The following is a 72,089-nucleotide window of genomic DNA, read 5'->3' as shown; positions in this document are numbered from 1 at the left end:
TTCAGAATTCTTCCAATCTGTGACCTACGTCCTGAATTGCAGTCTAGGTATTTGTCCTCTCTATCACCTTGCCTCTCCAAAGCCAAATCAGACAGGCATGCACTGGAATAAACATGATCTCCTGAGGAAAAGGTCCACAAATCCTTGTTGTTTAATACAGATAACCTTTAAATGAGGTGTCAGGCTGTTTGTCTAGCATTAGTATTCTAATAAGATACCATTCTAATAAAATTATTCTTCCCTGATATAAGATATATAAAGATAAAATAAAATGATTTTGTCCCTGGATTCAACTTTCAGAAAAGCTTGAAAATTGATGTATTCTTTAAAATGGTATTTAGTGACTTAGACTGTAAAATCATTCAGAGAAGTTGGGAATGAAAAGTAGATATAATCTAGCTCATTTGGTCGCTAGATGATAGAGCATATAATAACACCTACACAAAATGCTGATTAGTATCTATTTTTCTATATGTAAATTTTTCTTTTTGGGTTGGCTAGTGGGTAGCATTATCAGAGTTCATAATCTACAAAGCAATCTTATTTTAGATTCATATAATTTTAAAGCTGTTTTCTAAATGCCAAGTTTTTTTTACTTGGTTTGAATAATCCCACAAATCACAGGTGATGAATGAGAGACTGTAGATAGTCAGAATTCAACAAAATTGTTTTCTCATACCACAAATATCACCCAACTACTGTTTTAAACAAGTTATAGAGGAAAACGTGTATTTGGAAAGGAAATTTTATCCTCTTTGAAGGATGAGGAAAAGTAAAATGGTGTAATTGCCTATTAGTTCAAATATGTAATGAATCATATGTGGCATTACGGATTCTGGTCATCTGCGTATAAGTAAAGATTTGGCTCTATACATCTAAATTTCACTACTCAAATTATTTCTGATCTAAAAAGTGATTTTAAGTTGCGATCTTATGAACTTCTATCAGTCATCAGCTATGGTTATTAATGCAAGGGATGTGGCATGTTTGTGTTAAATTGGCACAGCATGAAGCGTGAATTTTATGATATATTTTAAACTCCATGTTCATGAATTGTTTTCTTCTGAGTGGGTGGATCACAGCTATATAAAGACACGTTATGTTTCAAGGTCTGTCTCAATTTGAAATATATATATTTATTTACAGATATAAATAAGAAATGGAATAAAATTGAATTTGAAGAACTCAATATTTCAAAAGCTTTGAGCACTATTTTAAAAAATTGGTTTTGAGGAGAGACTAATCAGTGGAACAAAGATTAAAGAAAGCTATCAGCTTGATTCTAATGACAAATAATAGTGTCAAGGAAAGATGTGGCCGAGCAAGGAGGAAGAAAACAACGCAGCGCTGTCAGGTAGATGGTGTCGAGTGGGCCCTTTGCATTCCTAGGGATGTCAGGGCTTCTTAAATTTTATGCTGCGTGATAAACCTGGCTTTAAAAAGTAGATTAGTTTCTAATCAATTATTAACCAAGTGACTAATTTGCTGTTTGAACAGATTAATCTAATACTTCATCAAATTTAGTCAAAAGAATCCAGATATTTAACATGTTGTATACTAAATTCTTACTTTTGCATGTCTAAAACATCATGCAGCATAAAATTGGGACTTACATATACTGTACAGGTTCAGGAAAATATATTTGATACATATATATGACAAGCTTTCAAAATTTACTATCTCCCTTTGGTTTTAATCTCTTTGTGCTCTGGTCATGTACGAAATACAAAATTAATATGCTATTGAAGGTCTAGCTTAATAATAGCATAATTTATTAAAAATAACAGTTGAGTGCTCTCTAGCTCATTCATTTGTTCACAAATATATTTATCATGTATTACTGTTGCCCTGCATTATGACACGTCAGAGAGAAGAAAAAGTTACGTGGTGCCTGTAGGGAGAGAGCTTATAACTTGGTGCTGGAAATGTAAATTCTAATACTCTCACAAAAAGAGCTTGATATTGTGAATGGGATACATATTATGAAGCAGAGCTTTATGGTGATATGTGAACCTAACAGAGGAGATCATGGAAAACTTGAGTGAAGAAGATCTGAGCGATCATTCATGATCTGAAAGATAAGCCTGCCTTAATTACTTACAGCATTCTTAGAAAAGGAAATGGGGTTTAGAAATAGGTTATCTACACAAAAGGGACACAGATGAGGAGCTGAAATGGCCAGAGACAATGAGAAAAATATGAAGCATCATGCTGGAGAGGTGTGCACTGCTGGACCTTGCAAAGCCTGGCAGCTTCTGAAGCGGTCTTTTCATTTATCTGAAACCAAGGTGTTTTAAATGTGTGTACTTTGAGGGGGGAGGGAAACATTGCAATGAGAAGGTTCGCATTTCAGAAAGATCTTTCTGACTTGTAGTAGGAAGCACTACTCTCTTGTGTCAGAAAGACCAGTAGAAAGCACTAGTAGGAAGCGATTGCAGGCTAGGTAGGAGAGATTCCAGTGCCGTGTCTTCAGGGACTAAACACATTGTTTTCTAAATTTGAGGCTCTATACCACAGAGAAGGAAGATTTCATAGCCTTATTTGTAACCTACTCTTAATTATGTCACGGTGATATTCAAAGTCAACTTCCTATAAGAATTAGGAATCTTCACTAAGCAGTGTTGGCAATTTAGAAAGTCCAAAGTGAAAGGAGATGAAGCTAAAGAGAGTACGTGTTAGCGAGAAGTTAGAAAGATCTCTGGGAAAAACAAGAGCAGAAGATTAGATATTAAGTCCATGAAGTAACATGACAAATCCAGTCTGTCCCAAGCTCTATTAGTTATCTATTGCTGTTTAGCAAATTATCCTAAAATAAAATGGCTCAAAACAGCATTTATTATCTCACAGTTTCTGTGGGTCAAGAATCCGCTTGTTGGCAGGGTTCACTCGCTTTCATGCTGGCAGACACTGCCTCAGTTTCTGGACGACTGTTGACTGAAAGGTACTCTCAGATCCTTGCCACACGGGCAGCTCCAGGGAGCAGCTCTCAACATAGCAGTTTTCTTCACCAGGGCAAACACATGAGACAAGCCATAGAGAGAATGTGTAAGGTGGAAATTACAGTCCTTTGTAACCCAATCTTAGAAATGACATTCCATTACTTTTTCCATATTCTATTTGTTATAAGCAAGCTGCTAGGTCCAGCCCACATATGAGGAGAGAGGACTACACAAGAATGTGAATGCCCAGAGGTGGGGATCATTAGAAGCTATTTTAGAAGCAGTCTTTCACAAAGGGAAAATTTTAAATACACAGCAAACATGAACTGGTGCCTATGAGAAAGCAGCATAAATGAAATGCATTCTGGTACATTCTAGGAAACAAGCCTGAAAAAAAAAGAGTGGGGGTGGGATGGGGAAGGAATAGGTTCAAATTCCTAGGAAATAATGCTGAAACAGAGACAAACAACAGGCTCCAGGCAAACTGAGGATACAGATACCACACTGTGATATAATTGCCTATTTCCTTTTCTACATCTCCCACTAGACTATACGCTCTAACAGGAAAGGATTGTATGATCACTTATCCTTACAACCTCAATATCTAGTGCAGTATGAAAACATTTTAGGTGCTCAATAAATATTACATGAAGGACAAAGAACATTGATCTCTTAACCTTGTTTTAGAAGACTTTGCCTATTTTCTATTGTCTTAGTTTCTTCTGGCCAGGGGAGCCCCTTTTCTGAACCTGAGTTTCAGAAAATCATCTAGGAAGGGCTTCTCTTTTCAAAATTAAAAGACAGACCATTATGAATCTTTTAACATCTCTCCAAAACTTTAGAAAATGCTGCAACACACACAAAGATGCGAGGTGGAGTTTGCAGATATGGAAATAGCATGGATGTCAGCAGTGTAGGATAGTGAAATGGTCCATAAACTGAACTGAGAGAGCAGAATCTTGGAGTCAGATGATGTAAATCCCCTAGGAATTCACAAATTTCTTGGAAACACATTGGATTTTCCATGGCTGTGTGATAGGACAGGCTGATTTTAACTGGAACATGGTGACGTGCACCAACATTGGAATTAAAGACATTTTCATAAAAGGTGATTCTCATGATTAGTACTCATTACAAAGAAATAGCTATTTTATGAAGCTCTTTAATGTGTGTATGACTTATGGGAAGTTTCTCAAATATTTAATATTATTCAGTAATGCAGCATATTTATAAATTCCCTAGTAATGCCTCTCAGTTTCAAAATAAAAAATAAAGGGTTATCTTAATTAGGATCATATAATTTATTAGAAGAACACAGAGTAAATTAGGGGAAGTTTTTGTAGACAACACTCTGAAAGAGATTTTGGAGAAAAACTAAGATCACCAGGTGAATATTTCATAACATTGATCAAGGAATACTTTTTTGCAGCCCATGTTTCTTATTTTTGTTGCAAATATTCTCATTAGATGTACATGCATCAGTAGATTAAATAAATACTTTGCTTAGCCATTTAGCTTTTCACACACACATTAAGGCCATTCCTCTGGTGTCCATGCTACTAGACTTCCTGATCCTCCTTTTCCTTTCCAGTTTTGTATATAAAGACTTCTCTCTCTTCATACTTTTTTTTGGCAATTAATGGTCCTCAGGTCTCTCCTTGGGTTGCTCTTTCCTTTCTACTCACTTTACGTTTCTCTATCCATTAATGACACACACTTCTCTCTCTCTAACCCATAACTCTCTCCTGAGCTTTTCCTGGATCTTCAATTCAACAATTCCAGTGCACATCCTTCACTATCTCAGTCGGATGAATGATAATACTACCAATCTCAGACTTCCAATCAATTACCAAATCCACCTACACAAATTATCTGCTATCTGTATCTCCCTAGCCACACCATTACTTCTCTTCAGGTCCTTAATACAGCTTACTTGAAGTCATGTCCTAACCAGTTGCCTTTCTTCCAGTCTTATGAGATCACACCTACCTTCCATATTATGACAAAAACCATCTTTCTCAAATGCAAAGCTGTTGATCTTGCCTCAGATTAAGAGCTCCTTTAACACATATACAATAAAGCAAACATTACTGTGCATTGAGGGCTTTAAAAGATTGTGTGTTTCTCCACTTGACCAACCTTACTCACACACTGGGCTCCAGTCACACTAAAACACTTGCTCACCCAAAATGCTCAGAGATGTGTTATAGTTCTGCACCCTGTCTCAGGCTGCTAGCCCATGGAAATACTCCTTTCTGTGTGGCAACAATCTCTGTAAAGACTTTTTTGATTCCTCATAGTGAGAAGTTGAACAGATATAAAATCTACATGTAAACCTATATTCCCAGGATTGGTATTTTAAATATTAAATAACTATGTGTTAAATAAATGAATTAATTAATAAATACATAAATGGTGAAGCTAATAAATATTAAAATGAGTGGATATTCTTTTTTCTTGCTGCTTTCCAATTAGACGTGCACTCTACTTTTTTTCAGCTCCCATCTCATCAGTACTTATGGCTGTCTCCTGCACACTAACTGTTACACAAGTGATACAAGCCTTAAAATCCATGAACCAAATCTTATTGGCACTGACATTTGCATCCTTTGATCCTTCACCACTTTGCTAGTTCAGTGTCCAGGAGTTTCAGAGCTTGGGCTAAATGGTTGTAGAACCTTTATACATACAGAGCTTGTCTGTGTCCTAAAAGTCCAGATCTAGTTCCCCATCACAGGGCCGTATTATGACATCCCATAATAATGAGTGCAGTCAGCACCACTTGCTTTTTTTCCCCCTCTTTCTGCTGCTTTTATTAGTTTTTTAAAAAGGTTTTATGGGTCGTTTATGGCATATACCTAAAAATACTGAGATCCATTTTAATAATTTAGTACTTAATATGTATAAACTATTCTGTTTACAAATGCATTCTAATAGCTATGCCAAATTTTAAATGATTACTATGGACCAGTCTATAGTTTAAATCTTTACTTATATCAACTCATTTAGTTCTCATAATAACTCTATTAGGTAGATTCTCTTGATACTGCCTTTTAATAGATAAGAAGTATAAAGGACAGAGAAATTAAGTAACTTGACAAAGGTCACAGGCTAGCACATTTCAGAGCCTCAATTTGAACTCAGAGAACTGGACTCCAAAGCCTATAATCACTTCTCTATTCTAAACAAGTACACTAAAAGTTAGTTTTAGTTTTCAGATGTAACTCTAGAAAGGTAACACTTGTTCAAATGATTCTGTTTTCCCATAACATTAAGTAGATTCTTCTTTAGGGATCATCTGCAGAAGCGGTTTGTTGATCTCGTAAGAATTATTATTATCTGCAAACTCTGCCATACACTCACTCTCCTCCTACTCAGCTTAGTTCTGCCCCTTTCCTTAATTTTGTTTTTCAGCCAAGATGGTCTGAGAGTGTGACTGGGCTGTAACTTGGGACCAGTAATTTCCCTCCATCCTCACCCCGCCACAGGATAAGTTGAAGAGTCAAAGCAAAGCCTGGGATGCTTGAATAGAATCCTTCAGGCAGCAAGCTTAGAAGGCAAGGTTGCATACTGCTCCTTCTCTTTCTGTGTGTGATGAATTGATGACTCAGCCACAGTTGACTGCAAGTCATTTGATCAAGTCACCTCAAATTGAAATCTCTATTCTATAGAGTCTCATTGATAGTTATGGTGGATGAGTATCTGTGTTGTAAGAACAAAGATACTACTCAGTATCTTTATTACAGTAATAATACATTAATTTTCTTTGGGGGAACATACTGCACCCTCATTTTTCAATTCCTATGCTGTGATGGCCTAACCTGTATAGCGGGACTCAGACAAAGCCATGAGACTCAGGCCTGGAACTTTTAGTACAATTATTGAGGAAAGAGCCTGCCAGAGAACAAAGCCAACGTAGTGTCTACAGATGAAAAGAGACAGATTATTTATGTTATCATTGAGGCTCCTAGATCCATATGTGCCTAAAGCCAATTAATTCCCCTGGACTTCTTAGTTAAAATGTACTGATACGTCTGTAAGGAAGAGTGAAATTGTTTTTGCAAGCCAGATTAGTTATGACTATTATTTATGACTAGTAAATAATAGCACACATATACCAATCAAGTAATGTTCACTCAAACTGATTATCAACTTGGCTGGACAAATCTTAATTAGCACACTTTTCCTCAGTATCTGTCAAGCATATACCAAGCCTCATGTACTCATGCATCATAAGGTCACTTGTTCCCCAGTTTTCAGAGGAATGTTATAGTTACAAATTTCTCATTCATTTATTACAAATATTGATTAGACTTCTACTATGAACCTGCCAGTGTGTTTGGTAGGATGATATAATAATGAGCATAATCGAACCCACTTTCTGGCTTACTTGGGACCACAGACTTTTAGCAAGGTGGACATCAAGTAGGCAATCACACAAATACGTGTACAATCGCAATGGTGCAATGTTTGTCACATAATTATCTGAGGGCCTATAAAAATAAGAGAGGCATTTGACCTTATCAGGGAGGTTAGGAAAGACTTTCCTGAACAAATGATATGAGGCCACACCTTTTATGAGCCAGACCTAAGTTCCTTCGAGACCCCTGAGCAGCCACCCACCACTTCTGTTTCCATCCCCAGACCAGGTCTCGGTGTTCAGCTGGTGCAACCTCCACCTCCTTCTCCCTGTCTGGAAAGCACACTTGTACTCTCAGAAGAAACCTGGAGGATCCTCAGTACAGGCCCTCAGAGTCATCTAAGGCATACTTGGGCAGGAAATTCTGGGGTCCCGATCACCTAAGATGTCATCTAATTGGGGGGCTTATAGGCTCCAACTGGGCCTGTCCTGTGAGCCAGCCCAGTGGACTTTGTAGACCTTGGGAAGGGCACAGTGGAGGGAGGGTCTTGGTGGGGGCCTCCAACACAGGGCAGGACTCACATTTGACCCAGTCCAAGGGCAGAACGTAAGAACACTTACGTGAACTCTGAAAGCAAAGTCTGTGAGTGAGACAGCAGTGCAGAGTAGGTAGGTGGGAGCAGATGATGAGGAAATGGCGTGGCCATCATTTCAGTGACAAACATGTTCTTGATCATTAGGAGGCCTATACTTCACATTACTTGTTTATATTTTTAAATGTCTTAGAAATGAATATGAACAATGAAAAATAAAAATAATAATGATAATAGCAAATGCCACGGAATGTAGGTGGGCTAAAATTGCTGCATAGTGCAATTTTCACACCAAGCTATTGTCTCCAAATAACCAAATCACATAATTACACAGTGAGAGAGATGTACAACAAATAAAATACTCTCTCCACCCCCTCCAAAAAAATAGTCTTGCTTTGTTTTTGAAAGAAATGATATACTCTGTATAGCCTGCTGCTACCTAATCACTCTGAGACTAGTTTAGTTGAATGACAGTCACTGAATGTGTCCGCAGCCTTTATAGAGGCAGGAGCAATTTACCTGAACTTTTCTTGTTTAATTAAATAGTAATCAGTGAGTGGTAATTTAGTCCCCCGTACATATAGGTGTATGGGAGAGTATGACAGCATGATTTGCGAAACACTGAGTGTTAATCACATTTAAGGCAATGGTTAAATTTCTAAGTTTCAAGCCAGTTAGTTAGGCCTACTGTTGAACTTGAAAGAATTTATAGCTATAAGGCATGTAGGGATTTATTCAAGGGACACATTAAACCCATAGCCATACAGGTGATAAAGTATGGAAAGAGTACTTTTTCTAAGAAATGGGACATGATATCTCCACAATATTTTCTGTTTGAGCTCTGAATGTTACAAAAGTGGCAAGTAGCTATGAAATGGTTTTCCCTTCTTAACCAATTTTATCAGTTACTGTTATTAAGAATAAACATCTTTCTTTTAAAAAATGGTTGGGAGTTCACAGTCTGCAGAATACTTAAAAAATAATACCTAAAAACCAGACTTTTTTTCAGTATACTTGATAGTTTTAACCAGATGATATTTCTTTAGAAAATGTGTATATTCATCAGACATTATCATAGCTTCAAGTTTAGTGAATTTTGTCATTTAAATAATTTCAGTTATAAATTCCAGTTTCCTCCTCTTATGTAAATAGCCTCAAAATTGCTTTGGAGCAGAAGCTCTCCAAATATGGTCTCAGCCTAGAGGTGATTTTTTTTTTAAGGAAAGATTTTTGTTTTTTTTTTGTAGTTATACTAACTCTCCGATGTAAAAATCCCTGAAACCCAGTGAAGAGAGAATCTGAGTGATTCTTTCACTTTAATAAATCTGAAATGCTGGAACTTTCAAGTTTAAAATTTTCCCTGGGGCACTGCAAGAAAACTGACAGGAGATAAGTTTTAGAAGAATGTTATAACATTTAGAAGTTATAAATAAATTAAACAACATAGGTCATTGCATAAATGAGCATTAACTATTTCTATCAGGCTTGAAATTTTCATGACCTACATTTCTTCATATCATATTACGAGGTCTGTATTCATTCCCAGAGCACTTCTTTTTGAGAGCTGCTAGAGCTGTGTGGGAAGTGGTGAAGCAGGAGAAGGGAAATGAGGGCGTGAGCAAAGGGCCATGCTCCTGCCACCTTTCATTCACAACCCGCTTCAGGAAAGGCCTTCCCCTTCTGGGACTGACAGTCAGCACCTTGCATCACTCAAAAATGAAGCGACATTCAATTACAGCAAGAATGAGACATTTCATATATGGCAAAGGAGACCAACTCTTTGAGGTGTACAATGTATTTCTCCATCCTAGGTAATGGCACCAGGGATGAGGCAGTTTCTAGCTACCAACTCACCAAAAACTGCATTATTTTACATCTCTTTTATACAATCTGTTTGAAGTGTGCTTTGTTCTGCAAAATCATTCCATGGTATTCAGATTAAATTATGAATTGATTTTTGTAAAAATTTCAAATTAAGGGCCAGGCAACATCCAAATAACTCAACCTGCCATGTGTCCTACATTTAACTAAAGCATTCCAGAGCAAGTGTCTCCTTAAGCCAGGAAAGCTATAAAAATAATGGTTATATTTATTTTAATATCTGTGTCCTTCCTTGGGGTGAAAAAGGGCCAGAACATTTTGGGTACATAGTTATTGAATGGACAATGAAATAATTATTGGCCACTTTTAAGGACAGCAACTAATAAATCCTATAGCAAAGAACAAAGCCAAGCCAATGTGTGCAAAGTATAAATGTTCAAAGTTCAGAATATTAACTTTCTCAAACTTAAGTCATCTACTAACACTCACAGAGTCTGTCTTCCCCTCTGTTCCTGACAACTCCCAATTTCATATCATTTGCAAATTCAATTAGCCTGCTCTTTACTCCTGTCACATAACCCATCTGACCTCCTCTGTCTTTCTGCTCCATTTCACCCTTCTATCCCCACAGACTCTGCTAGGAACAGAGGAATACATTTTTAAGTCCTATCCATCTCTGCTTTCTATTTTCTCTGCTATGCTCCAAGGAAGGGAATTATGAGAACAAATAGTTATGTACATTTTGGTAACTGAATAGAAAAATCTTTGGAATGCTTTCATCCTGCTCATTTTTATCCAATCTATGCAACAATTCAATAAATTCATACATGATTAATAAAGTCTACACATTTCTATGTGCATTTATTATGTATTATTATCTACAAATGTCCTACCATTTAGAATTGCCATGTGGGGAATTGATCAAATTCATATTGTATATTGCAGTGTGCACAGCAAAAATAAGTTTGTCTTGGATACAAGACTACCTGTGTGGTTATAGGCACAAATATTATCATTGAATAAAAAGTATTTATGTGTCGGCAATGACCTTTTAATTAAATGAAATGGCTAGAGTCAATCATCCATTGACAGGTATTTACATAGCAAGTAATTATAGGGTGAAAAGATTATTTCAGTTATAAAATCAGAGGGCAAGTCATACAAACTTCAGAAATAGAGTTGCCAAGTAATCTGTAAAAACATGTAATTGCTATGTTTTTAACTCACATCTACCAAGGAAAACTAAATTCTTATGGTAAGTAATATTGTGAAGTGACTTGTAATTGAGGCATTAATATGTTTTTTATTTTCTTAATGATTAGGAGTCTGGAATCCCTAATAATATTTACATCCTTACTAATATGTGAAAAAATTTCAAAGCATCTCACATAGAACTTTTTGCACAACTACTCCACTCTATTGTTAGGAAGCTAGGGCATTTCAAAGCTGCCTGGGGACCATCTCAGCTCACCTTGATTTTTGCCCCAAGGACAGTAGTTCTTTATACTATTAAGTGCCCTAAAATAGTGTTTCTTGAGAATTCTATATCCAGTATTGGCAAAAGACAGTGATAAAACTGTGGGGAATCATTGCACAGAATTTCCAAAACTTTAAAGGTTTGATACATCTGTGTGTGTGTTTTAAATATTGTACATAATATAAAGGTGCTGGATGATTTTGGCTCCAGAGATAGGATCAGACCACAGAAGAGAGACACTATCTTTCTTCCTCCCTTTCCTTCCTGTCTCCAGATTCATCTAAATAGTTACAACTCACTATTCAGTTTTCCTAGTCTCTAAATTCTGAAATTCTTATGCTGAATAAGGTACCCCTTAGAAGCTACTGCTGTGGATATGATGATTAAAAATTTTTATAAATAACACATTTGCTGAAATGATTTACTCAAGTTACTCCTCAGTGATTTATATAATAATGGATGGCTGTTTGCAGTGTCCTATTGTTAACTCAGAGCTTCAGGGCCTGTGAATTCAGGGTACTATAGGTCCACCACACAGATGGTTTATGTATTTTAAATGAAGACCAACATTCCAGATGAAGTCCCTGCTCAGGCATAGTAGGTTTGAATGTCTTTTTGGCTTAGATATGGATGAAACTCAAGGGGGAGTATCAGTGCATTTGGGCATCCAATGGGGACGTCCTATTCAATGAGTAGAATAAACCAGGGGACCGGGAGGGAGAGAACAGCACATAGGAGATGAAAAGGCACCTTCAAACTCAAAATATACCTTTTTAAGCTATTGCTAAATGATTGTTAAATGTCTATATAGTTTCTTAACTAATGCCAACTTTCACCTGTCACTTAGGTAGAAGAGTCTTTAATTAACATAAGCAGAACAAACTCAAATAACTCTAGCTCAAGATGGAAGCATGGACAATGAGAATTCTAAGGAGCAAACCTACTGTGATCCAGTTTCCTAAGTCTATTGGGACTTCACAGACTAAGACCAACCATAAGAGATGAAAGAAACACTTTTCAGAGTTTGCGATGTGCCAGGCTAATTCAGAGTGCTTCGCACTTTTTAACTCATGAACTGCTGTACACAAATGAGGAAAGTAAAGTATCATGGCAGAATTCACAATTCTGGGGATTTTATCCTTACTTAAAACTACAGCCTATTTCAGTTTCTAGCATTACCAGCTTCACCGAGACCAATAGGTTTGGCTCTTGCTGTATCTTTCCTTTTTTCATTATGTTTACTCTATGAAGCCAATTTGCAGAAAATAAAGTTTGGTATTAATCTAGCTTCATATACTGAGGAAAGGCTGAGAGAAAAATAAGCATCTAGCTATAAAAATATACACACACAATACATTGTTAAAAGTAACCATGCCCTCCCTTTTTTTCCATCTTCTTTGCTTAAACACTCCTCATAAAAAACGGTATTTCTTGGCAAGTGAAACCATTTTTCCTTTATGTCAGAGTCACTGTTAAGTTCACATTTGTGTTTGCAAGTTCTGTTTCCAACTTTCCACTCCAGTTCTATCCCCCACAGCAAGAAGAAAACCATGGCATTTGCATATTGTGCCTACAAAGTACAGTAGCTGTCTGCACCCAGGGGTTAGAAATCATGACTACACACACACACACACACACACACACACACACACACACACATTGTTGCAGGATCCTAATCCAACATATCTGTCCTCTACTTTTGTATATTTCTTTGCTTTCAATTAAGACACCTTATTAAGTAGCATTCAAACATGTGAAAGCAAAGACAGAGCCTGACAGAATTTCAACAGGTTCTGTGCATTCATATTGTATGTCACCTCTTAATTAGCAACCAAAATGCAATGAACAGATTGTACAGTTTACCATCCTAGCCCGGCTCCTACACTTGCTATTTGTGTGCATACAGCATCTTTAAAGAGACCCCCATCCAGTGGGATTTTCATACTTATTCCATCCCTGGAACAGAACCACCACCAACTAAATGCCACTTCATGGATGCCTTAGCCGGCAGCAGCAGCTGGCATTACCAAGCAGTTGGAAGGACATTTTAATCTCCTGTTTAATGCACTTTTTCTCCACCTGGGATAAGAAGCCAAAATTGCTGTTAGCAAAAAATGCCTTAGTCATTAACTGAAAGTGCCTTTTTTAAAAGTGTTCCATTACTCCCCTACTGGGAAATTTCAGACTTTATTAGCATTTTTTGAATTTGTATTAGTAGTACCTGAGTGGTAAAATGCTAACGGATGAACTCTTAGCTATTTTCCACAGATTTCGCTTTTGGGCTCTCCTTGTACAGGAGCAAAAAAAAAAGAGAGGGAAAGGGGTCAGTGTATTGCACTCCTCATGTAGCTCTCCAGGATTTAAGTCTACTGTCAGAGGAATCATCTTAATTTTCTATTATTCTTTTCCTGCAGAAGCACAAAAGAGTGGATTTAGGGACTCTCTTTTACCTAAGGGCAACTAAGAGGATATTAAATGTTCTTTAAATGCAAGTCTTGTGTATTTAAATCACATGCGTGCTGGGCTGGTATTACCTTGCTTTGGTGATCAGCCTGCATTGGATTCAGGCTGTAAGAAAGCAGAAATTCTCCTATCGAAACACATGCTGTTAGTGAAAGAGCTGGGCTGCCATTTCAGCACAAGAGACCTAACTTTGAAAAACAAGAACCACCCAAGCAAAGATTTGAATCAAACATAATTTAGATTGGGATTCAGTTTTTGTTTGTTTTATTTTGTTTCTGCTAAACAGCCACCTACTTACAGAAATCCTCTGAAATACCAGGTAAGCCCAATATGGTTGCAGTTTGTTTGGTTTAATTTCTGTAAGGACTGCACTCATTAGTTATGGGCTAAACTAAGTAAATATGTAAGTGTAATGTAGCCACGTGAGTCCCAGACTGAAACTATTGAAATCTTCTGCCCACATACTTGACTGCCCAGTAAATACCGCCAAGGACAGAAGGTCAGAATATGTTTGCGAGTAATGTAGCTAGTATTCATTCCTTGCTTTATTATCATATTCAACCAATTGAGTGATATATTGTCATCTTATATAAATGTTCCAGAGACCCTCCTTCTGCCTGAAATTTTATTCTGCTGTTTCCAGGTTTGGTAAAAGACTAAGCAAACCTTCTTTTATATGCAGAAACTATGGTTTCCTTAAGGAATAAATGAAAATGAAGTCCTTTTCTTAAAAAGTTGGTGACAGCAGGGATAAAGGACTATTAGATTTCATAGAGACTGAGGCTAACAAGGCACAAAGTCCCCAAGGATGTGTTTTCTGGAGAAGTATGAGACAGTAGGGCAGTGGGCCTGAGTTAGAGAATATGTAGGAAATATAATGCAAAGAGAAATGATGAGGCATTTTGTAAAACAGCTCTTTCCAGAAATCGTAGTTAAAATAACACTGAAAGTCACAAAACAGTGACCTTCCAGTGGCTTGGCATAAATATTCTATACCAAAAAGCTGTATCCTCATTACATCCCTGCATCTAAGCCTTACCAAAATTATGAGCAGCTCAGATGTGGTGAGCAACTGTTAATGGCCAGTTTGGCTGGCTTATTAGAACATATAGGTATGTATGTGGATGGATAGATAGATAGATAGATAGATAGATGATAGATAGATAGCTATAGATAGATATTCAGATTTCATTGAGGTCTCCTGAGTGAACCATTAGCAAATTTGACTGCATCTGCTCTGCAATATAGCTTCATTGTGTACTATTCAGAATTTTAATAGAAATTTTTACAATATCATATCATGACTTCTCTTTTATAATCTAATTGAAAAGCCTCTATAATTAGAAGACCACAAATACATTGTGACCTTTGGTCCGGAAGTCAATGGAATACTTTTGTGTGGAATTCAGATACATTCTCAAATTCTATACTTGACTACATGAGAGTTTTCTAGGTTTTTAACTCATGAATTCTTTTCACAGAAGCACGTAAGTTTGAGGAGCCCTCTTATACTTTAAAAAATCCCTCTATAATTTTATGTGTATGGAGATGTGGCAAAATGTTAAAGATTTAAAAAAAAAATTTTGTATTAGCATTTAGAAAGAATTGTATTATGAAATTGTTTTTCATATTCTGATAAATTTTATAGCATGTAATCTTTCCTGCTGAAGAATCATTCATAGTATTTATTTTAAATTAATTGTCATGAATAAAATTTTGATTTTGAACAAATTTATAAAATGACATATCACATTTGAATTGGGAGGTTAACATCTATTTAGCAAGTAATTGAAATATAACATTTTAAAGTCAAAATAGACAAAAATTTTTAGCCAAAATAGTATTTTGAATTTTCATATTTTTCACTAGAACCTTTTTAAAAATATAATTTTTGTGTTCTTTTCCCTCTAATGGGTGATTTAAAAAGAGCTTCAGCTGTTTGCAAGCACATGCCCACAAATGACACATAATGGATATAGAGAGTCTTCATCTCAGTAGATAGAAATACAAATCAGACATAGTCCTCTTTTCTTTTAACATTGGCTCTTGCAGTACCAGAGATGTCTTGATTCTGACAAAGATTAAAGCAATTTAGGATTCTGATCATATGAAAATGACTGAAGACCATTTTTAGACAATCTTTTAGGCTTATATTCTCCTTACTCATCTTTTTTTGATCATGTTTGTTGTGTTTTTTAAATCAACATTACATTATAGGTTTAAAAAGAAGAAATAGTATATGACTAAAAATAAAAATTTGGACTTGTATGCTGATCACCTATCGTAGGCCCTAGAGGTTTTTGGTTGATTAACAAGCTGAATGACTGTGTCATGATACCACTCTCCACTCTAATACACTCTAGTGTCTGCTCAAACTACTTCATTTCAAAGAGAGAGTTATTTAAACAATAATTTTATCAAGTTAAAACTTTATATAAAAACAGATATCATTATTATATTAAAAGTGTGACTCATATTTATATTTCTCTGACATTCCTGAGAATCCCTGAGATTTCTAAATTCATAAGAGATGATAGAGACTACCATGTTTATCATACACAGGGTCACATTTCAGACAGAATATAAGACTAGGTGAACCATGGAATTGTCACACAGAAGCACTCTCTAATCCATCTATTCAACATATACCTCTTGAGTTCCACTATGTATTTAGCCAGGTAATGCGCTAGGATTTGAAGATAAGGAGATGAAAAAGACAGACTTCTAGTTTTCAAGCAACTTGGTTGTTATGTAGGGCATCAAAACAAACAAATGAGAGTAATGCAGTTCTGCGAAGTGCTCTAACAAAAGTCTAAACTATTGGATAAAGGAAATGGAAGCAAAAGGTACAAAGAAATGGTAAATTGTGTGGGGCAAAAATAAGAAAATTCCCACAAAAGAAATTACTCTTGAATTTTATCTTAAAGTAGGAGCAGAAGTTCACTGGGCAGGATTAGATGGGAAAAGACATTGCAGAGCAGAGAATAGCACGTGAAAAGCAGAGCAGGACCGTTTCAGAGTAAGCTTGCAATTCAAGTTCATGTGTCAGAATAAAAGTAAAAGTTTGAAAGTGTCATGAAAGACATGGTTTAGCAGGCAAAGAATTTGGATTTTATATCTAGATAATGGGGAGATATTGAAGGAATTTCAGAACTGCAATAAAAAGACCAGATGTGTTTAGAAAATGGTATCTGACAGCCAGGACTCTTCCTATGCCCTCCTTGCCTCCGATCCTCCCATCACCAACACTGATGAGAGATGAGTGAAACTGTAGGACTGTGACAGCATTCAATCTAGGTGTGTGGTTGTTAAGAAAAAAAAAGAGGTTTGAATGAATTTGAGAACAATGGAAATTTAAACTTATATGGGTGTTCAATGGCCAGTAGGAATATTATTGCTGATATTTTCTGAGATGTCCAGGCAATACTCTTCTCTATAATTTTATTTGTTTTCAAACTTATCACAGCTCATCCCTTCCCCCATCTGAAAGAGTAGTTATGTTCAACATATATAATATTAAGGAATATACACAATTCCAGAGTTTCCTAAAAACTTACTTCCTGGAAGTTACAGCCTAAGAAACTAATTTCTTAGAAATCCACCATTCATAGATCTAACTTTACAAATAAAAAAAATACAGTGCATATGTTCATTATATGTATGTATTATGTATGTGTGTATGAATGTCCCATTTTTAAACTTTCAATTCATTCATGTAAGCAAACATTGATATTTGGTGTCTGGACACCTATGGGGACATGGCAGGCAATGATACATGAATGTTAACCTGTTAACGTATGTTGAACAGAACACATTGGTGTTTGAGGAACACTATTTTATAGAAAATTTTAAACTATGAGTCAAGGTCATAACTAGATATTCAAAACTCTAGGGTGTTCTGTCTGTGTAGTAGCCATTTATTTATAGTCATATGTCAGGAACTGTTGGGTTCTTTCCATGTAGTACGTTTAATCCTCACAACTCAAGGAGTTATATCCATACTTGAAGATGAGAAAGTTAAGGGTCAGGGGAGTTCTACAACTTTTCCAAGGGAACTCTATCCCCTGCTACCTTCGGGTGAGACCTTGATCCATAATATTTTCCCTTGTCTTCTTGATTCTAACTCCTAATTTTCCTGGTTGAGGTACCAGCCTAATTCTGTCCTCTCAGGTCTCTGATTTTGACATGACAACTTGATTGATAGTTTGTCTCTCAGTTTGGCCCACACAACCTGATTCTGATCTTCTGGATCCTGAGATCAGTGTTGTCTTTGCTATTTACGAAAAGACTAAATCTATCTGTTCACCATAATGTAATAATTTGACCCCAGACTGAATCTACTTAGTCAAAGAAATTGATTTCTCCTGAAGGTCACTAATATAGAGAAAAGACATGAATGTAATATTCAACCTCCAGTAGTGATGATTTTTTTAGAAAGCCTGAAACAGAGATTATTCAACATTGTTTTCAGTTAAAACACAATTAGAAAATAAATATAAACAAGAAAGGAAGTATTTTTCAATCCATATCAAGATTATCTAAAGGAGAAAATGGAACAGCAAAATAGAGGGAAAGGGGAGGAGAAGGGAGAAAAGAAGAGGAAGATGAGGAAGAGGAAGAGGAGAAGGGAGGGGGCAGAGAAAAAGGGGGTGGGGGAGGGGAGGAGAAGAAGGAAGAGGAAGAGGAGGAGGGGGAGGATGGGGGAAGAGGAAGGAGAAGTGGGAGGAGTCTCCACAGCATGGTAAAGAGCGTGGGCGGGACTGAGGCAAGACTGGGTTTGAGTCCTGGTTCTTCCCGAATTGTGGTGTGACCTTGTGAAATTTACCTCACCTGTCAAACACTCAGTTTCCCTTTAAACAGGATAAGTGACATATATTCACATGGTTGTTGAGGATTAAATGATCTTATGTGTGAAGAGCTATTGGCCAAAGTAAGAGTCCAATAAAGGTAAGGGTATAGAGGAGGAAAAGCAGTTTCTAAAGTAAACTACTCTTGATTTTATGCTTTAGGTTTTTCATTTTATATATTTTTATAGCAACACTTGTTCTCATCACTGGAAATTCCAGCGAGTCTGTCTGGTTTACTGTTCTTCCCAGCTATTCATCCTCCCTTTAGATTTAAGTTTAAAAACTTTTAACAAGTATAGATACAGGAGACCACTGAGAAACAAAAAAAGTTCTCTCTAATTCAAAGACAATGGCTAGAGCTGTCCAAATGGAAGGAGCTGAATTAACCCTGGAAACTGTTTCCTACCAAGCCCTGCATGGTAAGTAATAAGTCGTTGTTGAAAACAAAATAAGATACTTCTAGTTTGAAATATTTGAAAGAACATTAAGAGAAACATCAGAGTGATCCCCATAGTAGTTCTGTAGAATTTAGGGCCTAAAATATGAGCTCACAGAAAGCAGAACATTCTAGTGGTCAAGGTTGAAAAGTATAGAATTGTTGTATAAATTACACAGAATTAAAAGTGGCATAGATGTGCTTATTGAATGTAGCATGAATATCATAATATTCACAAGGTGCTAGTTGCTGTGCCAAAAACTCTACAAAATTAATTCATTTAACCTTGTAAGACCTTATGGATTAGAATAAACAAGAAATTGTTATTCCTGTGTTAAAGATTAGGAATCAGACACTTATATAAGCAACTTGTCTATGGGCACACAGCTAGTAAGTGGTGGAGCTCTTGATCCCACTGAGTCTGAACCCAAACGCATGCCGTTTAAGATCTTACCTGTGTTATTATGCTTCTTCGGTGGAGTTGCCCAACTAACTGCCCTACTTCTCTAAGATCAACTTATTAGAAGTCTCAGATAAAATTTTCATCAGAAATATTTGATTTGAACATAAAGACAATTTCTGTAGTCCCCTCTTCTTTGGAAAAATAATTGTTTTCCATCATATAAATGTTTCACCAGTGATAAATGTTTCATCTATAGATAAATCAGAAATTATTTCTACTTTTAAGGTCCTTAAATGAGAATCATACTAACATGTTAAAATGCAGCTTTTTGAAATGCTCCAGATACAGAATGTAAGATGTATTTTCAAAAAATAAATAATGATGGCTTTCTAAAAGTAAATTCTGTGAGGAAACAACTAATGTAAAGATTCATAAGCAGAGTTGATATCAAAAATCTTGGTAACAGAAAGAATGTACCAAATATTGGTAGATTTCTTGGTCAATTTAATTTTCTTGAATTTCTAATTGTTTGAAAAATTTTATCATTTAATGATTACAACAATTAGAGATGAAAATTTAAAAATGAAGAATTATTTGGTTTAAAGTTAATTTCAGTTTAGTTATTTAGTTTTATTTACTTAATAAATAGAAAACAAAATTCTGGTTTGGGAGAAAATAGCTATTGCTGGAAAAAATTCTATATATTTAAAAAGATTAAAGGGAAATTAAATTCAAGAACAAGTCTAGGTGGCTAAGTAAAACTGTGTAGGTAATAGCTATATTTTAGCACTTGAAATCATAGCTGCTGTAAATGTACAGACCAGTAATTTTAAGGAGCAAAGAAAATCTCGTTTTCCTTTCATCTTTACTACAGAGAAAGTTGTTCAATTATATACAGAGCTGTTCCTTCTCATTTTCTGTACACTTTTGCCATAGCAAAAGTGTTTTTATGCATCATTCTAAATACTGCTTTGAGGCAGTGGTAGGATTTGGTAGTCCTTCTCACTAGCGATTGCTTTGTTTTTAAAGAAATCCTCTTTAATGTTCCAGTCACAGAATTAAAATGAATGGGAAATAGCCCCGCTACATGAAAGATTGAAAACAAAGCCCCTGTACAGCACTAGCAGCACCCATTACCACTTCCCGAGAAGACAGAGTATTCTTGCAGGTAGAGTAGGGAAGGACAAGTCCTGGCTGTCCTGCCTCTTGACAGAGGAAATAAATCACCCTACACACTGGAGGATACCTTTCCAGACTGCATGCTGGGAACTTCATTACACAAGCTGTGCCACATATTACTATGCATATTGCCACTGATTGGATGTAGACCCATATCCACAGCCTATTTCTGTCATTGTGTTATGGGGAAGATATCCAGTTTTACTTCACAGACAGATCTAGGCTTGAAAAGGACAAGAAGAAAATTATATTGTGTGCCTAGAAGATCTCAATCTTTAGCAAAATATGCTCTTAACTAATGATATGTCTAACTTGCCCTAATCCTATCTCTTGGTCTATAAAATATGATATTATTATGTTTTCATATTCCCACAATCTCATTTGATGTGAATGAGATTGTTATCAAACGTAGTTTTTTGCCCCTGGTCTCAGCCTCATTAAGAAGAGGGCCAAGTATTTCCCCACAGAAGAATTTTCAGTGCCTTGCTCTTTTTAATCGGTAATCTTTTTGGTTCATTCATAAAAGACAAACTTCATTTACTCAGTTTTGTTCATATGCCATGAATGTAGTTTAATGTGATTTGGACTAGTTGTGATAATGAAAAACTTGCAAAGGAAGTCTTATAATCTTCAGGCTGGAAGCACAGTGTCATTTTTGCAGTCAACAACGTAAAATTAATGAACCAAGGGAGATAGGATTAATGAACATAACTATTAGCAAGTTTCCTGTAGTTTGAGAACACTAATTGTAATTGTAGTGGCAGATTCCTCATAATTTAGCCTCTTCTTGGGGAATTTTCTCTTGTGAAATGCTTCTGCCACATCTCTGGTTGAATAGTACTGTCAGCTGAAAAATACATGCAACATTCTTGTTGGTATATGTGACACCTTAGGCATTGCAAAAATAGAAGAAAACAGGTATTTCCTCCAATCTTAAGCCAAACCAATTTTCTGGGTAAAATAAAAATATAATCTCAATGCTCATAATCCACCAATACAAAAAAGAAAAAAAAAACTAATAAGGTTTCAATATACTAATCATCAGTTCTTAAATATTGCTTGCAGACCAAACATATAAATAATTTAGATTCTGCATTCTTTTGCTACTGGACTGGTCTAATGTTCCATTTTAGGCTGTGTTTATGGTCTTAGGAGAGATGCTTCCCTTTAAACAGTGTTTGCATTTAGATTGACTTCACTACATCACACTTATCAAAGAAATGCTTCCAAAACTGTGAGACTCCAAAGATTAGGTTCAGAATGGCAGATTCCACATGATGCATTCATACAACCAAATTATTCTGCTATCAGATGATTTTTTGAGTTATAAATATATTTGTAATTTCTTTGAACATCAATATTATTTTCTGCTCATATTTGGAGTCTGAGTTTATTAGTTTTGGTCTGCTTTTTTGTATGTATTCATTCTCCTTAATCTCCATAAATAAGGAAAAAAATAAACACAATTCAATTAGGTTTTCTTATTTTAGTTCTTTGTGTCACATTATATGATCTCAAAACGTTGGTAGAAAAGATTCCAACAAATTTCTTAGTGGGGAGAAAAAGCAAAACAGAATGGGACTTCAATGTGTTCCAAACATGAATAAATTCACAGATCTTGCATCTGATCTATACCTTGAAAAATTATTCCCATTATTTTTTGCAGCTTTATTGATATATTATTGGCATATAACGCTGCAAATTTAAGGTATACAACATGATAATCTGATACACATATATATTGTTAAACAATCACCACAATAAGTTAACACACCCATCATCTCACACAGTTACAATTTATTTTGGTGGTGTGAACATTTAAGATGTACTCTCTTAACAATTGTCAAGTATATAATACAGTATTGTTAACTATATTCACCATGCTGAATATCAGATTCCCAGAATTTATTCATCTTATAACTGAAGTTTGTATTCTTTGACCATTGGATCTACAGATGGCTTTGCGTGGCATAAACATTTCGACAGTATTAATTCTTCCAATCCATGAATATGGGATATCTTTCCATTTACTTGTGTCTTCCTCAGTTTATTTCATCAGTGTTCATAGTTTTCAGGGTACAGATCTTTCATCATCTTGGTTAAATTTATTCCTGACTATGTTATTGTTTTTATGCTGTTGGAAATGGGAAGTTTATTTCTCTTTCAGATATATTGTTGTTAGTGTATAATGCAATGGATTTTTGTAAGTTGTTTTTTTTATCTTGCAAGTGTATTGAATTCATTTATTAGGTCTAACAGTTTTTTTGGTGAAATTTTTTAGGGTTTTCCATATACAGTGTCATGTCACAATCTCTTACCTGGATCCCAAACCTCCCACGAAGGCACTTTTGTCCACAGATGGATGACAAATTATTGTTCTTGCAGAGGGTTACATGCAAAAGATGTCTTATTCAGCCTTTTCATTGATGTCATTCTTCTCCTCATTATCTTTCTAATTTTTTTCTTGGGATGTAAATGAGTATTCTTAATCACATTATCATCAAGTTCAATACTTATCACACATACATGCAGACATGTTATAATGTCTAGAACTAATACATGAATTTGGACTAACTTTGTGTTTCCCAAATGTATTATCAAAACCTTATTTTAACTGAAGAAGTAGTAATATGATAGCCAAAACTTTTTTTAAAGGTTGTTTCTTTCAATGCTAATACCAATGTGGAAAAAATGTGATTTTTATTAGTACACATAAAGTAACTTGTGTTACTTATGTTCTCTCCATTTACTCAAATACTTTATTAAAAGTAGGATTTTTGAGTATTTGACATTAATGAAGAAATAGAATCATTTGGCTAAATATTTTAAATTTCTAGACCGACAATAACATTAAAATATTTTTTGTTGTTCTTGTTGATTTCTATATGTTTTTTAAATGAAACATAATGGTAGAATAAAATTAACAGAGAATCAAGGTGATGGGTGGTAGGTGGCTCAAGGACACTACAGAAGATGCAGGAAAAAAACATGTCAGCAAAGAACCCAGACTTCCTTTAACATCATTGGTCATCAGGTTCATGATCTACTGTGATGCAATATGGCTCATGGTATTTTCATGATGAAAAATGTCTGACTCATTCAGGAGACAGCACAAATGAAGACAGACAATTTCTCATCTTATGTAAGAAGATTTTTAATATTTAGGAAAACACCAAAAATCAAGTTCAAATGACCCATGCTAAGCTGTATTACACACTTAGATTTATCAGTTTATGTCCTGAAATAGAAGATGGATTTGCATTGGTCCCTTTGTACTCAGGTCTTTGATAGTATTGTCAGTATTTAAGTGTAGAAATGTTTTCCCAATTTAAGTACTATATATACTTGTAGATGCTAGCATAGATTTTTTTTCAGAGGTTACAAACTTTTCATTTGGGAAGAGAAAAATATTCTTTGTAGCTTCCTGTCCCCAGGTCGTTGATTAATGAAGGCTTTTAGACGTACTCAGCACCATTCTGGCTGGGTACACTACTGCCAGAAGTGGTGGTAGAGTAGGCATAATAGCAGTATGTGCTACAAAGGCTTTGGACTGTCACCTGATCCTAGATACTTCTATGAATGTCCCCTGGTTCTCTTTTGATAAGTTGTGCCAAGTTATAAAACTGTATTAGCCTGTCAGGCTGTCATAACAAAATGCCATAGACTGGGTGGCTTAAACACAGAAATTTAATTATTTTATCAAAGTTCTGGAGTCTGGAAGTCAAAGATCAAATTGTGAGTATGGCTGGGTTCTGGTGAGGATGCTGTTCCTGGCTTGCTGGTGGCTGTCTTCTCTCTGGTCCTCACATGGCAGAGGGAGAGAAAACTTTCTGGTGTCTCTTATAAAGTCACTAATCCCATAATGAGGGCCCCACCCTCATGACCTCATCTGAAACTAATTACCTTCCAAAGGCCCCATCTCCAAACACCAACACATTGAGAGTTAGGGCTTCAATGTCTGAATTGGAGGCAAGGCACAAGCAGTCTATAGCCATAACAATCTTCTTTTAGGTGTCAAGTGACCTCATTACCGTTAACTGCTTGCAAAGGAGAATAAGATTCATTTGGTCTTTCTCAGGGCTTGTGCAAGTAGCATGAAGAAGAGTTTGAGCATTTCAACATGAATTGCTGCTGCTCTCCTAGCATGCACACACTGCTATAATAGCATTTTTTATGTAGAAGAGGCTAAAGGGAAGTGTTCTGGTTATAAATGATGGCTTGGAGACCAGTCTGGAAACTTCAAATGAAAAAGGTAATGGCCGAACTATTGGATTATTTCTGCCAGTACTGAAAGATAAGAATAGTAGCCCCAGTAGCCATAACTCTCTGAAGCATATGGAATGGGAGAACCACCCTCCTGCTCAGTATCTACCATGAGCAAGGCACGCTGATAGTGCTACAGCAACCTTTTGTCATTGCTAGACTGTCTTCAGTGACTTCAGCCAAATCACCATGTCAGTTGTACTGTTTTTTAAATCAGTATGGTTTCCTAATTAGAAAAATTTACAATGAACAGTAAACAAAAGCATTAAAGTGTTGATTAGAGATGGCTGATTTCAGAAGGTTCTGAGTCTGAATACTATATAATTTCGTTTAAAAAATATTTAATAATTATTAGGGAGGTTTTAGAGGCAACACCAAGTGTGGGGGGGGTCTTTCTTGAAGTAAGCATAAGGACTTTTTTTAAGTAATATATTTCTTGTTATGTGATTCAATATTATTTAAAGGCCTAACTGTGCATCACCTAAAACCACCACCATCTTTCCTGTGACCATGGCACCCTGTCTACATTCTAGGAATCACTGATCCAGGTGATCAAGAAATGTTTAGGATGTAGATCCATCCATTTGAAGTTTAACAGGGGAATCCTAGAGGGATGACCAGCACAGCCACAGCTACAGCATATGATACATCATGAAAAAGATAAGCAATCTGAGGGAAGTATAGAATGCTGTGGAAAATCAAGTGAAGGCAAGCAATAAAGGATCATTTCTGACTTGGATTTAATGGAAGATGTACTGTTTGATGTAGCATTTAAAGAATTAATAAATATTATCAATTGCCAATGGTTCAAAGGCATCTGAGCCGAAAGCATGGTATGAGCAAAGTTCAAAAGCAGCAAGGCATCCGGCATATTCAGGAAATTGTGTGCAGTCCAGTTAGGGTATCAGGTAAGTGTAGAGGAGCAGAGTAAGAACAGGCTCAAGAGGGTGAGGCAGAATGGAGAGTGTTCTGTACCAAGAAAAAATACTGTGCAGGATAGCCAATGACCAGAGCAACTAAAGGTGGGAAGACCATGGCTGTGATCCAGGAAACGAGCAGTAGGACCTGACCAGAGTGGTGACAATGGACATAACAATAGTAAAACAAAAGTAGAACTAGCTCCCATGTCCTGAGGCCTTGCAGAGTGGGGAACCATGTGAAGATCCTTATGCGTGCTATAGCATGTTTATAGCAGCTTATTGAGATATCTGGTATTTTCATCCTCATTTTAAAAATGAGGAGCTGAACTCACATCATATAACAGAATTGGGGTTTATACAAATATCAGTTAATTCTAGAGGCTAAGCTTTTAACTATAATACCATAAGAGATAGGAATATACAGCTCATTTAGAGATATTTTGGAGTCAAAGAAAGATGACTAGTGACTCACTGAGTATAAGAGTAAAGGAAGAAATCAAGAATAACACTCAAAATTTGAGCACATGCAAATAAAATGTTGAAAAAACAGGAAAATTAAGAAGAGGGCAGTATTAATGGAACACTCAGGAAATGACATAAAAAATACGGTGGGAATGCTATACAATATGGAGAGAAATCAAGGTATTGGCTTCAACAGATCTGACTGGTACCCTGACTAACTTCTAAGAATATATTCAAGAGTTGCCTGAAAGTGTTCTCTATTCTATGTGCCAAATATGTGGAAAGAGAGAATAGGGTTTCAATTTTTTCTACTACAACTTTAAGTACATTTCTTCAAAAAGAGATATTCTTCTATTTTATCTTTTAGGAAGAACTGTATTTTTTCTTTATTAGTAAACTCACTTCTTTTTGTAACATTCTTTGTACTTTACAATAGCAATTATACACTCTAGTCCCCTGCTTACCGTAATTAATGTCGAGTTTGTTAAAGAAGTGCCTTCAGCTTTACTCTAGGGTAAGGAACAAACTAGCTACCAACTACTGATGATGGATCAGCCTGGGGACTAATCATTAGGTGTATCTCAGCAGTGTGTAAGATTAATTTGCCCTTAGATTATTTAAATTAAAATCATGTTTGTTCCTTTCTCTCTCAGTTCCATCTCTAAATTTCTCTCATCTGCAATAAAAAAATCATCTATTCAAGAGTAAGGATGGCAGTTACAGATACAAGGGGAGGGTTCAGCTTTAGGGTATGGGGGTTTAATAAGAGCTAACATCCTCAGTGTGCTCAGGCAATGTTCTAAGGGCTTTGTACACATTTATGCCTTTAATCCTTCTATATTTTTTAAGCAAATATTGTTATTGTTTATGTCATACACCTGTGGAAAAGCTGAAGCACCAAAGTATTGGTGAACTCGTAAGTTGTAGAATTAAATATCAAATCAGACACTATGATCACAAAACCCATACTTTTCTACTCTCTCATTTAAAGAGCAGCTCCTCACCTTATGGCTTATTTACCTAGGGGGCTTATTTACACAAAACAAATGAGAAAACAGATTTAGTTAAGCACCTATAAAATTCAGGTTTAAGGAGTAGGAAACTGCTGCAGAAGAAAAAGTAATATTTTGTTGTAAATTGTTCATTTATTCAATACAACACAATTTATCAAACACCTACTGTATTTAATCATCCAAATAAATTATCAACATTGACAGACTTTATAATTGGTCAAAACTACCACATTTTGCCATTTTGCACACTGAATTTAGCAATTTTAATTACCATGAAATATTTGTCTTAAATATAATTTTAAATAAATGTATTTGTCCTCATTCTTGTGATGTGGAAAATTTGGGTGGCAATGAATAGAAATCACTAAATAACTAATTTTCATGGCATTACTAACATACATTCTTCTTCTACAGCTTTGAGAAATGAGTTTTGATAATCCAGTTGCTTTCCTTCTACGCATTTATGCTCTGTGTTGAGCTTGGTCAAAAGGGAGAGGCGGGAGGGATCACACATCAGGAGTCATTTGACATCTTCTGAAAGCCATTATGTATTCAAGTGTGTTTGTCTCCTGAGAGGTAAGTTTCTGCCTGTTGAAACCCCAAGATGGCCCTGTGCCACCAATGGAATTGTGTAAAAGAGCAGCTGGGAGAGAGAAAGAGATGGGCTCTTTTCCTCTGTCTTCCTGCAGGAAGTGTTGTGTGTATATATTTTTGGTTCTAGGAAACTATATTTCTTCTTTCACCTATAATCTTTCCTGACTTTTATCTGTCTCATATCTTCTTAACTTTGAATACCTAAACATCAAAGAATTTCTCCTGAGATAAAAAGCAAGCAAGCAAATGCACATTTTTGATGACTCTCAAAGACTCCTATCCTGATTAAAGTTAGACTCTTATCCCAAAGCCATGAGTTCTTACCCTTAACACCCACCCCAATGTAATAACCACATCAAAAATGTGTTTTGGTGAATTGAAAAGGGGAGCACTCCAAAAAAAGGCTGTAATAGACTATTTAAATTATGAGTGGCATTTTGGTCTCTTAACGAGGAGGACAAAGTGTGCAGCTGTTAAAGTAAATTTCTGTTATTTCTAGGATATAAGGAAATATAGGAAGTCTTCTTCAAAAGTCATAAAATAATTCTTTCAGTATTCAATTTCTAAACTTTTATTTAGCTCAATGTTTTGCCTGAATGGATAGTTTGTCTTCAGTTTTTAAATAGCATTCAGTTTGGATTGAACACTATGTCAACTTCAGCTATAAGCTACTCTTAGGACTAGATGAAATTTCACATGACATAATGTATATGTTTGTATTTTATCACTTTCTAACTGGGATAGGCATGCTAACTTACTGTGTGTTTTACTTATTAAGTAGATACCAAATCTTTCCCTTGACTTGATGTGCTTCAGTAGGGGATGAAAGCTTAGGAAGCTAGAGAAGGCCTTGGCAATTGTTAATAATAGTAGATTTGTATTAATAAACATATTACAATTTCACAAAGATTGCTACTGGTTATTTTTTAGAAGCTTCATAAATAGTATGGATTGATATATGTATGTTCAAGAATTTTCCAGATATATCATTCTACTGATGATACTTAAAATATACATTTTTGTTTTAAAGAAAGAAGAAAAAGTTTGATCTCAAACTATAATTAATGTATCAAATTGTCATTTCCAATTTTTTTATTTTTTTAGATCTTACAGAGGTCCTTAACTGCTCAGGTACTATTATGAAATGTAGAATAGAATCTCAAAAGAAAATAAAATCAATTAAAAATGACTTAATGTTACAATAAATATTTGTACAAGGAATTAAGCAATAAAACAGTTGGTGATGGCAATTTCATGATATTGGGTAAACATTTCAAAGTCTAATTTACTGGATGTTAAGTAAATGTTCTCTTATATCTTCCTACTGTTTGTTCTGCATTCTTTATTAAAATGTTGATATTAATGAATACATATGGAAATGAAGTCCATATTATCAACAATTGAAATAAAACCTGAAGTTATGCTAACAAGAAGAATTAATCACAAACAACTATTATGGGCTGAACTGTTATCCCCCAAAATTCATCCTCAAAGCCTTAACTCCAGTACCTCAGAATGTGACTGTGTTTAGAGATAGGGCCTTTCAAGTAATTAAGTTAAATCGTGGTCACTAAAGGAGGATCTAATCCAACCTGATTGGGGTCCTTCTAAGAAAAGGACATTACCCACCCCAACCATCCCACCCCACCACACACACACACATACACACAGATACACACACACACACACAAGAAAGGATATAAGGGAGATTCAAGATGGCAGCACGAGAGGTGAGACAGAGAACTCCTCCCAAAACAACAGATAGTGTGAAAATATAGTTAATACAACTAACCCTAAAACAGCAACAGAAAAGAAGGCTAAACCAGACTGCAAACAGACCTCATGAACAGAGCAGACCTCACGAAACAGGGTAATGTACCAAAGTCTTGATCCAGCAGGACCCAAGCCCTTCCCCCACCTCAGCTCACCGGTGGGAGGAAAAGAAATGGAGCGGGAAGGGGGTGGAAGCCTAAGACTGCTGAACACCAAGCCCTGGAGGTCTGCTTTGTGAGCAGAAATCTATATTGTGCGGTGCTCTGGAGAATGGGGAGTTGGGACAGGTGGAGTGCTTGAGAGACAGATTCTGGCCATTTGTGGAGGACGGGATCAACATCCGGCTGCTCTGGGACAAGGGAAAGGTAGGCAGTCTGAGAGGCTTCCTTGCAGCAAGAGGGATGCTGAAGGGGTGGGGTTTGCACAGAGCTTGCTGTGTGGGAGAAGGGATAGGGGGACAGGTTGTCTTGGTGCACACTTCCCAGCAGATTGGGAACTTTGAGGAGCTTCAGGTGCTCCTTCCCCCTGGCTGGCTGCTCAGCTCCGAGGCCCCCCACTGTGATACGCAGCCTGCAGAGCCTTCCTTCTGGCCTGACGGCAATGGTTTGCAAACCGGCAGTCACTGCACTGGCATTGGGCCAGTCAGAGGGAGGCTCCGCCCCAAACAGCTAGAGACGCAAAACACAGAGGTTTACACCTGTGTACTTGAACCACTGGCTCTGATACTGGAGACAGGCAAGGCAGATGGGAATCAGGAAACAGATCTTCCACCAGGCACCAGCTCCGCTCCCCTACCAACACCAACCTCACTCTAGGGTCTGAGCAGCTCCAGAGACCGGAGCTTCTGGGCACTAGAGGGCACCACACAGAAATATGAAATGTCAAAAGAACATGGTTCAGACCAAAATCTCACAAACCCCAGAAAAAGGGCCAAATGAAACTGAACTCCCCAATCTTCCTGAAAGAGAGTTCAAAATAAAAATCATAAACATGCTTATGGAGGTACAAAAAATATTCAAGAACTCAGGAATGAATTTAAGATGGAGATTCAATCATTAAGATATTCCATATCTGAAATGAAACATACAATGGAGGGATTTAACAGCAGATTAAATGTAGTAGAAGAGATGGTAAATGAAATAGAAATTAGAGAAGAGGAATACAAAGAAGCTGAGGCACAGAGAGAAAAAAGGATCTCTAAGAATGAAAGAATATTGAGAGAACTGTGTGACCTATCCAAATGAAACAATATTCGTATTATAGGGGTACCAGAAGTAGAAGAGGGAGAAAAAGGGATAGAAAGTATCATTGAGGAGGTAATTGCTGAAAACTTCCCCAATCTAGGGAAGGAGATAGTCTCTCAAGCCATGGAGGTGCACAGATCTCACAACACAAAGGACCCAAGGAAGACAACATCAAGAAATATAATAACTAAAATGCAAAGATAAAGGATAAAGACAGACTTTTAAAAGCAGCTAGAGAAAAAACATCACATACAAAGCAAAACCCAACAGGATATCATCAGACTTCTCAACAGAAACATTACAGGTCAGAAGGGAGTGGCATGGCATATTTAATGCAATGAAGCAGAAGGGCCTTGAACCAAGAATACTCTACCTGGCAAGATTATCATTTAAATTAGAAGGAGGGATTAAACAATTTTCAGATAAGCAAAAGCTGAAAGAATTTACCTCCCACAAACCAGCTCTACAGTGCATTTTAGAGGGACTGCTATAGGTGGAAGTATTCCGAAGGCTAAATAGATGTCACCCAAGGGATAGACAAAGAGTACAGAACATGATTCATAACATACAAGGAATGGAGGAGGAAGAAAAAGGAGGGAAAAAAAAAGAATCTTTAGGTTGTGTCTGTAATAGCATATGAAGTGAGTTAAATTAGACTGTTAGATAGTAAGGGAATTACCCTTGAACCTTTGGTAACCATGAATCTAAAGTCTGCAATGGCAATAAGTACATACCTATCAATAATCACCCTAAATGTAAATGGTCTGAATGCACCAATCAAACGATGTAGAGTCACTGAATGGATAAAAAAACAAGACCCATCTATATGCTGCCTACAAGAGACTGACTTCAAACCCAAAGACATACACAGACTGAAAGTCAAGGGATGGGAAAAAAAATATTTCATGCAACTAATAGGGAGAAAAAAGCAGGAGTTACAGTACTTGTATCAAACAAAATAGACTTAAAAACAAAGAAAGTAACAAGAGATAAGGACATTACATAATGATAAAGGGGTCAGACCAACAAGAGGATATAACTATTATAAATATATATGCACCCAACACAGGAGCACCTACATATGTGAAACAAATACTAACAGAATTAAAGGGGGAAATAGAATGTAATGCACTCATTCTAGGAAACTTCAACACACACTCACTCCAAAGGACAGATCAACCAGACAGAAAATAAGTAAAAAGACAGAGGCACTGAACAACATATTAGAACAGATGGACCTAACGGACATCTACAGAACACTCCATCCAAAAGCAACAGGATACACATTCTTCTTAAGTACACATGGAACATTTTCAAGAATAGATCATATACTAGGCCACAAGAAGAGCCTCAGTAAATTCAAAAAGATCGAAATTGTACCAACCAGCTTCTCAGATCACAAAGGTATGAAACTAGAAATAAATAAATAACAAAGAAAATGAAAAAGCCCACAAACACATGGAGGCTTAATAACATGCTCCCAAATAATCAACAGATCAGTGACCAAATAAAAACAGATCAAACAATATATGGAGACAAATGACAACAATGGGACACAGCGAAGGCCGTGATAAGAGGGAATTACATTGCAGTACAGGCCTACCTCAGGAAAGAAGAACAATCCCAAATGAAATGTCTAAACTCACAATTAATGAAACTAGAAAGGAAGAACAAATGAACCCCAAAGTCAGTAGAAGGAGGGGCATAATAAAGATTTCAGCAGAAATAAATAAAATTGAGAAGAATGAAACAATAGAAAGAATCAATGAAAGCAGGAGATGGTTCTTTGAGAAAATAAACAAAATAGATAACCCCCTAGCCAGAGTTATCAAGAGAAAAAGAGTCTACATAATAAATAGAATCAGAAATGAGAAAGGATAAATCACTATGGACACCACAGAAATACAAATAATAATGAGAGATTACTATGAAAAATTCCATAGTAACAAACTATGGACAACTTTCTAGAAATGGACAACTTTCTAGAAAAATACAACCTTCCAAGGCTGACTTGTGGAGAAACAGAAATATGAATAGACCAATTACCAGGAAAGAAATTGAACTGGTAATAAAAAAACTACCTAAGAACAAAACTCTGATACCAGATGGTTTCACTGTTGAATTTTATCAAACATTTAGGGAAGACCTAATATCCATCCTCCTTAAAGTTTTCCAAAAAGTAGAAGAGTAGGGAATTCTCCCAAACTCATTCTATGAGACCAACATCACTCTAGTACCAAAACCAGGCAAGGACACCACAAAAAAAGAAAATTACAGACCAATATCCTTGATGAACATAGAAGCAAAAATACTCAACAAAATATTAGCAAACCGAATTCAAAAATACACCAAAAAGATCATCCATCATGATCAAGTGGGATTCATCCCAGGGATGCAAGGACAGTACAACATTTGAAAATCCATCAACATCATCCATTACATCAACAAAAAGAAGGACAAAAACCACATGATCATTTCCATAGATGCTGAAAAAGCATTTGACAAAATTCAAAATCCATTCATGATAAGAACTCTCAAGAAAATGGGTATAGAGGGTAAGTACCTCAACATAATAAAGGCCATATATGACAAACCCACAGCCAACATTATAATTAACTGTGAGAAGCTGAAAGCTTTTCCTTTAAGATCAGGAACAAGACAAGGATGCCCCACTCTCCCCACTTCTATTCAACATAGTTCTAGAGGTCCTAGCCACAGAAATAAGACAACATAAAGAAATAAAAGGCATCCAGATTGGTAAGGAAGAAGTCAAACTGTCCCTGTTTGCAGATGACATGATATTGTACATAAAAAACTCTAAAAAATCCACTCCAAAACTACTAGATCTATATCTGAATTCAGCAAAGTTGCAGGATACAAAATTAATACACAGAAACCTGTGGCATTCCTATACACTAATGATGAACTAGCAGAAAGAGAAATCAGGAAAGCGATTCCATTCAAAATCGCATCAAAAAGAATAAAATATGTAGGAATAAACCTAACCAAGGAAGTGAAAGACTTATACTCTGAAAACTACAAGACACTCATGAGAGAAATTAAAGAAGAAACCAGTAATTGAAAATACATCCCGTGCTCATGGACAGGAAGAATTAATACTGTCAAAATGGCCATCCTGCCTAAAGCAATCTATAGATTCAATGTAATCCCTATCAAAATACCAACAGCATTCTTCAATGAACTAGAGCAAATCATTCTAAAATATATATGGAACCACAAAAGACCCCGAATAACCAAAGCAATCCTGAGAAGGAAGAATAAAGCAGGGGGAATTATGCTCCCTGACTTTAAGCTCCCTGACTACAAAGCCACAGTAATCAAGACAATTTGGTACTGGCACAAGAACAGACCCACAGACCAATTGAACAGACTAGAGAGCCCAGATATAAACCCAAGCATATTTGGTCAATTAATAAACGATAAAGGAACCATGGATATACAATGGGGAAATGACAGCCTCTTCAAAAGCTGGCATTGGAAAAATTGGACAGCTACATGTAAGCGAATGAAACTGGATTATTGCCTAACTCCATACACAAAAGTAAACTCAAAATGGGTCAAAGACCTGAATGTAAGTCATGAAACCATAAAACTCTTAGAAAAAAATAGAGGCAAAAATCTCTTGGACATAAACATGAGCAACTTCTTCATGAACATATCTCCCTGGACAAGGGAAACAAAAGCAAAAATGAACAAGTGGAACTATATCAAGCTGAAAAGCTTCTGTACAGCAAAGGACACCATCAATAGAACAAAAAGGTACCCTACAGTATGGGAGAATATATTCATAAATGATATATCCGATAAGGGGTTAACATCCAAATTATATGAAGAGCTCATGCACCTCAACAAACAAAAAGCAAATTAGCCAATTAAAAAATGGGCAGAGGAGCTGAACAGACATTTCTCCAAATAAGAAATTCAGATGGCCAACAGGCACAAGAAAAGATGCTCCACTTTGCTAATCATCAGAGAAATGCAAATTAAAACCACAATGAGATATCACCTCACACCAGTTAGGATGGCCACCACCCAAAAGACAAACAACAACAAATGTTGGCAAGAATGTGGAGAAAGGGGATACCCTCCTACACTGCTGGTGGGAATGTAAAATAGTTCAACCATTGTGGAAAGCAGTATGGAGGTTCCTCAAAAAACTCAAAATAGAAATACCATTTGACCCAGGAATTCCACTCCTAGGAATTTACCCTAAGAATGCAGGATCCTAGTTTGAAAAAGACATATGCACCCCTATGTTTATCACAGCACTATTTACAATAGCCAAGAAATGGAAGCAACCTAAGGGTCCATCAGTAGATGAATGGATAAAGAAGATGTGGTACATATACACAATGGAATACTATTAAGCCGTAAGAAGAAAACAAATCCCACCATTTCAACATCATGGATGGAGCTAGAGGGTATTATGCTCAGTGAAATAAAGCAGGTGGAGAAAGACAAGTATCAAATGATTTCACTCATCTGTGGAGTATAAGAACAAAGAAAAAACTGTAGGAACAAAACAGCAGCAGACTCATAGAACCCAAGAATGGACTAACAGTTACCAAAAGTAAAGGTACTGGGGAGAGCGGGTGGGAAGGGAGGGATAAAGGGGAAAAAGGGGTATTATGATTAGCACAGATAATGTAGTGGGGGGTACATGGAGAAGGCAGTATAACACAGAGAAGACAAGTAATGATTCTATAGCATCTTACTATGCCGATTGTCAGTGACTGTAATGGGGTATGTGGTGGGGACGTGATAATGAGGGGAGTCTAGTAACCATAATGTTGCTCATGTAATTGTACATTAATAGTACCAAAAAAAAAATGTAAGGACACACAGAGTGGCAAGCCAGGGAGAGAGGCTTTAGAATAAACCAAACTTGCTGACACCTTGATCTTGAACTTCTATCCTCCAGAACTAAGAGAAAATAAATTTCTGTTGTTTAAACCACTCCATCTGGGGTATTTTGCTATGGTAGCCCTTTCAAACTAACACAGCATCAAATCCTTTCAATCTGGAACCAAATCCAAATAACCATACTTTAGATTTAGAGTGAACCAGTTATTTTGCTTCACTGTAACCATTTAACCAATTAGCTGGTTAGCAGTCTGACTAATAGCTTAATGATTAAGATATTTTATGTAGTCTCTCATCAAACTATAACCAAAAATGTCAATGTATTAGAATGATTCTAAGGAATCATATGACAATATGCATCTTGTCATAAAACAACATTTGATCGAGAACAAATAACTGAGATTTTAAATGGACCTTTCATAAATGCTGACGATTTATTCTTATAGATAGACAATCATCCCATGAGTTAAAGCAGCAATTGCTAGCATCCTTGTTATACCATTGTGAGGATACAGCAAAGATAAACAATATTCAATGGAAATAGTTGCTCTTTTTTCCTTTTGTTAATAAGCATGTTCTTTGTTCCAAACGTTATTTGCTCAGATTATTCATACAAGAAGAAGAAAACTTACTTGGGAAAAAAACATTTTGCCATAGTTTGCAAGGCAGATGGAAATGTAAGGAGTATTGATGCCAGCAAATCTCACATTTGTAACATCAACTAAGTTGAAAAGGAGCAGTTAGGTGGATTACAATAAGTCTAAGTCATCCTGTTTGCATAATCAACAAGGCATGATCTCTATTACATTGGCATTGTTCTCATGCACGCATCCTATATAAGTGCCAGTGTTGAAAGGCAACAATGATAAATATAATCTTATCACCAATATTAGCTCTTTCTATGACAACTAATGCTTTTTGTATTGGGGGGTGGTCAAAATAATTGTGTATTGGATTTTGATGCCTGTTCATTTTTTAAGGGAGGCTTAATGTATTAATGTATATATTTCTTGCATTATTATTTTTCCCCAACATAATTAATTTGGTGGACATTTGCTACCACAGCTTGTTACTTTAGAAAGAGTTGCTAACATTATTCCAACTCATAGTACAATCCTGCAGGAGGTGGCTCAACCTTTTGTGTGAAATAATAATTAGAGGCTGTTATTGCAAACGACTGAAATGAACAAAGAGATGGACTAAATTTCCAATTTTTCAAAGGTAAAAAAATCTCCCTTCATTTCTCCATAGGAAGAGTTATGGGGCTAATATTATATGAGTTGTTATGTATAATTTTGGCTCATACAGCAGGCTCTGCTCCATAAAATTTCTATCTAGCCTATCAGAGATAAATCCTTATTTACAACCTCCTATCATTAAAAAAATTATTCTTTTATTTTCATCTTCTTACTGTTTAAAATAGCAGGCTAAATCTCTTTCCACTTGTAGTAAAAAAAAAGAAATAACAGCTTACATTAGTGATCAAACAAAATGATTTGAATTATAAACTGTATATAAAGATGGATTAGTAGATTCATCTTTTAGTGAATGATGCCCAGTCAATACTAAAGGCACCACAGCAACTAGTCCAAACTGATAATCCCATTGCATAAAACACAATACTATCTTTCCAAAAAGAGCTATGAAAATAATTTTAGATACTAATATTTGTTCCAAATGTGGAAGACCAACTATATCATGCCATCTATTATATACCGATTTAGAGATACCTTCCTGGAACGTATTTTACACACTGCAAGAACAAGCAGCAACCATCTATGTCCAAGGAAAGAAAAAAAGTGGTCAGTAGAACCTATTTGAATAAAGCAAAACTTCTCTTTTTCAAAGGATACATAATTAATCAAAACACCAGGAAGTAACATTCTGAAGACCTTAAGAAGAATATCTGCTTTGAACCCCACTTCTGTTTTGCTTATTTACCTGGGTTCCATCCTGCTTAAATTTAGGATGGATCTCCAGGATTTAGTGGCAGCTCTAATGAAAAGCAAAAGATATCAAGTTGACCCCTTGGAGAGACCTAGGATAAAGTGCTCTATGGTCCTACTTGGCCATGTCTGGCACTGTTTCTTCTGCATTCCAGAGGATGCATTAGCCCTGCAGTGTGTGTGTATGTGTGTGTGTGTGTGTGTGTGTGTGTGTATGCCTGTTCACGCATCATGTATACTAGCATACACTAAAGAAAGGAGAAGTGGGGGAAGATAACTGTATTCTTGATATGTACAGAATCTAGGAGGCTTATGGGTTTGTGAAACTAAAGTAATAGTATATATGCCCTTGAAATTGGAATTTTCCACACATAAGTACCCCTTCATAGTGCATCAAATGTTAGTACATCAGAGTAAGCTTGTAGGTTTGGCTTTTGAAATAAATAAAATTCAAGGGTTGAATATTATGGCAAGAATAAAGCAAACCTCTCCATTCCTTTCTCTTCAAAAATATTCTTTAGAGCTGCCTTTAATGGCTAAAGATTTGTTCAGTAGTTTACAGTTAATGATTTGGCAGTGCTAGTTTGGATGAAGAGGGAATACTTGTTAGCCAAGAGATAAGCAGAAGCACAGACTTCAGCGACTTACAGATTTCAGGAAAATACATCCTTTACCTGGATCCCTTTGCTTTTCTGTTCTCCAAGTTTTTTTTTTTTTTTCCTTTGGATGGCTTTGTTAAGTGCATGAGCCAAAATCATACAAAGGGTAGATAAATAAAACCATTTGATATTTAATCTGTGGAGTTCTCTTATCTGGGAAAGAGTCTAAACTGTTTACAGTAAAGAATAGAGACTCAAGGCCAAGTTCTGTGGTTAAAGCAGATTTAGACCAAAAGACTGCAAAAAGAACATTATTACTCTATGCTCATAATTAAGTAAGACTAATCCAACCGCTGGTCACAGTAGGGTTATTGATAGATTGCTCATTAGTCAATGTGGCAGAGAGAGTCAGGACTGATGGTGGCATTGATAGGAATAAATGAGTTGGTAAGGCCATTATTGATTAGATAGATTGGGCTAAGTGTTGGATGGCTCCAAGCTTGTGTGGATTCAGTATGGAGTCAGGAGTATAGGATATGGACCTTTAGATGCCTGTGTATGGTCTCTGACCAATGTAGCCTTTTTACCTCTTTGGATAAGCTTCTCTCTTCAGGTATCTCCCTTCCAAAAGCTCAGGGACACTGGGAGTCAGGGAGGTCCCTATGCCCCTTTACCATTGAACTGTATCAGATGACAAGCCATGGACATGTATTTCCCTAGAGAACACCATTCTTCCTTCTGTCACTCATGAGAGAAGTTAAGAGCCTATTCCAGATGCAGTTGTGAGGATGACTACACTTGTATTCACTCAGAAATATAGCAAAAAAGGTGAACAGTTGGTGGCTTTTCTTGTTCTTATTACCATGAAACCAGAATAAAAAGTTATGGCTCTTATCCAGAATATATTTTCAGTGCCACTCCTAGAAAATTGGCTTGGTCAGAGGGAATATTTATGAGTGTTACCACTGAAACAGGGAGTGTCCTCTGCGAACTCTCTTCCCCACTCTCTCTCATTGCCTTTGACTTTCTACCATTTTTATATTCAGAGGATATGTGGGTCTGTTTCCAATGTAGTAATAAAAGTCTCCTCTTTTTTTCCATTTCATTGGAATATTGAGGATCACTGCACTGAACTAAAGGGTTTACTATTTCTGTTCTCCTAATAGGTCCCCTGGTAAAATTTGACCATGTTCCCTGTGGGGATAGAGAAAGGCCATTAACAAATTTTGGTATACAAAATAGCATTCCAGGTTGGACCCAGGGGATCCAAGACTGAAGCCAGCCTTCAAGCATCGGCAGATTATTTAGGAAACTTATGATCCTCTCATTATATAACTGTATACCAAGTGGAGTTGAGCCCTTCATCCAGGAAAATGCCAAGTCAATTCATTTACCATTGACTATTAGAATAATACTATGTGCATACTGATTTTGCAATGTCAGACTACAACTGTCCTCTATCTGTTATTCCTCTTTGGCCTCCTGGAAAACAGGAACTTTGCTATTTATACTTTTGTATCTGTATGCACACAACAAAATTCTTTAATTGAAAAACTGAAGGTAGAAAGCAGACATTGACCCCAGTGCATTATTCTGCCTGTAATGCAAAATATCTCCTAAATAATGGTTTAAACCACCCTAAAAAAGCTATTATTGACCTTTTATTTCTACCTTGTTCTTAAAAGATTATTCACAGATGATACATTTTATTCATTGAGTTGGACCACTACATTTTGTATCCTTAATTTTTTCCTTCCACATAATTTATAGAAATAACAAAAATAATAATAATACCTAATATTTGTTCAGACTTATTATACCCCAGTGTTTTAAGTGTTTTATTCATATAAATTTCTTTAAGTCATACAATAGTCCTATGGAGTAGATTAATATATTTCCCTTTTATATAATAAGTTAGGTTTGGGGGATCCCTCCACATTCACAGTTTTGGTATAATTTTTTTACCAATAATAGTGACCTTAAATTTCCCTTCAGCTCAACTAAACCTTATCTTCCTGACTATAGGCCCCTGATCTCCCTTTTCTTAGAAAACTTAAAATTATAAATTCTTTCTCTAACCTCTCCCCAAGATGTAAATCTTTTCCAGCTTCTTGCCAGTTTCTTAACCCAGGAGTGTTTTTCTCAAGGACGTGGGAGCTACCTTTTGAAATATAATCAAGAGAGATAGCACCCCATCTCTCTATCGCTGTAAGAGGATAGGAACCTACCTTCATGTGGGGAAAATAGAAGTTCTTATGGCCAAGATCCTCACCTGGCTCTAAACTACTTGATGGCATACTTGGCTTACTGTTAGGCTTGTGCTTCCACACCAGTTGGCAATAAGCTATTATTGATTGAGTTACTATATGAAGAGCTTTGCCCAGTGTTCTGGGTGGAGACAGAGATGGAGGTGGATTACAGACCTGCAGACTGCTGGATGCAGACATGATTCTAGTGCTTGACCTACCACCATGAGAATAAAGCTGGGTACAAACCCTTTCACCCCAAGAACATTCTGTTATTTCTCAGTCTTACCAAATCCATATGAACTTGCCCAGGGCTGAAACCCTCAATCAAGACACTTCATAAGCGACAATTAGCAAACACAGATGGCCTAATCACATTGGCCAACCTCTCCCTAACATCCTCCAGTACTTTTTCCACTAACTCCTAAAAACTAAAAACTCACCCACCTTTTATGTCAGCAAAGTTGAATCCAATCTCTTTCCCTTATTGAAATAGTCTGGAATCTTACTGCAATAGTATTGGATAAAATCTTCCTTGCCTATTTAGCTCTATACAGTGCAATTTTTCTTTCATACTTTTAAACATCTTCAGTTTCCCACAAGCATTTTACACAATCTCTCTTTTCCTCTTTGATCTTATAACCAAGTATTTGCCCTTCTGATAGGTATATCCTTCTAGAGATTATATATGTTTCTCACCAGTTTCCTTTCTGTCCATTCCAGAGGGCAGTTCTAACCACCCTTATTCCTGTAACCCCAGCCCTCTTTTTCTCACTTTATTTTCAAAATCACTTTGACCAACCTCACAGAACATAACTTCGCCCAACGTACTGTTCTTAGTCTTTGTTTCTCTTTCTACCTCCTATAATTTTCCTTCCACCATAACCACTCAAACATTCCCCACCTTCCATAACTATATTTTCCATATTCTCAACTGCATGAACTTAGTTACTGTTATGCAAGCATGAAAGTGAAATAGACAAAAGGAATAAAGAAGAAACTGTTTGGAACCAAAATTTTCCTAAAGTTTTAGATTGCATAAAAATCCAAGGTACGGAGTGAACTTATTTTACTAGTTCAGAATAGATTTTGAGGATTAAAATCTTCTGAAATATCCACTGAGAAAGGAGATGAAGAGAATTAATCTGATGTTCAACAAGTGGGAGAGGGATAGCGAAGGCCTGTGTGGATGCCCAGCCCTAAGGCAGAGGCTGTCTTGCAACAAGGGGTAAACATGCTGCTTACGCTTTTCTCCCATTAGAGATGCGCCCTGTGAATGTCTTGTATTCATCAGAGAATTCTTGGTATTTATGAGATTGTTAATAACAATAGATTTAAGAAACAGATGAATGCCCTGTCTCCCACATGAGAACAAAGCAGTCCTAATGATCTAGCACTAGGAAGTCTGTGCCAGTGTGGATTTATGTTCCCTTCCACCCTAGAATATAGCATCACAATTGATTTTCATTTTCCAATTCTAATTTTCCAGGCCTATTAAAATGACTCTGAACCAAACTGCTTTGAAAGAAATAACATTGGCTTTCTCCCATTACTCCTTTCTTTTCTCCCTTGTCTCCTCTCTACTAAATCAAATTAATCTGCTTTAAAAATAGAAAAGATAAGTGATTATATAATCTTCTAAGGGAGGCAGGAAGCTGTGGGACATAAGGCACAAATGAAATGCTCATCACACATCGGGAATATTTAGACAATATGCATGTCAATCCAAGCCTTTTGTGTCCCAGTACTGAGGGGGTGCAGCAAATGGAGGTGGGGAGCCCCTCCCTGACTGAGGCCCCCAGTGACGTAAAGTGCTTTCTGAGGGAAAGGAAATGCTTCCACAAGCCCAGAGAAAATGTTAAGATGCCACTCCGAGCTCCTGTCACTCAGAATTACAGCCTGGAGACAGTGAAGAGCCTCCTGACACAGGAGAGTAATGGGGACTTTTTATCAGCCCAGCTACCACTGTCACTGTGGCTTTAAAAACCTTATCTGAATCTTGCTTTTAGTATATATGGGAAAAAACACACACCCAACTCAACAAGAAAGAAATGTAATAACTTCAGGTAAATTGTAGAGCTTCACTGTAACAGAGGTGGGGGGTTCCTTATCCCTTAACTCCATGCCCTAAAACACAAGATTCAGTCCTGCCCATCTCCAAAAAGACCAGACTTTGTCCAAAGAAAAGTCAGTTGAGGGGAAAGATGGTATTCTGGGTGAACAGAGTTATTTTACGAAGCCACAAGCATTTGCATTTCTAAACTATTAGGAGATAAAATGAAGGGAAATTTTTAAAAAATGCATATACATACAGACATGTTTTAAAATCTAATTTGGGGTCACAGCTGTAATTGAAAAAGCTTTGGATTGTGTGTCCTGCTGGAATAATGTCGTGTTAGTGAATGTAAAGCATTCAGCATTACTTTATGCCTCATTGCATCCTAAGTGCGATGCTATTTCAATACAACACCTACCACTTTTAGGTCTTTATGCTTAAGTATGTCTTGCTGGATGAAATCAAGCTACAAATTGGATGAAATTGGGTCCTCCCAGTTGATTCTACTGCTAGAAGCTCCAAAACTCAATTGTTTTCTTAAGCCCAATTCCATGAATTCAGAATTCAAATTATCATGATTTCTTGCACTGAAAAATAAATACAAAAGCTCAACTTGCTGCAGAGATGAAAAGCAGTATATTGGCCACAAAAGCAAAGTTAACTTTTTTTTTTCACACAGGCATTAAAAATGACTCAGAAATGGAGCAAGAAATAGTGGAGAAAACAGTAACCTGCAGAAATTTGAAACAGTGCATCCATTTCATAGGCAATGTCCTTCATTCAAATGATTCTATCTAAAATATTTCTCAGAAGAAACTGCCCTGTGTTCAGTTTCCCCTCATCTTTTATGGTAGCTGAAGTCATTCCATTGCCACTTAAGTTTGTGGTTACAAACAATTTACCTGTATCTAAAGACAATATTCAGATCACAGTGTTCTTCCATCTAGCAGTTAAAGGTGCATTTGGAAAGATAACCATGTTGAGAGAGTCTGACCATTCCACCCTCAGAGAATGTATGTTTCAGTAAATTTTATAAAGTGTGATGATTTGTGATACAGACTTTTCAGAGTAGCAGAGATAATTAAAATTGAACCTAAATGGAATTTAATCTAGATTTTGAAAGGCAGTTACTATTGCTGATTCTGAAATCCTTAAATTAATTCTCCAAAATCTGTTTCATTGTAGAAACAAAAGGTTTCTCAAGACAGTAGTATTTTGACTGGCAATACTTTTTGCAGGGACAACTCTAGTTAAAAAACAAAACAAAACAAAACAAAAAACCCGCTAAAAACAGTCAGAAGTTCCTATTCCACACATACATTTCAATTATGCTAAGTGAAGGCTACATTTTTAAAAGAAAAAGTAGCTAAGCAAAGAAAAATACTGTGCTATCTATGGGTCGATATTATAATAACTTAGAGAAATGTATGCTTGGTCCTAGTCTTCAAAAATAATTTTGCCAATAGCTACCTTAAAGAAAAAAAAGGCTAAAATATAGCATTTTAAGGGGATGCATATTTCAATGAAAGTGAAAGTACATTGATAATGTAGTGGGTAAAAGCATTCTGGTAAATGAGAAGAGCACAGGTAGAGATTATTTAGTCCCAGATCAGGCACTAGTATTCTCTGACATAGGTCACAGCACACTTAGGAGAGCCTAATAATTCAAAACATATGATCATGGGAGAATTAGAATTAGACTGGACTAGAGGAAAAAGCAGTGTCATTGACACCAGATAAAAACAATTCATAAATAATAATACCACCAACCACTTTGAGGCATTGAAGAGGTAAAAAAAAAATGGAATAAAAAAAGTAGGGAAAGCCACAAGCAAAAATATTTCAGAGGGTTTGAAGTAAGCACTGATAGAACACAGCTCTCACTCACCCACACAGCCAAGATCAACCCCAGTTAATGTTTCGGATCATGGGGGGGCTGTTTATGATTCTCCCTTTATGCAGTTCCCTGATTTCTGTTCATAGACTAGCTGCCAAGCTCTTAACCTAGGAAAATCTACAATTAAATAGGATAATCTGTTTTGATGACTTTTCTTACTGATTAATGTGCTAGCAAGACAACTAACATGGTCTGTTGGCTTCCCCTGTACAACCCTTAACAAACCCCTGAAAAAAAAGAAAGAACTTGGGGAAATTGTAGGTATGGGGGGGAATCAATTCCAGAGCAAGAGGGGGAAGCAGAAAGAGAGAAAAAAAATGTATATATTTCTGTGGACAATTTGTACATTTAGTCAATCCTCATTATCTGTAGATTGCATATTTGCAAATGGCCCTACTTGCTAAAATTTATTTGAATCCCCCAATTCAATACTCACAGCATATTCACAGACTTGTGATCATGTGTACAGTGGTAAAAAATCTGAGTCTCCTAATGAGCTGAGGTCCAATAAGAAGACACTCTACCTTCTTGTTTCAGCTCTCATACTGTAAACAACTCTTTTGTGTTCTATTTAGTGCCACAGTTTAAATATTTTTGTGCTTTTTGCTGGTGATTTTGCTGTTTAAAATGGCCCCCGAGTGCAGTGCTCAAGTGCCATTTAATGCTTCTAAGTGTAGGAAGCCTGTGATCTACCTTGTAGAGATAAGTTTTTTTTTTTTGAGATAAGTTTTATTTAGGTGTGAGGTACAGTGTTATTTATAATGAAGTGATAATAAAAAGAGAACATGCCAACATTTGTTAAACACAACCAAAAGAAAAAAAAACATTGATTAAAAAGTGTAACTTTGAACAAAATATATGTAAATTAGAGTAAAACTAATATTAATAACTATTTGAAGGAAATGTTAAAAACAAGGACATAAATGTAATATGAAAAAATAGAGAGGAATTTTATTTTCTTGAATAGGACAACTTACTCTTATAAAAATGCCAATTCTCCCTAATTAATGTATAAATTCAAAGCAATCCCACTCTTATTTTTAGTTAGATGTTTTAATAAATATACTTAAGGTTTACATAGAAAATAAAGACCACAAATATGTCTTAGACAAATACTTACAAAAGAATAATCAGGGGAGAATTTTCCAACCAGATATGAAGGTAAATTATAAGGTCATTGTAATAAAAGCCAAGTATTAGCACAAGAACAGACAAATTGACCAATGGATCAAAAGAAAGTATGCAGAAATAAGCAAATGCATATCTATGAAGTTAATATATGAGTTAATCCAAATTGGAAAAGAAGATTTGTTCTTAAATATTGCCGGGGATAGTGGCTCATTTTGTAAAGCAAAATTAAACTGGTTCACAACATACATACAAAGTTCCGTGCAAAGTTGGACTCTAAATGGATTAAAAACCTACCACGTTAATGGAAAAAAAAAATGTAGGAAAACAGCATTGTGAATGAGAAAGAGGAGCATTTTAAACACATATCATAAGCCAAATAATTATGAATGACCAAAAAAAGGCATGTGACAGATTGAGGAAAAATATTTGCAATGTTTAAAAGTGATAACTATTCAAATTGCTTTAAAAATTAATTTAAGCTAACAGGAAAAAGGAACTTCAATGGGAAAATAAATACAAAGGAAAGAAATAAGGAGTTTACAGATAGGAATTTTCAGAAACCACTAACCAACATGGAAAGATGCTCAAATTCCTTAGTAACTCGAAAATTAAAATTAAAACGACAATAGGATGTCAACAAGCTCTCTCTTTAAGCTGGAAACCATTAGAAACCTAGAAAACCAGTGTTGATGAGGATGTGTGGTTATAGAGACCACCTGATTCTGTAACAATGCCCATTTTGGACTTTTCTTATTTAGGAATTTCCCTTTTGTTCTTACCCCGTGAAGGTGAAGGTGGTCTGTTGCAGTCATTCTGAGGAGCAATCTGGCATTATTTAGTAAAATTTAGTGTATTTACACCCCTGGTCCAGCAATCCCAAATTCTTAACACAGGATTGAAGAATTTCACCATGGCATTATTTGTGGTGGTGTGTCAGGGCACTGGAGACAATCAGCATATTCATTCCTGGTTGAGCAGACCAGTTAATTTGGATACACGCACACCCCTAAGTTCTATGCAGCAGTTAGGAGCAACACACTAAATATCTACCTACTCACACGGCTCTTTTAAAAAATAGCACTGAGTAAGAAAAGAAAAGGAAGAAAAAAGAATATACAATATACCACACCCATACATTAAAAGTGCATGCAGACAAAATGACAATACACACTTGCACAGACCAATGAAGATAAGGGGCTATGAACTCTAAGCTCTAAGTCATTTGGCCCTATGCAACTGATTGAGACATAATTAAGTAATTTGACAACTCATATTGGAAACTGTGATATCAGTAGAGACCTCCGTTCCCTGAAGACATGGCATTTTAGTGAGCCAGATAGTTCTTTATAAAAAGAATGTCTGGTCAGAAAAAGTCACTTACATTTCTCACAGATCAGACTCTAAAGGAAGTACTTAGTCCAGAATTGAAGCTCTCACCTTAAGCAGAGCCCTAAAGAAAAGGAAGCATGTCTTGTGTAAAGAACTTGATGGGTGAGAGGCGTGCAAATCAAATAATGTGCAGGGAAGTAAAATGAAACCATTCTACCTGGAAGCATGTATCTCTCGTCAATTAATTTATGAGCTCTCTTGAAGAAGGGAGACAAGACACTGTAAGCAGCTTGGGTGGTGGGCGTGGTAAAAGCAACAGGTGGACCCTGTAGGCATATAGATTTAGAGTAAGAACAAAAAGGAAATTCCTAAATGAGAAAAGCCCAAAATGGGCATTGTTACAGAATGAGTTCCTTGCCTGGTATTTTTCAAGCAGAACACAGATAGCATTTGTCAGGAATGCAGAGAGATTCCCGTCTTTGAAAGGAATGCATGGGGATTGTCCTGTAATACCACCCCTGCTACCTTTTAAAATTTTGTAAATCTAAAGGCTTTAAAAGATTCAGTGCAAAGAAAAATTAAGTTTTAAGTAGTTTGTTTTCTTTTCCTCAGATTAGAATCAATGACTCAAGTGGCTAAATAAGCTCTTGAATAAAAAAACAAATCTGAGAATAATTTGAGGATTTTCTTTTTCTCTGGACTGTTTGTGATGCTGATGTGTCATCCTTATTCATCAGTTCCCATTGAAGTTAGAAGGAGACACTCTGATGGCTCCAGGTATTTACTCATACATCATTCTGTTTTCATACCTATGATTAGAAGCTCTCCACAGCTAGGATCATGTACCACAGGCATCTGTTTTTCTTCATTGGGCTGGGAAGAACAACCCAGGGTGTGAAATATTCAGAGGTGGAAACTCCCCATATTATCGTATGACTCAGATTTCCATAATAAAGTTGACCACTAGCCTTGTAGCATGAGTTCCCTCTAGCACCACTAGCATTTGAACTGTTCTCATGGTATGTTAGCACACAGTGCCTGAAAAGAAAAGTTTAATTCATCCGGTTTCTTTCTTTCTAAGCCTTACTCCTATTTTCTTTCCCTTTCCCTCAATCAAATTCAAACTGTACCTAAGGGATTTAAGACACACTTGGAAGCAATTAAACCAGGGCTGGAGAGTCAAAAATTTAAAACTTGATTTTCTAAATAAATTGAGTAATGGTGAACTTTATGTCTCAATTCTGTGCACTCTCTAAAAAAGTATGCTAATCAATTTGTATTTAGTACTCAGGTAATTGTATAGTGGAAACATAACTCAAGACCAGAGACTCTCTGCCTTTCTCATTTACTAGTCATTCAAAAACACTGAATTACACTTAGGCCTTTTTCACTCCAAGAAAACATACTGCCTCACAGAGCAGCACTTCCCATTTTACTAAACTTAATGAAAGGATCAGAAACCTATCTGTTAAGGATTATGAGACAAAGAAAATAATGATATCACTAAAACAAGATTCATATTAGATGCCTAGGCTGTATATATATATATATGTTGGTGAACTCAGAGTTGTTCCAGGGGTTACTGGCAGAAAACTTGGTGATAACTAACAGAAAAAAGTTTGAGGGGTCAGCAAACAATAGACCTCAGGCTAAATCCAACCTACCACCTGTTTTAAAAATACTATTGGAACACAGCCATGCCCATTCATTTACATATTGTCTATGGCTGTTTTCACACCACTAAGTTGTTGAGTAATTGTGCCCGAGACCATATGGCCTGCAAAGCCTAAAATATTTAATGCCTGGCCATTGCAGAAAAATTTTGTTGATGTCTGCCCTAGATCTTCTGAAGTCCTATGAAGCGACTTTGAGACCCTTAGTTAATCCTCAAATAATAAGCCTGAATAAATATAGGTAAATAAAAGGTGCCCCAAAACTGGATGGAGAGGAAAGGTACCACAGCAACACAGGGAACTCATCTAGAGGAAAAGTGTTAGTGGGATTTTATTAATTAATTCATTAGACATATATGTATCAAGGGCCTACTATGTGTTATTCACTCTGCCAGGCCCTGGGGATACAAACGAGAACAAAGAAGGTGTAATTCTTATTCTCCTAGAACCTCGTATAGAATTCTCATATTTAATCAACTCTGAAACACATATAAAACTATAAACTGTAGTGAGTGTTATAACTTACCACAGGATGCAGTGAGGAATAAAAGCTAACAAGTTTAAGATGGATATCTGCTTTATTTTCCCTCAATCCTTTTTTCCCTTCTGGTAACAGTGATCCTCTTTCTTTGGGAAGCTATGCCACCCCGCTCTGAACTTGGATTTCTGGTACGACTTGGAAGACCACCCTTCCTCTAACCATAAGGTTGGAAAGAGGACACTAGTTTGGTTAGCTGGAAAAGTCCATGTTTCCAGTTAAAGTTATAGGTGCAGGAATATTCTGTGACTCAACCCTAACCAATCACAAGCCTTCCTCAATATTTATTTATAGTGGGGAAGGAAAATTCTCTTTCTTCTTTCCTATTTGGTCATGATGCAGTAAAGATGTCAGCCCAAAACTTCCCGTGGTCTTATTCTCCTTCATGTGAACTTGCAGAGAGACATGGACAGACAGAAACAGAAATATATAATATATATATTTTACATATATATAATATATATAAATACATATATTTATGTATATATAACATATATATTATATATATATATATATAAATATAGATATATAGAGAGAAAGAGAGACAGACACAGAGACAGAGATAGGGGTAAGCTCATGGTATTTGAGATCCTAGAATCCATTATCCCCTGAAGGTAAAGATAAACCAGAAATGATCAGAAAAATGGGTTTTCCATGTCAGATCTTAGGATAATTTTTCCCAGACCCACATAAAAAGGGAATAGTTATTGTTTTGAGATTGAGCTTACTTTACAACCAGAAAAAGAGCTCATGAAGGTGTTTGCCAAGTATAATTTGGAACAAAATTGAGAGGATGTGTGTGTGTGTGTGTGTGTGTGTGTGTGTGTGTGTAGGGGGATAGGTATGTAGCAAAAGGAGAATGGAAGTGAAATGAAATAAAAATTTAAGTAGTGGTTAAGTGGAGACTGCCCTTTGGTGTGACCCTATCAGATATCACTTGGAAGTCAGAGACCACATACAGACACAAGGAAATGGGTATTTCTACTGCACCTTGGATTCTGGAACTCCTCACTGTTTTTGTTTTCCTTATACTTTTTCAATATTTTTCCAGTTTCTGTGTGGACTAATTCACTTGCAGGCAGTCACTTAATGCTGGAGTTCCTTAGACTGGGTCCTAAGTCCCTCTGCTCCCACCGAGCAAACTCGGCCCCATCCACAGTCTTAATTAGTCAATATTCTGAGGACTCCAAAATTAATATATTGATGTTGAGCACTCTTCTGAATTCCAGACACATATATCCATCACTCTATCAACATTTTCTCTTGCAGGTCTTAAACAAATCTCAAACTCATCAGATGATCAAGGACTCATGAATGCCTTCTCAAAAAATTCAGTTCTCTCATCCTGGTAAATGACATGACCATGAGTCCAGCCAGAATTCTAAAAGTCATTATTTTTACTGCCCTCTCCTTTATTCCCAACATGGAATGTGTTGAGTTTTCTCAGTCTCCAGTTGCCATCTACTTAGTAAAATACCACCATTAGCCAGGACTCTATAGTAGTCTCCTAACTGATCTCACCAAATACGAACACTCCCTCCAAAGATCTTATTTTTCACAGATTGTCTCAGCTACTTCCGTTTTAATTAATTCCCTGATCCATCCTCTGTCACCTGGCATATGTGAAGATCTACTCAGAAATGCTGTCGCGTACTCTTGAAGACAGCCTAAAGCTCCCCCATGTTTGGCATCTCCTCCAAACACTGGCACAAGTTTTTCAGGATTCTCTGGCCTGTACCTAGAGGAATTCAGAGTTCTGCTTCACTGCTATTGGTTGTTTCACTCAACCAATGATAAGTGAGCTAGTGATACACAGATAAGTATTCTGAGGGGAACAAAGCATCTGGAGCATGAAGATTAATACTGCATCTTTACAGAGAAGCAATGAGGAAGGGACTCAGAAAGAAGGGATGAGCTATGAACAGCAAGGAGACAGAGAGGAAAATGGGAGCGGACGCCCTGACGGAGGAAAACACCTGATGCTCATGCTGAACTCCTCGAGGGTCAGTGCCACTGGTAAGAAGCACAGCAGGAGAGCGAGATGAGAGGAAGTGAGGCTGAATCACTCGGTATGAGGATCTCCTAAATCAGTGTAAACAGGTTGGATTTTATTCCATGGGCAACAGCTAAATCTTTTAGAGAACAGACATGAAGAAGGCAAGGGCAGTTATGGATGGCCCTATTGAAATCTGGAGGCAGAACACAGAAATCACTGTTTTGTTTTATTGGATCAGTACATCAGTTTAGGCATATTAAGAATCAAGGAGGCTTTTCCTGGCTGGCTAACCTGGAGAAGTCACCATAATTTCTGATTTTGTTTCATAGTAAAACACATTCCCAAATCTAAACAATTAAGGAAAAAATCTTCAGAAAGACAATCCATAAAGTGGGACCATTTCAGCAGTTCTAAGCATTTTTAAAATTAAGTTACTTGATATCAATACTTTTACCACTGAAGTTAAAAGTTAAACATTTCTCTAAGTATTTCTTAAACCTATGATCTTCTACCAACCAGAGAACCAGTTACTGATGGTTTTCAATCCCACTTTTGGCTCAGACATCTCAAATGCACCTTGTTTTTATTTATATTTGATTTTAGGCTTTATTTATCTCTTCCCTGGTTCTCTTTCACCTGTTTAGATATGAATATGCTCAGCAGGCAGGTGGTTATATTTGTCGATATAGATAAATAAATTTTTATTTGTCTCTGAAAAAATTATTGGTCTTACAAAAATATATAAGTAAATAGCTCTTACATGATGGAAAAATAAATTGTATAAATTAATTAAATCCAATATCCTCCTCCTTCAAAATGTCCTTTTTTCAGATTTTCTGCCTACCTTTTGGCTACATTCTTTGCTGCCTAGAAGGGGAGCAGAGAGGTGTGAATGATACGGTGTAATTAACAGATCTATAGATTATTCTGTAGCGCAAGGTCTCCTGTTTCATGGTAAGAGCTGAAGGAATCAGATTATATACTTAATGACCTATCCACACGTGGGCAGAGCTCCAACTCACTACACTTCACTACAACTCAGGAGGAAAGCACAGCATACCATCTTCTAGAAGGAAGTACGCTTAATAGCCATTTTCTAACTTGCTTGCAGCTATTTCAGTTGTAACATTATTTCCAATTCAGGAAATGTTTTCCAATGCAAGAGAGAAAAAAAAAGAGATATATTTAACAGCTCTGCAAAAAGAAACCTTTCTTTTAAACTTTCTTTTAAACTTTGTTCTGTTTCTGATGTCAAAGCAGATTGCCCAACTAATTAAAGCCCTAAATTCTCAATTCAGAGCCCTAAGATTTCCGGAAATCTTTGCCTCGCCTTGACCTTGTTTATAATCAGTCCAATCTGTAAAGATATTTTAATTATCAGCTAGAATAATTCTCAGCTTAAATTCTTCTCTCCTTAGGCAAGTATTTTCTCTTCAAAATCATATGCAATCAGTAAATCATGTAAGATAAGATTTGAGGCTCTGTGTGTCACGTGCAAGAGCTTGAAGCCTGGTTCCTCTGTAACTTTAGGCAAGTTACTTAGCCTCTCTGGGCTGCATTGTTAGGTAAAATATAGTATGTCCAGTTAAATGTGAATTTCAAATAGAGAATGCATTTTTTAGTATAAGTATATTCTATATCCTCAGTCTGGCAATCCTACTCTGGGCTTCAGTTTTCTAAAGTGTACAAAGAGTTGTGAAGGTTAAATAAATTAATCCAGTGCAAGCATTTATTATGGTGCCTGGTACATGACGCCTCCTCACTGATTCTTAGCTGCTGTGTTGCTGCTATTACCTTGTTCTGCAAGAAGTAAAAGAAAGCAACATGAAACTATCTTTGGCTAGTTTCCTATGTGCTGGGCAAAGAGGGACCTAGATATTGTGGGAGATACACTCATTTGTCAACACAGATTTTATTAGATGTGATTATGGGCCAGAGACTACCTGTTCTCATTTAACCCTACAATCCCAAGTGTTCCAGTTGTTTTCAGGCCCGATATATCAAGGAAAAAAACCCTGAGACTCTCATAAGTGAAGTAACTTGCTGTAAGATACATAGGCAGTAGCTGGTAAAGCTGGTTGTTTTGTGGGATTCCAACACACAGGCTCTTATTCTAACAACTGTCCCAAAATAAAAATTTGTTATCACTCAATAAAGACTCAAAAAATACTAGAATTAAAAAAAAATAATATAAGTTTGCTATTTAGTGAATATCAGTCTGATAAAGATAACTAAATAATAAGTACAAAGCACTATCACTATATTTTGTGACCTATCTCCCAAAGGTGCTGTAAATGTGACATTCCTAGTTACCCTCTTTTCACAAATAAGGCAGTGAAATTCAGGAACGAGGCGTCTCTCCTATCAGCATGCAGATGTTAGTGTTAAAGTCAGGACTAAAACCCAGGTGTGCTGGGGCTGCCAGAATAAAATAGCACAGACTGAGAGTCTTGAACAGCAGAAATTCTTTCTCACAGTTTTGGAGGCTGAAAGTCCAAGGTCAAAGTGACAGCTTTTTGGTTTCTTCCAAGGCCTGTGTCCCCTGGCTTGCAGTTGGCTGCCACATAGCTGTATCATCACGTGGCCTTTACTTTTCTCTGTGGGTGTGCATTTCTGGTGTCTCTTCCTTCTCTTATAAAGACACCAATCATATTGGGTTAGGCCTCACCCTTCTGACCTGATTTAATCTTTATTACTTTAAAGACCATATATCCAAATCCAGTCACAGTGTGGGTTAGAGCTTCAGCATAGAAGGGAGGACACAATTCAGCCCATTAACACAGGCTTTGTCATTTCTGGCCCTATCCATATTGTATAGATACGGTATTTTAAACGATTAAATGAAAGTATTTTAAACAATGATTCTGTTGTTATTTTTTAATGGAGAAAGAAATATGTAAAATATGATAATGGATCCATTTATAAAGATCATAACAAATCTTTGAGTAAGTATAAGAATTTTTCAAAATTTAACAACTTCATATAGACACTTGGGATTTGGTCCACTGTAATACTGTAACAGGGTCTTGGGTTAAGAGAAAAACAATGAAACTGAGAGGAAAGTCTGATCATAGCTGATGTAATATCTAACTTCAAATGTCAAGAAATATCAAGAATTTAAAATCCATTCTATACATGTACAAGGAAGAGATGGGGATGGGGTATGCACTATCTTATCCTAACACCTCCAAATTTGAAACTTAATGAAGTTTAGAAAGTGTAAGCAGTTCTCTGTGGGTCAAACCAACCTCACATGTACCTACAAATGCCAGGTTAGATTGATAGCTGTTTCTGCTGAATGAGTCAATGGATGATTCATAGGACTAGGACTTACTCCTTCAGTCAGGTGGATTCTGTGATACAGTCTGATTTGTTTGCACTTAGCAACAGTGTGGACCAAGTAAGGGAAGCTATTATGGTAGCAGCTGGAGGAGAAATCTGTAGGAAAGATGTAAAAAAATCTTTCAACACTTAGTGAACGTAGGTTGAGAGCATTTAATATGGACACCACTATAAATGATTTGAGCTTCAATATTGGTTTTTAAAAACACAGTCTGCACAGTGGTATTTTTATAGTCAGTGTCAAGCAGAGTCGTTTTTAGTTACAGCTTGCATAACAGTTCAAGATAAATCAAAGTGAACTGTTCTGAAGGAAAAAAAAACAGCACAGATTTGCTAATACTGCAATCATTGCTTTGGCCAAAGGTTGCTTTGCACTGTGTCTATATAACACTCATTCAACAAATATTTATTAAGTGTTGATTATTTGACAAATACTGTCCCTTGCTGGGAATTTATCAATGAATAAAACACTGTCCCAGCATGCAGCATGCCTATAGTATCTCCTGGGGAGAGAAACAAGGGCAGTGCAGGGTGTTTAGTGCTACAAGAATCAGAACTGCAGTCTTTGGGTCCTGGAGAAGGGAGAAACATCTGTGCTCATCTTGGCTGAGGGATTCAAGGTAAGTTTCCCAGAGGAGATGATTTCCAAGCTTAGATCTAGGGCCAAGAAAGAGCTTGTTAAACTAGGAGTTGACAGGGGAAGCCTTCTGAGACGAGGACTAAATATGTTCAGTGTACTCAAGGTCAAAGTAAGTGCAGCACTGGGAGCTGCTTAGCATGATTAGGAAGAAATGTGGAAAGAGGGAGTGTTGAGAGATGAACCTGGAATAGTTCTCAAGGGAGTGTGCACACGATGAGGGTGAGTTTGGATTTCAACTCGGTTCACTCAGGATGTACTAAGCAAAAATGGATCTAACAGGAAGACCGGATAGGGGCCGGTGAAGTAGTGGAGGTGTAAGATCACGGTGGCCTGAACAAAATCATGAAGTGGACCGGTATGACATGTTTTGAAAAGATAGTGTTGACAGGATTAGGAATTGGATGTGGAAAGTGAAGGAGAGAAAAAACTAAATAGGTTCCCAGCTTTCCAGATTAGGCAACTTGTAAATCATGGTGCCATTAATTAAAAGCAGGGAGTAGGTTGGATGAAAAATGGTCATTGGTACATGTGGAACATTCTTTCATATTATTTATTCAAATAATCTTTACCGAACCCCTAATCTGTGCTTGGCATTGTGATAAACACTGGTACAGTGGAAAACAATATAAATAAATTCCTGTAACTCACATTCTAGTGATTTCTAAAACTAGGTGGAAATACCGAGGAGGCAAGCGGCTCCCTATTGAATAATTGCAAAAAAAATATTTAGGAAGTAGTAATTCCTCTAATATCTTACCATATTTTAGGGTTTTCTCTTCCATTTCTGCTTCAAACATTTCTAAATAGAAATTCTTTGAGCCTATTATAATAAAAAATGATAACAACCAAATTGTATTAGTGCTATGTGCCAGACAATACTACATGCAGTTACTTAATTCAGATCATCACAACAAGCTTTTGAGATTATATCTTAGGAAACTGAGGTTTGGAGAGGTGGAGTGACTTGCCCAATTATATTGGAGGAAGCTGGGATTGAACCAAGATGGCCTGACTCCAAACATGTGTTACAAGTGGATTTGTTTCTGTGACACCTCCATGGAAATGAAAAAACTTTGGGGTTTGCCTTTCAATGGAGAAGACTTGTATTGTGTTAAAAATCAATTTTAATCTTGTTATGAAACCAAAGACTATATTGCTACATCTCATTCATTAAAATTACATAATGCCCTCATCTTGATAAACAGATAACCTCCATAAAAGTGAAAACAACTTCACACGGTATTTTTCTCCTATGAATTTTTTAAAAAGCTAATTTATTCATGAGCAAAATATGAATAAAAGCATCTCCTTACCAGTAAGGTTGTGTTGTTAACATGAATTGCTTTTGCCTGATGGAGCTAGATAGTGTCCACTGGGATTATGTTTTCTTTCATATGCAAGTGCCAATCATGGAGGAAAAATGATTTCACTCATATGTGGAGTATAAGAACAAAGGAAAACTGAAGGAACAAAACAGCAGCAGAATCACAGAACCCAAGAACGGACTAATAGTTACCAAAGGGAAAGGGACTGGGGAGGATGGGTGGGAAGGGAGGGATAAGGGCAGGGAAAAAGAAAGGGGGCATTACGACTAGCATGTATAGTGTGTGTGGGGGCACGGGGAGGGCTGTGCAACACAGAAAAGACAAGTAGCGATTCTACAGCATATTACTATGCTGATGGACAGTGATTGTAAAGGGGTATGTGGGGGGGACTTGGTGAAGGGGGGAGCCTAGTAAACATAATGTTCTTCATGTAATTGTAGATTAATGATACCAAAATTTTTTTAAAAAGTGAAAAAAAATAGTCATGACCACCAGGTGTCCATTCTATTTATGGAAATACCAGGGCTTTCTTTGCTTCCCTAAAATCATTTAGATTCTCCTTTGGAGTCTTTATTGTGCTCTTCTCTGCAGAGCAAGGAGCCCATAAAGCTTCCTCCTAGAGGCGTTTGTTATGGGTTAAATTGTCTCCCTGAAAGTAAAATGCTGAAGTGCTAACCCCATTACCTCAAAATGTAACCTTATTTGGAAACAAGATTGTTGCAGATGCAAATCACTAAATTAAAATGTGGTCATACTGAGTTGGGTGGGCTTCTAATCCAATATGACTAGTATCCTTGCAGGAAGACAGCCATGCAAAGACACAGGGAGAACACCATGTGAGAAGGCATATAGAATCAGGCCGCTGCAAGCCAAGGAATGTCAAAGATCGCCAGCCAACCACCAGGAGCTGAGAAAGGCATGGAACAGATCCTTCCCTAGATCCTTCAGAGGAAGCACAGCCCTGTGGACATGGATTAATTTCATACTTGCATCCTCCAGCACTGCAAGATAGCAAATTTATGTTTATTTAACCCACTCAGTTTGCGGCATTTTGTTACAACTGCTCTAGGAAACTAAATTATCTTTTTTTAAAAAATGTGTTTACCATTACAGTCAACTTTGCAGCATGGTATACTTTTAGAATTTTTACAAGTAATAAAGTTATAAAAAAAAAATACCAAGAGGTAGAAAGGGCACTTCAGGTTATGTAATCAAATCTTTCCTACCTGAAGTATTTCTTTTGGAAGCATTCCTGACAGATGATCAGATGGCATCTGCTTAAATTGCTGATAACCAAATACTCCAGGACAAACACAATAGGAAATAGGGGAGATGTAAACTATTCTCTGTCCTTGTAGAATTTGTAATTTATACTGGAGAAAGTAATTATAAGCAAATACTTTACTAAGCTAGCCAGATAGATGGGAATAGGATTTGGGGGGATGCATGTGTCAGAAAATCCAACTTTGACTGGCTTAAGCAAATAATTCACATAACAGAATAGTCCATGGATGGGGTCAGTTTTAGAAGCAGCTTGATAAAGAATTCAAAATGTGTCACCAAAATGAACCTCTCATCTCTCTTTGAGGTTGGCTCTAACCATAGGCTTGATCCCTTCCTGGTTGGAAACAGAGAAAGTAACGTCAGGCATTATAGCACCAACCAAATAAGAACAAAACCATCAGTGTCTTGGCAAAATATATGAAATTAATGAGTAGTGGAATTTGCTTGGGTTACATACTCAATTTTAAATATTCACTGTGATTTGAAACAATGGGAAACCCACCTCAAGAACACAAGGAGGAGTTAATGACCCTAAATTGAGAGAGGAAAGAGGTAGAACTTGGAAGAAAAATCTGGGTTCTCTTGACATTGTAAGAGAGATGTTATTGTTGGGAAGGTAGCCAATTTCTATGAGATAAAAACAAATGCTATCAAATCATGTATGTTCACACATGCAGAAGGACAACATTTATTCCTCATGGGCAACCTGAGAAAGTTCCATAAGAGAAGAACATTTATTTTTAGGTCTGAAATGACAAAGAAGGTAGAAAGAATATACATAGCTGTGTAAAATGGCTGGAGTATCATAAATCAATGCAGAGGTGCCTAAATAAGGTTATAACTTTAAGGAATGGTGAGTAGGGCTTAGGAGGAAATAAGGATGGAAGGAGGCATGGGTTGGGGGTGTAAAGGGCCAGGAATGCCACTGGAAGCAGTGCTGCCCTTACAGTGACAGCTATCAAGATTTGAACCAGGAGTGGTTGAGATTTGTTCTAGAAGAGTAACTTCAGGGATAAATTAAAGAAGAGACCAGCTGGAGATCACAATAATCATCTCAAGTAAAATGCAAAGATCTAAATTAGGACTAAGGAGGTGTAAATGGAGAATGTAGCATCGATATGGTAATCCACAGGTTTAGGGGGCAGGTGAAGGAGAAGAGTGGAGAGAAGGTGAAATATCTCAGAATCACTAAGGAGAAGAGAGTGCCTTTAACCAAGACAGGAGCTGATTTAAGGAACAAGAAAACAGTGAAGAAAAGATAATGAGTTCAGTTTTGGATATGTTAATTTTATGGTGTTTAAGTATACTCATGGGAAGACATAAAAAAAAAGTTAGAAATGTATGTCCGAAATTCCTGAGAAATCAAGAGATTAAAATGTTGGAGGACCTTCTCAGGCCGGCACTTATCTTGCAGTGAGAGCCATCCGAAAGGCAAACTACACGGATCCTTAATTCCTCCTTTGCCACAACCATAAAAATCTTCACTGTATTTATTTCACTGAAAATTTCCCCCAACTCAGTGTGTGTTCTACATTTTTTGTCTTTTGTGTCATTCTTTGTTTTTAGACCCCTAAGCTCCTTGGGGTAAGGACTTTTGTCATTAATTTAGCACAGCTGAATATATTACATGGTGCCATGTGTATTTATAGAAGTTTGCTAAGTAATGATTCAGATTTGGTAATCAGCACTTGAGATGATCATATGGTTATGCAGATCAACACTTACTATGCAAAAATCATTTCCTATAGGGGCAGATGTGCTGGTCTCCCTCTTGGCAAATTTTTAGATCAGTGTATTTCTTGCACTGTGAAAGTCAATTTAGAATTATGCCTTTGATTATCTTCTTGTTGCCTAAGAAAGCCAGTAATGCAGGACCTTTCTATGGTGCTAAACTGCTGAGGGTAAATATGCCTATGGCTTTAGCAGCAACTAATTCTATAATTTAAATGACACAAAATGCCTTTTATTGATCTAACAGCATAGTGATTTCACTTCTCCAAGTCAAAAGTCAGTGGTTAAAACATTTGAAGTATTTAGCATATAGTCATACAAATGCAGTTTCTACATTAAGACATATTGAGATTCCATTAGAAATTGGAAAAAAAAGTTTTTCATTACCTTTTTTTGAAGATGACAAATGCTTCCAGATTTCAGATTTCAACTTCTCTCTAAAAATAAGAGGAATGTTATAATCTCTTTAATTTCTTTGAACATTCCAGAAACATCTGAACTGTAATTTAAAAAATACTGGTAAAGACTCTGCATTAATTTACTAATATCTATTAAATAGTGATTCTATCAACCTAAGCTAGGTAGATATCAACCCAAGTTAGTAAGAAAGGAAGGGAGGAAATGGTATTCGAGGAAAGGAGGGAGAAAGAGGGCAATTTGGAGAACTGAATTTTTCATTTCTATAGTATTGGAATACAACTGTGACAAAGTAAATTATTTTAGAAAGAAGCCTATTGTTCTAAGGATATTTTCACGCTTAAATCTTTCAATATGCTCTGACATGAAATTTTGTTATAATTTCATACCTGGCCTCTCAGAAATTCTTAACCATTCCTCCTTATTTATCATAATCATCATCCTAGCTGATTGAAATCTTAGCAATATCTACTGATCTGAAGTTGACAGACAACTCTAACCTTATTTTTAAAATCTAGCAATTAAATGACATTATATCCTTATTTCCCAAAACAACCTCAATAACAACATGAACATGTTCGAGGATCCAATTATTCTGGGATGAACATAAAAATAAACACCATTACAACTGAAAATATTAGCAGAAATGCTAACAGCCCCACAATAACAGCTGCCGCTGGCCCCGAACATTATTCAGTCTGTGGTTTCGTCTTCTTCCTCCCTCCCCATTGTGGGAAGGGGTGGGTGGGAGGAAGGCGGTGAACAAAGTTTTGCTTGGGTATGTGTCTATGTGTATTTAAATCTCTCTTCTTAACACTAATCTTTGTAATCGACTAGAGTAAAAACTGTAAAAAAACAAATCCTTAAATACTACACAGTGGTTATCTTTTTTCCTTTGTTCTTACTGATATGATTTTGTAAAGATTCGTGAAAGGAATGGCTTGGTAATTTTGTGTTTTTGAAGAGCTTAGTTGGAAAATCTCCGTCTAGCCATTCTTGCTGGGGATAACTGACTAAAAGCAATGTGAAAACACAGAGTACCTGTCCTCCTGTGTCCAGGTTGATAGCTTCTAAATTAGATATACTCAGAAAAGGAGGTTGGCTGGCATCCAATGCCTTTCTCTTCCACTTTCCCCAAACTGACGATGGAAGATTATAAAAAGGGACACATTCTAGATCAAAAGACAAAACTAGACAACTTGTGGGTGGTCCCACAGAGTAGAGTGAAACAGTAGAGCTAGACCACAAAATACCAGAAAAGCTAGAATGTGATGCTGAAGCAAAAACAGAGAAATTTGGCAACTTTCTAACCACCTCCCACCCCCCACCCAAGTATTCCATTTTGCTTAGGAGACTATTTCTACGGTTTGGGAGAAGGGGGAGTAGGACACATTTCTTATGTGTGTGCACTTTTCTAAAGAAAACTATGTAGGCAGCATCCATTGTGTCTGAGCAGATTTAAATGTGTGAATGTATCAAACATTTTTTAAATTTTGTAAGCATTATGTAAATAAAGGCAGGAGAGTCTCAGTTCATTCTTTCTAGTGGCTAGAAAGCTGGCATGCAATTGGATGGGGAAGACCTTGCAGTACTTCAGAAGTAAAAATTTTGGAACATAGTGAGAAAGCATTAATGATTTATTCAAGTTCACAGATGAACAGTTTAAAGAATTATTCAAGTCTTACAATAATAGCTGTAAATTTACACAAATCAGGGTTATTGTTATCTGCATTGTTTAAGAAGATATTATCTATAACCTTGTAACAGGCTTACTTTGGAACAAATACTCAAAAGCAATATTATATGAATATTATGTACTTATTTTATCAGATCCTCAGAAATGTGAAACTGCAATAGTCATTTGTACCAGTTAGCTTGCTGGGAATTAGAGGATCTTGGATTTTATACATTTTATTCTTTTTGCACTTTATCATAGAGAAGAGGTAGGAAGAGGTGGAACAGTTCTAACTTTAGAACTGCCCTCACTCCCATTCATGGTTTACAATTGCTGGGTAATGTGCTCTTGAATTCCTAAGCATAATAAAGCCAGATCTAGTTGTTTATTAGCAGTGCCCCCTTTCACTCTGCCTTCTATGTTATAGATTTCACTAAGTAAACACATGACACTCCTCCTTTTCAACTGTGAAGCTACACAGTTAATAAATGAATAAACAAAGAATAATCTCTCTTATAAGTCTATGCATATTCATTAATGAATTATTGATCGCTATCCCAGATGTGGAGCAGATTCTCTCTTTTAAGGGGCCAACTAACCTGAACCCTTTAGTGACTGTTGCCATTCCTCAGTGCAGGCTCAGGGTTTGCTGTATGTCTTGATTTTCAGAGGAGTCATATTTTTTTGTTTGTTTTGATTAACTCAGAGTGTATAAGCAAAATACATACCTGGGACATCTCTGATTTGTTATCCCTTATACACAGGTGAATCAGCAAACAACAGCTTGTCAAGTATATAAACTTGGATCCAGTGATCACTCCAGAATGCCATGTCAGGGAAAGAGGATTCTTTGTATCTTTAAAGAGCTTGTCCTCTTTTGCCTTTGCTCCATCCTTCTTACTGCGTTTCTTCTTCCCTTACTTTCTCTTCCTTTCTGTCCTTTTCAGTTTCTCACCTCACAACTCAGTCTTTCTCCTTTTGCTTTCTTACATCCAACAAATACAGACCACAGCTCTACTCCAAAGCCTGTGCCCTTCTTACTCTTACATCAATTATTCCCTCTTTTTCCTGCAGCCTCAATCTTTCCCTAACTAGTAACTCCAATTTTTTAAAAAAATTCATGTTCCTTTATACTGTAAGACTATTCTTCCAAAAAATATGTTGCTCTATAAGAATCTTTTTCTTCCTCTTCTTTTCCTTTAAACTCTGATTCTCTGTCATCACCAAATCTCTTGAAAGCATAGTCCATGTTCACTGCTTTTATCTCCACATTATCCATATACTTGCTCTTTAAATGAAACAAATAACAGCCTTTGAAAAATACTCTCCCTAAGGTGTGCCTCTTTAAGTTCTTTGACTTCTATTTTGCCTACAACAGCTTAGTCTTCCCAATTTTCCTTGAATCAGTTTCCTGCCTTCAATCTCTGTGATATTCCATTATCTTCCCACATATATTTAAATTTAATTTTGAAAAATGTTTGGTATACTTTTTATGACATTTAGTGTTGTCAATCATAAGACTAAAATATATCAATTGAAAGTTGAAAAATGCATCAAGTCTTTTCAGCAAATGGTGCTGGGAAACTGGACCTCCACATGCATAGGAGTAAAGTTATACCCGACATCACAGCATATACAAAACTTAAATCAAAATTGAAAATAAGCTTAAGTGTTAGACCTAAAACTATAAAGCTTTTATAAGAAATAATAGGTGTATAAATCTTCATGGACATGGATGAGACAATGGTTTCTTGAATATGATACCAAAAGCACAAGTGACAAAAGAAAAAAATAGATAAATTGAGCTTTATTAAAATAAAAAATCAAAGGACACCATCAAAAAGTGAAAAACCTACAGAATCTCAGAAAATATTTTTCAAATTGTATAACTGATAAGGGACTTGTGTCCAGGATATATAAAGAACCCTTACAACTCAATAATAAAAAGACAAATAAATAGCCCAAATTTAAAATGTGCAATGGATTTGAATAGACATTTTTCCAAAGAAGAGATATAAATGGCCAATAAACATATAAAAAGATATTCAACATTATTAGTCGTTAGGTAAATGCAAATCAAAACTATGATGAGATACCACAATACACCCACAAGAATGGCTAAAATTAAAATGACAGGCAAAAACAAGTGTTGACAAGGATGTGGAGAAAGTAGAATCCTCATACATTGCTGGTATGATTATAAAATGGCACAGCTACTTTGGAAAACAGTTTGGCAGTTGTTTAAATGTTAAACATGAAGTTATCATGTAATCAAGCTATTCCACTCCTAAGCATACACCCAGGAGAAATGAAAATATATATTTACACAGAAACTTGTATACAAATGTTCATAGCAACATTATTCTTAAAATAAAAAGTAGAAACAACACAGTCCATTAATGGATGAACAAAATGTGATAACTATACAATGTAACATTACTTTTTATTAACAAAAAGGAATGAAGTACTGATATATGCTGCACTGTGGATGAACCTTGAAATCGTTATGCTAAGTTAAGGAAGCCAGTCACAAAAGACCATATATTGTATGATTCCATTTATATAAAATGGCCAGCAGAGGTAAATTCATCATTGCTCCATTTTGAATAGCACTGAAAATTAGTTCCCAGCTGATGGGAGGGGTAGGGAATAGTCGCTGCTGATAGGATTTGTTTTGGAGTGCTGGAAATGCTCTAAAATAAGATAATGGTGATGGTTGCACAACTCTGAAAATACTGAAAACCATTGACTGTGCACTTTAAAGGATAAACTGGTTGGAATACTAATTGTATCTCTATAAAACTGAAAAAATATGTGAGAATGCAAAGAAGAAAATAAAAATCACTTGCAAACTCACCACCCAAAGGTGATCACTCTGAATTTAGAAGAAATAACTTCTCTGACTTAGTTTTTTATTTTCAATCTGTAAATGGTGTATTAGTGAGGAGAGGATAAACTGTTGTTACAAATGAATTCTGAAATTTAATATATTGAATATAATAGGTTTTTGTTTTTTTCTGGGCTCATCTAATAGTCCAGGAACTTTGTGTTCAGACTGGAGGCAACTCTCTTCTCAGTGCTCTGGGGATGCAGGCTCTTTCCAGATTTTACTTTGCTATATGCTAGGGCAGAGCTTGGTCAACTTTCTCTGTAAATGGCCAGCTAGTAAATATTTTAGACTTTGCAAGCCATAAGATCTCTGTTGCAGCTCAACTCTGCCGTTGTAAAACAAAGCAGCTATAGATGACATGTAAATGAATAAGCATGGTTGGTGTTACAAAAAACTCTTTTCAAAACAGGCAACAGGGCAGACTTGGTGAATGGGCAATCGTCTGCTAACGCCTGCTCTACAGTCTTACAGCACACACGCATCTAAGGAGTGTATCTGCTACTTCAGTGCTCAGCCTGTATGTTGTATGCACTATTCTGCTCACATTCTCCTGGTGAGAACAAGTCAACATCTTACGAGATCATACCTATCCACAAGAGGGACTAGGGAATACTGCTAAGCATCTAATTCTTGGCTTCAGTTCTTACGTAGAAGGTAAGAGTTCTGGTGGAGAGTTCCTCATCTTTAACACATTATGGTGCTGCTGTGAGAATTAGTAACAGCACCTATAAAGTGCTTTAAACACAAAAGCATTTAATATGCTATAGTTATCATTCTGAGTATATATATATTTAAAAAATATTCCCATCATTTTTGGGGCACAACTTGTCTTAATTGTGTTTTATGAATTACTGACTTTCCTTAAGATCTGTCGCCTACTGTTGTTATCCACAGACTCTCCACTCTGTTTCTAGTCTTTACTCAAGCCTAAAAATCTCTTAACTCTCAGATTTTAAAGAAGCACTATATTCTGGGGTCTCCCAAGTTTAAAACTTCTGAATCTTTTTTGCCTCACCTTTGTACAGTTGTTGACTCCTTGCATTTTCTCCAGTTTTTGTTGTGTTTTGTTTGTTTTCAGTGTCGTTTGTATGCCTTCTTTGCTATTCTTATTTCCGTGTTCTATTGTTGTTATTAGTTTCCTAGGGTGGCTGTAATACAGTAACACAAGCTACAGGACTTAAAATACCAGACATTTATTGTCTCGCAGTTCTGGAGGCTGGAAGCCCTAAACCAAGGTATTGGCAGGGACATGCTCTCTCTGAAACCTGTAGAGGAATCCTTCCCCGAGTCTTCCTTACTTCTGGTGGTTTGCTGACAATCTTGATCATTCTCTGGGTGTAGATACATCACTCCAATCTCTGCTTTTGAGGTTGCATGGTGCCATCCCTGTCTCTGTTCACATGATCATCTTCTTATAAAGACATTACTTACATTGCATTAGGGGCCCACCCTACTCCAGTATGACCTTATTTTCATTAATTGCATCTGCAATACTCTGTTTCTAATAAAGTCATATTTTGAGGTATTGGCGGTTAGGACTTCAATGTTTCTTTTCAGGGGCCACACAATTCATCCAGTAACTCAAAGCCATGGCTCAAAGCTTTCATTACCTATTTGCTGGACAACTACAGTAGCTTGTTCTTTCTTTTTTTTCTTCTTTTTTGAGTACTCCAGTATTTTCTTATTTCAATATACTTTTCAAGGTCAGAAAAGCTCTTCTACTACAGCATTAGTATGATGCACTGGGCATTGTAAAGTTGCTGAGTAGCCTTTAGTAAATGACTTAGTTCTCCAAATCTCAGATATTTCCTCTGTTAAACAGAAATAACAATATCTACTTCACAGCACTGTCATGAAGATTAAATGAGGTCATGCATGGGGCCATACCTACCATGTACAGTGCCTAATATGTGGTCAAGGCTTTCCTCAATAAACAATGTCTGAATTTGTAACCTTAATTACCCAGTTCAGTTACTTGAAAATATTAACACCATGGACTTGTTTTATTTCTTTGACTATCCCATGGGGATCAGCATTGTACTGCCCCTAAGAGACACTCAATAATCACTTACTTTATGAATTTTTGAAGGCAAGACATTTGATAGGAAGCAACTAGTCTTTAAAGTAACACAACTTTAAATAAGAAAAGAAAGTTTGAGGAAACTGGGTCAAAAAGGGAAATAAGGAAATAAGTATATAGGACAAGGTTGAATTCATTAGTATTCTTTATGAATCATGCCAACAATATTTAGCTTATATAAGAAATATGTACAATATTTCAAAGTTGGCTGTTGAAGGTAAAAAAATCTGTTTTACGTTTTAAAGTAAGCAAATGTTCTTTTAAGTAATGACATAGCACTGAGGAATCTCAGTATTTTCTTGTTTTTAACCCAACCACAATCTGCTTTCATGCATACTCCACACACAATACCAATCCTTCAACTTACTTTTCTTTGAAAAATTACACAGAAGTCTAAGTAGTGTTAGTCTCGTTGCTTTTATCTTCTAATATATGGTAATCTGAAATCAAATTGTTAAGTTTCAGAGCTGAAAGAAGACAGTGAATATTCAATATCCTTTATAGATAAGAAAATATTACCTGGAATAATTATGTGATTGAGCTCATACTGCTATTTGGTGCCAAAACCAAGATTAGAAGCCAGGACTCCCATCAGTGATCCCTCTTCTTTCGCATGCATCCTTGCAGTCAAATGGGCGATAATGAAGAGGAAATCCACGGATGGCCCCTTGGAATGGGAGTTCTGGGCAGAAGCCCCCCCACTCTGATATAACGGTTGTGGAGGGCCCATCCTGCAGAGTCATCCTGCACGTGGAACATTAATATTGCTTCAAATATTGTTTGCAAAGTAAATAAGAAACCTGTGCATAAAGTAAGGCTGGCATCAAAGCCTTAGAAATAACCAATTCAGGGGAAAAAAATGGAAAAAGAGGATTAAAATCTTTCTTTCCTTCATACCCTTAACATATTTCTCAAACTTCACTGTGCATGTGAATCACCTGGGGATTTTGTTGATGAAGACTGTGATTTAGTAGATAGAGGGCAGGGCCTGCGAGTCTGTATTTCTAACATACTCTGGGTGATACTGTTGCCTCTGATCCACGGTTACACTTTGGACAACAAGCTCAAGAATGCAGACAGGTTACAATCGCTCTGATGCCTGGGAACTACCAGCTCGGTCCGCAGGAACCACAGAGGATCCGCAGCACTTGCTATCTCCGGCTCTTCTTTGGCCCTTAGCTCTGTCTTCCTTTAATATTATATCCAGTGTTTTTTACACAACTAGAAAAATCTTTTTGTGGGAAGGGATCATAACTCATATTTCTTTGACTCTCTAGTGCCTACACCAAATGTCGGTCACTTAGAAATGTTTATGATTGATTATAATGTTAAGGGAAAAAAATGTTTGGAAGAAAATCTGTATTCAAAAAAGGAAGTCTTTTTAAAAACACTGGTTCTTAACCATAATTTGAATCATTTTGTAACCTTGCTATGTTATATCTGCTAAGACTTTAGAATGCTATTGTAAAATATGTGATTTGGCTCATTGTATGTATTAATCTATGGCATAGTACTGTTACTTCTTTTGAGAGAGAAATATTAATTCCCTTTATAATTTCTTTCCTATCTGAAACTGGAAATAATCATGATAAATTATACACAAAAAGTGTTTTGCATATGATAACCATTGTTACAGAAAAAAATTGACTAAAATTTAATCCATTTCAAATAAGGAATAATATTTTGGAAATTTATATTGAAAGATGAAAACAAATATTTTAAAATAATTTTGTCTATTCAGTTACTAATAACATTCACTGACAATATGTACTAATTTTAGAATAAACAAGGTGTTTTGTTTTGGAAAGAGGCAAATTTTTCCAGTAAAATTATTTAAGGCAGATGGGACACCTTTTCATTTCTCTGGCACAGCCTGATCAGAAAGAGATACATACTTGAAAACAATATTCTAGTGATTCATCAGGTCTTCTTAAAGTCTCTCTTGGTTTTCTGACATCCAAATATTCTCTTTTAGAGAACATAAAACATCCTTGTCCTAGGAAATTTTCTCATTTGCAATTGGTAACTGGTCTCATTCTTCTATATGTCAATTTGTCAGTGTTTTTGTTTCTGATGCCAATAATTCTTCCCTGTAACTTTCAATGAATGAAGTTACAGGTTTTTGCCAGATATTCCCAAGTCAAAACTGTGTGAACCACAAGGAAATTTATTAGCACGCATACCTGGGCATAGATGTGCTCCAGGTACCATATGACAGGTGCTCAATGACCATCAAGAACTCATGTTTTTTCTTTTTTAAAAAATTTTTTTGTCTCTCAGTGTACCTTCCATATCTTAGGCCTCATCCAAAAGCTTGGTCCCTCATAGTTGTATGATGGTTTCTAGGGGTATTTGAGGATTATTTATTGAATTCCATTAGAAAGAATAAGAACACTTGAAAGAGAGAACTCCATTCCTTTCAAAGCCTAGTTGAACAGATAGCTGCAGTCAAAGTTTGTCCCAGTTTAGCAATAGTTAATATGCCAGGCACTTGGCATTTAATAAGAATAGTCTAATAGGAATCCCTTTAGGAAATGAGTGTTGTGTAGGTTCCTGAAAAAAAAGAATCAGAGCTTGGTTTGGAAGGAGGAAGTCAATGTCAGATAATTTCAGGGCACAATGATTTAACAAAATTTAGCATCTTATACAATATTCAGGTTCATGTTACAAAACAGTTGTTCTGCCATTGATTTGTACTGTATTCTGACAATCAGTTGAAAGTGGTTAATAAAGAAATAATAATTAGAGAGTAGGTGCCCAGAGTGTCGGGCAGGGACAAATTTTCCAAGTGATCAAAACATTCCATATTTTTGTGTTATAAAAATTTTGCCATCTTCCCAATCTTCCAACACTGGAAAAGAATACTTACATACCAAGAACCCACCATATTTTATATATTCTGCATGTTTGTGATTTATTAGTTCCAAAGGAAAATAAGCAAGTGATATTCATTGGGCATCAACAAAGAAGAATGTAGAAACTGACAACCCAAGGTGCCCAACTACATTTGTGCTACAGGGAAGATGACAAAAAGGACCACAACTCTTTAATATGTGGGAATGGAGTGGATCAGAGGCACTCCCTAGGACAGTGGAGTATCTAAGCATCACCAAAGAGTGCAAGATCACTGGGAAAAGCTCTGTCTTTGGTATTTTTCACTGGCATAGGAAATTATATATATACAATGGTATTGGGTGGGAAAATTATACTCAGTTAAGGGAACTATATTGTATCTGTCTCTTATTTGTGTGACTTCCCTTTTTTTTTTAAGTTTTAATTTGATCTGTAGCATTTATGAACCTATGTAAGGATAAGTTATGTTCTAACAGATTTCTTTTGTACCTTGCTGTTATAGAGCTATGCTGAACTGATAGACAAAGATAGTGGAGAAAGATTGGTGTTTTTCAATATATCTTGGAGACTTAATCTGTGAAAGGAGATGACCCTCAACACTGACATATTGTTTTTCAAGTGTTGATGATTAGAAAGGTGAATGTCAGTGGTGACAGGTACACACAGCAGAGATATCAGCCAGCAGCATAAATGCCTTTGTCCTTGGTCATAAAGTAACAAGCACAGGGTAGGGCCTAAGGAATAGTAGATTCTGACAACTAAGTTTCTGTATAACTAAAGAGGCTGTAACATAAAGGTCAAAATGTAATATCAAAATAAAAGAATCTCTACGGGCTGGTGGCTAGGCAACAAGTGAAAGACAGAGGCCCAGAATAAAAGATCTCTGGAAATATTCCCTTGGCATGCCTAGCAACATGTTGTCTTTGTTTTCGCTGTTTCTTTGTTCACTTTCTCCCTCTTCTTTCTCTGAGAAGAACCACACAGGGTATGTGGCCTTCAAGAAGAAAGAGATTGGTGGGGGATGTGGGGTGTGGGTGGTGGCTCTTAGCTATTTAGTGAAAATGCTGACCTGAACCCTTGGTACCAGGAATCAGGGTGAACTGGGAGACACAGCTGAAGTTAACTCTATGTTAGACTTTTGTGATTTTCTGGAGAAGACTAAAAATGTTCCTCTCTCATCTCGCACAAGAGGGTCTTTTCTCTCTTGAGTATCACTAAGGGAGGCTGAGCACAAGATAGAAAAAACGAGTGGAATGGATGTCTTTACTTTATTCTCATCTGTGCATTTTTTCTCAGTAGCCTCAATTGGAGTCATAGTCTCCCCAGCATACTTAATTTTAAGGAAAAATAAAAAAGCATGGATACAAACAAAGGGAATACAACTAATGTACAAATGGTTAGAGGAAACAGAAGCACAGGTTGAGCAGAAAACTAAAGGCAGCAGTTCATTCTTGCTGCTTTGGGATAGTTTCATATGCCAGATAAAGCAGTAAATAATTTTTGGAGTACCTCCCTAGTAAATTCCTTTATAACCTGTTTTTCTCTTAGTTCTTCACCACTACTTAGGTTTTCCCATGAGTATCTGTTCATTCCTGCTCGCCTCAGCCACTGTCAAACTGTCTTCCTGATAGAAGTTCACTCTATAATGCATGAAGTTTAAAATATAATAATAAAAGCAGTTAATAATTGATTATAAAGTTGATGTTTTCCAGATTATTTAAACTTTTTGCACTGTTAGCCCATGCAATCCTCAAAACAGTGTTTTAGAATAGGTAGCTTCATTTTGCAGATGAGAAAACTGGCACAGAGAGATTAAGAAATGTGCTTAAATAACACAGCACTAAGTGGCAGAGCTGAGATTCCAACTCAGATATATTGACTTTGCTGCCTATCTTAGTGGCCACCATAATATTTAATCCAAAGCCATTTGTGTATAATATTTGTCAGTGAAATATTTCCTATTTTAAAGTGTTGTGAGTTTTTCTTGTCGTATTTGTTCCTTCTAAAAGTAACAGAATGTCATTTTACCCTCTTCTTCATTTTGATTTCTGCAGGACTCTCAGTTTCTTTCAGGTTCCAGGAGATTGATAGCTAGACTTATTGCATAGACAATTACCAATTTCATTTTAGGAAGTTTTTGTACTTGTCACCAATTAGTTTTTACAGTTTAGTGCACTAGAAAAATGTAAACCAAAAATCTAAGTTGAAGGAGAAAAGAGATCCCTACTAGACTAACCCCAGGTGTTTGTTAGCAAGTAAACCCTGAAGGGTCAGTGCCACTACTTGTAAATCATAGGATAAGAGTGGCTGCTAATATTTAAAGAAGCTTCTGTAACTAAAATTGGATGAGTTTGTACATTACTGAAATTTTTTTCTTAAGTAGAAATAGCTTCCTTATTCAGGACATTAAAACCAGACTGGACAATATATAAGAGAACTTTGCTGTCCAGGAAAAAAAAAGAAAAAACCTCTTAAATTGTTTCAAAATATTTCCCCTATTTCTAAGGATACTACGTACTCTTCTTTTACTGTTTTGAAAAGCGAACCATTTCTCTGAGAAATCCTGATTTTTTGATACTCTGTTAAATATTTTTAAAAGCAAATTACAATTTGAAGGAAAATAAATAACAACTTTTTTCAGCAGGCCACAGAAGCCACAATCATGCTAGGGTTTATGATGACATCAACTTTTCCTAGACACTAAAGCAAGACATTGCTCCTAGCACTCTACCATCTGCTGCAGATATTTTAAAATTCTAAAGCACTAACA

General features: G+C 36.4%; 1 long non-coding RNA gene across 1 annotated transcript; it reads right to left on the bottom strand.

Annotated features, from left to right (window-relative positions):
• Positions 1 to 22,835: 22,835 nt before the first annotated feature.
• Positions 22,836 to 67,042, bottom strand: LOC130682700 (uncharacterized). The gene is made up of 3 exons (XR_008995990.1): positions 66,986 to 67,042; positions 59,792 to 59,841; positions 22,836 to 22,981 (listed from the first exon to the last, which is right to left on the bottom strand). It is a non-coding gene; the product is annotated as an uncharacterized LOC130682700 (long non-coding RNA).
• Between the last annotated feature and the right edge of the window lie 5,047 nt (positions 67,043 to 72,089).

The sequence above is a fragment of the Manis pentadactyla genome, chromosome 2, assembly GCF_030020395.1.
Source record: "Manis pentadactyla isolate mManPen7 chromosome 2, mManPen7.hap1, whole genome shotgun sequence".
Lineage (NCBI taxonomy): Eukaryota > Metazoa > Chordata > Mammalia > Pholidota > Manidae > Manis > Manis pentadactyla.
This window is presented reverse-complemented; position numbering and strand designations above follow the sequence as displayed.